The sequence below is a fragment of the Sinohyriopsis cumingii genome, chromosome 14 (assembly GCF_028554795.1).
Source record: "Sinohyriopsis cumingii isolate HCF-2022 chromosome 14, ASM2855479v2, whole genome shotgun sequence".
Classification (NCBI taxonomy): Eukaryota; Metazoa; Mollusca; class Bivalvia; order Unionida; family Unionidae; genus Sinohyriopsis; species Sinohyriopsis cumingii.
This window is the reverse complement of record NC_142974.1, coordinates 10,339,047-10,406,327: the sequence shown is the minus strand read 5'-3', so window position 1 is coordinate 10,406,327 and position 67,281 is coordinate 10,339,047. Positions and strand designations below refer to the sequence as shown.

Genomic DNA, 67,281 nt, shown 5'->3' with positions numbered 1-67,281 from the left:
AAATGGAGACAAGGATATATATGCAATGCAAGTAAGCATTTATGTTACCAGACTTCGAAAATAATAGAATTTAGTTTGCATTGCAACTACATTACCTCTCAATTAGTGATTAAATTAATTGAGAAAATAACTAATAATGACAACATTGCTTTATATTTATAAGCTAAAGAAGAAATAGCTTGCCTTTGAACTGTGTATTGAGTACAAATGAAAATATAGTGATAATCAGTTTCTGCTTACACGTTTAACCAACAGGTGTATAGAGGAATAGCTATTATGTGATTGTCCTACTGACATGTTGTGAGGTCTTTACATTTGCTTCTGGTCCTGGTGTGACTAATATAATATTTGCTGTACAAATTAGAATGAACGCTATTGTTTTGTGTGGTAGGCCACTATTTTAAATGTTACACCTACATACACATCTGCATAATGGCATCGTGCACACACAAAGACACAGGGACACATCTAAGATTAGTTTATATATTTGGTAGTGTAGGAATGAGCGAAAGGTAATAAGATAGAGAGAGAGAGGGGGAATCGCGAATTTTTTTTTACATGGTGTTGAATGCTACGTGGTGAATGCTGGTAGGTTTGTGGACTAATTTGTTCGAGCTAAATCAGATCATGATGATGTTATCAAGGTTCGCCCTACCTACATATACCTACATATACGTGTATGCACATGGCTATCGATTGTTGTACAAATACTTATGGACATTAATTTTGATTCCAGTTTATAAGTCTCAAACTTGAAAATAGTTGACATTTTGCAGCTTCTAATCCTTCTTGCGAGATGACAAGGCTGAATAACATCAGGTTCGCAGTCAATTTGAGGTTATCACGAGCTTAGCGAACTAAGTCATTTGTGATTGCATCTTTTGGCTCGTTGTCTGCAGGCTTGGGAACATTGTGAATCTTAATCTTTCCCTCATCGACTATAGCTCCAGGGTATTCATTGGTACTCGACAGTATGACTTACAATGGCTTTATTAAGTTGTATTTATGTCCAGGCAAAACAACTGAGACAAATTGTGCCATTGATTGATCTACGACCCACCCAATGGCAGCTCTGAGTCCCTATCTAAACATAGGTAGAACTTTCCCCACAAAATCATAACTAAGGCATTCCTAGATATAAGATGCCAAGACAACAAACTGCATAGTGAGAATGTGTTCCTGATTCCTTTGTTGATTTTTATATGCATTCAATATTCTCAAAGGCGATATATGTGTGCAATCTAAAGTCATTATATGCTTTCGATCGCTCATAACAATACGTGTAAGTAGCACTCAGTCAGGCTCGTAAAGGTGTTAGACATGAATACATGACTAGCATCACCTCTTGTTTTACTCCAGATTTCAACAAAATTACGTTCTATCCTTCGATGTCAGATAGCAACGTGGCAAGGAGGTAGAGATAGTTCAACACCTAAAAGAAGATAAACATTAAAATTCTTATAACGCTGGAATTCAATTTTTATTACTAGACCGAAGAATAAACATACGAAAATATATTGATCCGTCCACTAGATATCTATTTAGCACCACATTCACCAGACTCAGCTTTATTTAGTGTATTGTCATGATATCGCGATGTAATTAAACTCATCTGATGTTGGTCCATAATATGACTGGACAGAAAATCCATGTACAATTCTAATTTGAGATTGTGTTTAATGACTATTTTTTAAACTCTTGTATACTGTGATTTTTATGTTTGTCAGTTTTAAAATCATATTGCTTATTTCTAAGAACATAAAACTCTTGTCTTGATGCACCATTCAATTCATCATACAAAGTTTTAGTACATTCGTATTTTTTTCAATGAATGTTGTATTTCATGCCAATGTGAAAGTTACATAAAAATATAATTATCATAAAAGTTGGAGAATTAGTTATTCGTACTCTGCGGGTAATCGTATCGCCTTTGCCTTTCCGGTACGCACCAACCTCTATACCGTCACAAAAATGCAAATATCACCAAAAAGCGATGCTTTAAAGTAGCAGACACGCCCGCATATCGAACAAGTAATTCATTCGCATCTAAGTAAACTATCACTCCAAATTCATATGACAGAAGTCAAGGTAAATAGAAAATATTGCAGAAACATACAACTATGCACCAAAGACAGCCAAATGTGATATCTGTGGATCCTACAGAAAAATGCTTATCATCACTAACATAATTTTTGAATACGAATAAATAATAATATCATACAGCCTAGAGAAGTTTTACATTGTATATATTCTACCTGCCACTGGTCAACCACATGTCTAACATAGACCCATCCGTGTAGAAATGTTTTGCTTGCTGAATTTTGAAAGAAAACGTTCAAATCGATGTATTTTGTCATGTTCTTGTAGCGGTTAATTCGTTCCGACAGTTGATTAATACTTGTGTAAGAAACTCTATTTACATGATCGAAATATAAACGTCTTAAATACATTTCCTTAGTAATGTATTTTACATCATTTCTGTATTTTAAATGTACTATATGCTTATTTTGGTCAAATTTATCGAGATTATGCTATTAGCGGTTGTAAGACATCAACTGAATGATGCTGACACAAAGCCCTTAAACGTTTCTAAAACGACGCAATTTTAGCAAATTCAGTCAAGCTGCTTATTCCTTGTCCATCCTATCAGGGTAAATCCCATAATGCAGCACCATACTATCTTCCATGATAGGTGAAAATCTGTTTGTCTCGAATTGTTTTATAAATGCATGCATCTCATATATTTTCGAAGCTTCCGTGTACCAAACTTGAGCAACATTTGTATCTGAATGTACCGTTTTCTCGACTATCAACTCCAAAACGTTAGTGTTAAATCTATTGATAAATTATTAATGGCAAAATTATAAACTGAAAATGTTTAATTCATGTGTATATAACTGTGATATAGTCAAAATATTTTGAAGCAATGCAATGTCGAGGGTTTAATATCAGTTCACAGAAAACGTCTTCCTCTTAACTGTGGTCTGATATCTCTCGAGACAACTTCAGTTTTGGTATGTTTGTTATTTATTGCAATTTTATGTAAGTTGGCACACATTGACAATGAGTTATTATAAATAGATTCATTCATTAAGGCTATTCATCCTTGAAAATCACTACTCCATTAATATCACTGCTATTGTTCACGTCGATATGCAAACAAGTGAACATTAATAGTCCTTTTTTGATATTGAAAATGTATTGTAATCAACATGTTGTATGACAACTTAAACAACGTGTATGCGAGGAAGTGTATTCTGACAAAATGAAATATACTTTTTGTTGTCGTTGTTGTTGTTTTGTCCTTCCCTTTATTAAATGTGAAATGCTTGCTTTACTTATTTTCTTGTTCTAGTACAGAAGGTAAACACTTAGGAATATTAGAATGAAACAGATCATTTCGGATTTCGTTTCTGTTCATGAAGCGTTGATGTGAATGTTGGTTGGTAGTTTATAAGGTACGGTTTTAGCCGTTAGGAGTACAGAGTTCGTTTTTGAAAAATGAAAATAAAGTTGGTTGTAACTGATGTAGGAGTTATGCTATTAAAAACAACCACCTATAGTAGGGAAAAGATGTTATTTTTGTTCAAAGCTTTGTTTAGTCTCCTTGGGTGCAATAGTGTTTATAAATCTATATTGTTTGTTTCATGTAGGCTAGGGTGTTAGTTGTTTGTAGAAAAATGATTTTACTTGCTCGTGGTTCATGAGCGTTATATTATTCTTATCCATTGGTGTTAGTTTTAAATAATTTGAGATAGGAAATATGAGATTCAAAATGATCGTGCAAGGTAGAATGTTTGTTACTATTATTTTGTTCTTGTCTGGTGTATGCGTGGTAGTATCCAGGTTGTGTCTACTTTAGTGTTATCTTGTGATATGCGGTGCCATGGATTATTTAGAATAAACGAATGGTGTTCTAAGAGTATATCGAATGAGTCTGAAATGCAAATATCTATACTACTTTCTTTCCTTTTCTCTTTTATACTCCATCCACTAAAAGGAACTCGCTCTTCCTCTTTTAATCTCTACCATATTGAACTAAGTTATTCGTGGTGTGATACTATGAATTTCGTCCAAGTCTGAGATGCGCACATGAAGCTAGTAACAGTATTGATTGATATGGAACCTGAGTAGCAATGATTCTGACAGGCATCCGCAGTGCTTAGACAAATCTGGAGGTACAAAGTCGGTTGCATCTGTTACAGATTATGCACAGTGAATAATTGAAACGTACATAACACAATGTCACAATCTTAGAGGAAAGAGGACGAGTTTCGCTTCACTGACGTAAGTAAGAGACCACTGACAATCTGAATTCATCGTCATATTTAGTTAGTTGTATAACTATTTGTGTGCGTGTCTGTGCGTGTGTGTATGCATATGTATGTGTATATATATATATATATATATATATATATATATATATATATATATATATATATATATATATATATATATATATTATCGCGTAGGTGTATTTGTTTTGAAACGTATACCGTAAAAATTAATAAATTCCACGCTTATTTATGTTGAGTTAGCGAAGGTTAAATGGATAGGTGTTATACATGTGTGTCTATATATATATATATATATATATATATATATATATATATATATATATATATATATATATATATATATATATATACTGGAAAGTTCTAGTAAAATTGTTCTCTTGTTATAGTTAATATCAGGCACACACAAGGATATAAAATGGACAATTATACGATAATCAGATTTAGGATTGAAATTGGTACGCATTCCGATTCTGCATCCCGTTTTGGTATATAGCGCACATATTTCCCTTTGCGAGATACAGGTTAATTTTTGAAGAGAAAAAAATCAAGACCCTTAGGAAGTTTCCATACAACATCTATCATTCGCTGAAACGCACAGTAGCCAGTTCATATATTTTGAATGAAGGCTAATCCACTAACTCGATATATCAAACTGCAAAATGCCTTATACGCCAAGATATAATAAACCACTTATATTAAACAATTTCTAAAGTCTCCTTCCTTCACATCTTTACAATATATACATTGCACTTCGAAATGTATATATTCCTTGTAAATTTATTTGAGAGAGGTGTGATCGTAAGCTTACGTAATAAATTACATTTGTAACATTCTGTAAAATATTGACCCAATCTGAAAACAAAGCAATTTTGATTCAGCAAAGCATCACAGCGTGTTTATCTCTGTTGCCAAGGAAGTAATCGAAATGTTTTTTTTAGAGGCACGAACGGCGTATTACCAAATTTCGTTATCAAAGACTAATTACCATGTCTGACATGTAAAGCAGTTTATGTTTATATATTCTAGCTAGTCCAAAATGAACGTTTAGTTTCTGCTAGTCCAGCTTTTGTAGGCACCCACACTTAAGAGTCTTATTATGGGAAATCTTATATTTTCAGATGTGAAAAATGTAAGGATATAATTTTCACTTGTGAAAATATAGGAATGAACAAAATATGAAAATGATTTAGCCAGTACGTTTCTATATTTCACACGCAAGTATATAATAATACGTTGTAATTATATCATATCAAAATATCTAAAGATAACATTATTTGGTTGAAAGGTTCAATATATGATATACATGTTTTAATTTGATAATTAATTCATATTTTCTTTGAAGCTTAGTAATTCATGTTTTATTTAGGCTTCGTCCAGGGTGGACTGGTAACAGATAACGTTACAAACAGGGGATCTTAAATGGGTAATGATTTTAATTTAATTTATGAAAGGAGTTGCATACATTTAATAATAAATCATTACCTATTGGAGATTTCGTTTATCACCTAGTTTTTCTTCTCATGGGAATATGAGTTACAGAAGAAATAATTTCATTTTTCTGACACAGATTTTGCACGTTTAATTTGTTGCGCGTAAAAAATAACCCAGAAATTTTTTTACTGTTATATAACTAGTAAAATAATTTCTATTTTTGCCAATTATAATTCCAATAGCAACTGTCCTTCCGAATAAATAGAATATGAGACATAATTGTTCAACCCAGACTGTAGATGCATGTTCGATATGATGTCCCATAGTTTTAGTTCGGTTAGTGAAATGTTGAGTGCCTCAATATCACTTTAACTTCTAAGCATTCCAATTTTTGGATATGTGAAGGGATGATTATAGACGCATATATTCCATATATACACTAATGTAATTGTGACCTGATATTTTCATTATTCGATTTGGAACCGTAGCCTATAGTAGACAAAGTCAAATTCGGAATTGCATCACATGAAAAGAGTTTTTCTTACGGCGTAAACATACTATGGTTGGATAACGTTATCTCGGTTTGGAGATCGTTTTAGGTGCAAATTCTTCTGTGGAAAGAGGTGAGTTCTTTTTACTTCCTATAAGTTAACATTTAAATATATAAGGTGGATTCCATGTTAGAGGTATAACCCACCCATTTTCACACTCACGCTATCAATTGACCAATTTCCTTAGTTTTATTCGTGATTGTTTGGTCGTGTTCTTGTAATGGGTTTAAATCCTTCTTACAGCGCATCATAATCTATACATGGAGTAATAAGTCCATGGCGGGGTAAATAGACCATATTCAGACAGGCGTGACCTTTTTACCACAGCCCCCTTTGGGCAGTCTATAAAAAAAAGGGTTAGTTGTAATAGTACAAAAGAAACATATCAGTAGACGGGGTAATGAAATCTTCTCAAGATTACAACAAATCAGTAACGAGAACACTGCGCAAGAATTTCATTGCTTATTTACCAATCCAAATCGCATAAAGTGATATTTAACGCAATGTCTTATAAAATTATGAATCTGCACATGCTATATATATAAAGGGTACAGACAATATATATATATATATATATATATATATATATATATATATATATATATATATATATATATATATATATATATATATATATATATATATATATATATTGCAGATGAAGAGGATTCAGTCATTCATCTATCATTGAAGATGTGGAATTCGACCAGTGAAAATGGAAATGAAAAAACAGGATGTTAGGACACTGTCCTTGATTGTGTGCACATTTACGTACCTTTTAGTAGGCGCTGCAGTGTTTGACGCACTGGAATCGACATATGAGGGAGAGCAACGTATCATCTTACAAAAAGAGGAAGAAGAAATCCGCACAATTTATAATATCTCCGATGACGATTACGCGATTCTAAAGCGTAACGTCATGAAAACAATACCGTACTACTCAGGGGTACAGTGGAAATTCGCCGGATCCTTGTACTTCTCACTGACGTTGGTAACTGCAATTGGTGAGTCACAACGTTTAATAATCTGTTTGTCTTTATACATCAAAAGGGCGACAGAACCCTGTTTATATTTACCTGACCCCTATTTCATTTTATTATTGTTGATAAGAAAAATAATTTAAGTGCAACAAAGACTTCAGCTCTTCATTATACTACCAATTCTATATATATATATATATATATATATATATATATATATATATATATATATATATATATATATATATATATATATATATATATATATATATATATATATATATAATTAATCAGGTGTCCGTTTGGTAACTGTCTTGTTTGTCCAGTTCTTTATGGCACCAAAAGGACACAGTCAAGGTGGGCATAGTTAATATTCAAACAAAGAGGCAACCAGTCTAGAAAGCCATCTACAAACGATCTATTAGGCTTAACGAGACAATATTTTAACCATCATAGTAAAATCACGATTATTTTTTTAAAAAAATCAATTAAAACTACTCATTTTATTTCAGTAATTCACCAGTAACAAACATTTATTTATAACTACCAGTAATACTAGCGGCAAAGATCAATAATTTCATGTTAATATGCATTATCAAGGAAATTATCTTGCAATATATCTAAATGAGACATTGGCACATTCCACATGATAATGTTATTACACATGGATCTATGCAATCTCACTATTCAAGACGCTATAATTAAGGACTTCATGATCAACATGTGTACATATTAAAACTATCTGAGAAATAAAAATCTTTATAATATCAAATGTATACTTAGTAGCATGGTCTTTCACAAAAACAGAGTTTCTAAATGTGCAAAATTCATTTCACACTATCTTGATATCGTGGGATCTTTAATCAAAACTGCATATGTATTTCGTCCGTTTTTTATGCAGGGTTGTAAATTTGAACATCAACACATATGTGCTGTGCATAGGTGACAAATGAAAAACATATCAATACAATTGCATCTGTGTGCGTGTCATAGGTATTATGCATTAAATAAAGAGCATGGAGAAAGTGGTTAAGATGTCACAGGCAGCACACATTCAACTTTATTAACCAAGGAAGATGTGCATTTCCATGAATATATATATTCTCCAACTAGGTTAAGGAAGACTCCACAAGTTACTCTTTTCATGTGAGAGTTATTCAAATTTTGAAAATAACGTTTAAGCCTCTAACATTTATCGCAGAGTTCTAGTCCGCATGCGCAACACGTGTTCGCTCTGTCAGAATGTACCCATTGTTACTTTTGGGGTACACATATAGGTGGTTTTTATTAACCCAGTTTAGAAGTGATTCATTTTTATCTCTACATGCATTCATACTGCAGCTTCGGTCTCTTCGGACATACTGAATTACAGTTTGGAGTAAAGAAATGAGGATCGACTAAAAAGACCGTTGTATAAATTTGATTGAAAGCGATGGTAAATAACTGGAACCCTATGCAGAATATGCAATGACGAATTTCGCCATTTCTTGAAAGGAAAACAGAAGTCTAGACGGTTTATGGTAACGGACAATGTTTCCATGAAAATTTAAAGTATACACTTAATGGTTCATAGAAAGGTTCCAAAGTAATTATTTTTATGCATTAGTAAAAATTTCTAAATTGTTTCTTTGTCATCTGCACATACAAACATCAATGATTAGACATACAGTCTATACATGTGGCTCTCTTAAAATTCAAAGAATGGTATAAATACTCTACTGTCTAATGTATTATATTCCCTAGAGTGTGGTTAAGTTCGTTCCGAATGGATATGTGTTTATCCCCAAGAGTGTGCTTAAGTTCGTACCAAATCACTGACTTATTAACATATGATATTCGTTTACATATGTTACAATATCAAACAGTTTTCTACAATAATTAAGATCTGCTCGTGTGTCATTAAAGCCACTTTCAACTAGAAAAAAGACATATCACCCTTAAAACATGTCAGTAGTGAATGGGGGCGATTCAGCAACAATGGGAAAGTACATTACGGACCCCCCCCCCCCCGGCCTGTTTAGCGACAAGAATTATAGCGACAATGGGAATTAGTATTACCAGACCCACTTGGGCTTGTTTAGCGACAAGTACTTTGAAATACACCCTGGGCCACTATAGCCACAAGGGAAATGGAAAATGGGACTATTGGGCTTGTATAGCGACAGGGGAAAGTGTGGTATGTATAGCCTCTGACGGTGATAACACAGACAAGAGACAAACACTTATATAACATGTAAAACAAAATTGGGGGTTAGGGAAGAAAGTCAATTTGTTCGAGGCATATGAGGGGTCCTGAAGAGGGCCTTTCGCTTCTTCTGCTTCTTCTAATTTCTTCTTTTTTTCCACCAGCTTCTTATTTTCTCTCCTACACTTTTTCTCTCCTTCTCTTTTTTCCTTTATCCTTTTCTCCTCTATCTGTTTTCTGTCCTCTTCATCCTCCTTCTCCTCCTTTTCTTCTTTCACCAGATCACTTATTATTACTTTTAGCTTTCTTAAATTGTTTATCTCAATCTTCAGTCGATGGGGACTATACGAATAGCGATCCTCGTCCAGTTTAATCAACATCTCCTCTATCATCCCCAAATTGTCGAGCACGTCTTGTAACTTCTTCATTTTGTTAATCTGGTTTGAAGCCATCTTCTTTTCTTTATTCCGTAGAATGGCGCGAATGACAAACGCTGTGAGTTTTACATGGAAAGCACGGACGTGAAGGAAAACATCCCCGTTTTCCTCTTCTCATATTATCTACTATCCACACAGAGGTGAGGAGACAAATAACTAACCACAAGTATACTATCCACACACGCGAAGGAGAAAAAACAAACCCTTTCCATATTATCCACACACGCGAAGAAGCAAAAAACATAACCATAATCTACTATCCACACACGCGAATCAGCAAAAAACATAACTATAATCTACTATCCACACACGCAAAGCAGGAAAATCAAATATACTATCCACACACTCGAAAATGCAAAAACAAAAACATAACCAAAATATACTATCCACACACACGAATCAGCAAAATTAAACCCATAATCTACTATCCACTCACGCGAAGAAGCAAACAACATGACCATAATCTACTATTCACACACGCGAAGAAGCGAAAAACATAACCATAATCTGCTATCCACACACGCGAAGCAGCAAAATCAAATATAATATCCACACACGCGAAAAAGCAAAAAAAAAAAAAGAAAAACACATAACCAAAATATAGTATCCACACACGCGAAGCAGCAAAATTAAACCCATAATCTACTGTCCACTCACGCGAAGAAGCAAACAACATGACCATAATCTACTATTCACACACGCGAAGAAGAGAAAAACATAACCATAATCTACTATCCACACACGCGAAGCAGCAAAATCAAATATACTATCCACACACGCGAAAAAGCAAAAAAAAAAAAAGAAAGAAAAACACATAACCAAAATATACTATCCACACACGCGAAGCAGCAAAATTAAACCCATAATCTACTATTTACACACGCGAAGAAGCAAAAACAATAACTACAATATATTATACACACACGCGAAGAAAAAAATTAAACCCATAATCTACTATCCATACAAGCGAAGAAGCAAATAACATAACCAAAATATACTATCCACACATGTGAAGCAGCAAAATTAAACCCATAATCTACTATCCACTCACGCGAAGAAGCAGAAAACATGACCATAATATAATATCCACACGCGCGAAGAAGCAAAAACCATGACCATAATCTACTGTCTACACACGCAAAGCAGCAAATCAAATATACTATCCAAACACGCGAAAAAGCAAAAAAGAAAAAGGAAATCATAACCAAAATATACTATACAGACACACGAATCAGCAAAATTAAACCCATAGTCTACTATCTACACAAGCGAAGAAGCAAAAAACATAACGAAAATATATATCCACACACGCGAAGCAGCAAAATTAATCCCATAATATATTATCCACACACGCGAAGCAGCAAAAACGTAACCAAAATATACTATCCACACACGCGAAGAAGCAAAAAAATAACCAAAATATACTATCCACACACGCGGAGCAGCAGAAACATAACCATAATCTACTATCTACACACGCGAAGAAGCTAAAAAGATAAACCCAATCATACCATTCACACAGAAGGGAAGGTTAAAAAATCACACACTCTACTATCTACACAAACGTACGTGAGCGCTTACAAAACCCAATAATCTACTATCTACAAAAACGTACATGAGCTCAAACAATCACACACAAACACACAATTAAACCAGGTAAGAAGTGAGTGTTTATAATCAAACTACTCTACACTCTTACAATTGGCACATTGAATATTTTCTTTTTTCTGGAGTATTGGATAGCCCTGAGAAGGGCTGTTTTTTATAACTTCAGATACATCTGGCTAATGCCCCAACATCTCCCCGGTCTGGCAAGGCAGACACATCGACGGCTCCAATCGTTCTCCCAATTCACTCTTGTTTTCAGGAGCGTAGAGGGAGGTTGATTGGCTTCACTCTCCCAATCTCTGGGATTGTCAAACTTCCCTCTCTCTTCTTCTATTCCATACTTTAGGATGTTGGAGTCTCCTTATATTCTCTGCAGGCACCTGTACTGCTACTGGCTGTGGTACTGGTAGAGACTGTTGCGTTGGTATTAGTGCCCAGTGTTTGCCTCTGTGGAAGCGTCCTTGGCTCTGGCTTAACCTCACACACAGCTCTCATCATGAGGAGAGGTAATATAGTTTTTTTTCCTCCTCATCTTTCTTTCTTCTCTTCTGCTCCTTCTCTTCTAGTGTTGCTTCCTCTGTTATGGCCTCCATGGCCAGCTCATCCAACACGCGACGGGCGTACTCCAGGTGCATCTGAAGTTCAATAAGTTTGGCTATTCTGCTGCTCATTCTTTAATGTTGACAGGTCAACGATGGGTAGCCAGACTGAGGCGTGATCAGTATATATCACCGAAGCACGGACGTGAAGGAAAACATCCCCTAGCACACAAAACTTAATTAGTTGGATTAAAGTGATTTTCCCTCCAATGGAACATGTATCACGGTTTTTGCACGCACAGCGTGCTATTTAATTCCTCCTGGGTGAAGGAAAGAGAGCTACATCCCACAGGCTTTTATGTGTTCCTGGAACACTTATAAATTAGGCCGTCAGATCGAGGTACTGATTAGTTCCTAGCGATCTGGATGTAAGTCAGAGGTGAGTGGGATTGGACCCAGCACGCACCCATTGCTTAAGTTGCATTGTTTTGCTGATTGAGACGAGTGGGATTGGACCCAACGCGCACTTGTGTATACTGCTATTTAGAGGCGTGCACTGCACGCGTGGTGTTTAATGTCCGGCCGTGGTAGAGGAGGCAAGGTTTATGGATCGGGAGGCGGTTCCTGGCACAGTTTGGTGTCAATAGACTCCAGGGTATAGTTTCTAAAAGTGTCGTCCTGCATAATTTTGAGGATAACTATGCTGTTTAGAGTTAGTTAAAGATAGATACCCAGGTTGACAGCCATATGTTTTGATGTTGCCACCTTGTGTGGCGGGTTCTTGATTGTCTTGGGTTATTGAGACCACCTTGGTTGGTATTGGTTTTAGGGTCTTAGTGGTATATTAGTGCTTGTTGCGTTGCAGCTTTGTGCTGCTGGGTCTGATGGTCTTTGGGGTTTAGACCATCTTATGCGTGTTAATTTGGGGTTATACTTCCTAAGTCAGAGTTTTTGTTTTGCAGGCTTGTGCTGCGGGATCTGATGGTCTTTGGAGTATAAATCACCTTATATATTGATAATTTGGGGTCTTTTGTTCCTAAATCTGTTTAAGTTGAGCCACTTAGTGTGGACGGTCCTGACGATCTGGGTTCAAGACCACCTTGTACGATCTAGCTTTTAGGGTCATGTCGGTAATTCTAGGTACTTTTATTTTTATTATTTTTGGGCTGTCAACGGGGTTGAGTGAGGGGATTTGTAGAGGTGTTAATTTTCATGCGAGTTTGTTAAGATGTTGTTTAAGACACAAAACTTACATTATCCATATTATCACCAAAAAAAAAACGAGGACCTAAAAGAAACACTCACTTTTTTTTTACTGACAATCATTATCTTGTTTACAATTTTGACAAGCGACGGAAACGAAGGACATAGAGTCATACTTTCTAACCAAGATAAAGAAATCATGTGCACATAAACGCACTTCTATTTTTTTTTTTTTGCTAACTGACAAACGTACCATTGGCAATTGACTGATTAGATTATTGGGTAGCCCTGAAAAGGGCTGTTTATTTTGTGTGAACGAGGAGCTATGGCAATCTTTTATGATCTAAGATTGCGACCTCGTCTGGCGTTAGGCTTTCCCACAGGATAGGGTCTGCTTCTTCGAAAAGAGAAGGAGAACTTTTTGGTGTCGACAAATTCACGTAGGCTTGGTTCAACTTTGTTAGTCTTGCACACATCTTCGTAAGAGGATGAGTCAACAATGGATGGTCAGACTGGAGACTAGCTCGCTTTCATGGTAAAAGCGCGGACGCGAAGGAAAACATCCCTTCATGGTTTCTAGTCGGAACGCTAAAATAGTGTGATATGATGGATAGAGAGAAGTCAGAGAGCATGGTTCATGATACTCATGGCAAACAAACGACAAACGCATTTTTCTTTCTTCAAAACACAACATTTTTTATTCAAATAACACACAACTAACAATTAACATATATTTTAGCATTAAGCATTCCATAAACTAACAAACATTTTTTCAAATGACTATCTATTTTGAAAAAGAATGACAACGTTGTGAATGAAATTGAGATTTCCACTGTTGGAAGTCATTGGGCCATTGATGTACCATACGTTTCCTAGCTAAAGACATAAGATAACCATAATGGCCACAAAACCATCGATCTACTTTGTCATCGTTTCTAGAAGAGTGTCGATCAAACTAAGTTACTAAATGTTCTAAAGAATATCCCAGACTACGTTGATGCAGAAAATACACACAATATTGTCCAAACACCGATGAATTTGTGGCTTGTAATTGCACATTATTGAATCGTGTCGTCTGAGCATGTCTTCTCATAAAGTCAATGATATCGTCTTCCAAAGGGGGCAGTCCATACGAATCGAAATATTCCACACATCCTTCTTGAGGAAATTAGACGGCTACCCAGTGGGTTCCTGGGAGATGACTGACGTCCATGTTGATCACATAAGTTTGATGATCTTGATGTTTGCGATGAGGTAGTTCATCTTTAGCACATACGACAGGATTCCAAGAAGCAGTGTACGAACTGTGGTTCAAAAGGTAATAAAGTTCCCAGGTATCTATTTTTGATAAGTGATCAATTCGATCCTGACCTTTTGCTTGAAAATGTCTGAAAAGTAACCGTTTCTTCGCCTTGTTTCCCAACTCTGAGCCAAGAGAGCTTCGATGCGATGGATCTCTAGAGTTGGAGGACAAGAATCTTCACGCAAGCCTTTATACCGCTGTTGCAACACGTCTTCTTCCGAGATGAGACTCCAAGCTTCGTCCAGATATTCGTCCAAATTTTCTTCTTGACTCAACATCAGACATTTACTGTGTTGAATTTGACTGGGATGATCGTTTTGACATCCATAACAATCTTTCTTGATCAATTCCTTAATTTTTCTAACAGGTATGTAGCAAAACAGGAGACTAAATGTTTTTCTTGTTCTGGCCATCTGGACTTCATCATAATGACTTCTTCGTCTTTGTCTTGGGGTTCTCCTTCCACAGGTTCCTCACGTTCCATGTCCAAAGATTCTCCACTATGTAAAGAAGGATAACAGTCTTCCATAGCTTCTAATAGTCTAGAATGACTTCTCTCAAACTGTTGATTTCTATGGTATTGTCGAATTCGGCATACAGGATGATGTTCACCGTTCCATCAGGAATTTGGTCTTTAAACTGAATTTCCACACGAATCTGGCCGGATTTTATAAGGTGGAAATGCCACTCGTTGCTGCCTTGGTCTGGAGTGAAATCAAAAGCCCACAAAACATAGCCTCCTGCGTAATCCTCGTACGTAATGCCGTGAAAGGTGATGGTTCCTAACTGTCCGGTGGCTTCGTACAGGGACAAGTACGATCTCAAGTAATTCTTCTCGTCACCAAAATTAGGTTCGAAAGGTCTGGTAGACAAAGTCTTGCCAACGCGACTGACTTCGATTTTGGACACGCCAAAGTGATGAAAGTTGAAAGGATTTTTTCGTGGGCTCCGTTGAACGTTGCATTGCCCACCATTTCAAGGATTAAACGTTTGAGTAACTGTCCTTGAAACAGATGATCTTCGATCATAGATTTATGTCCAGTGGGGATAGTGAAAGTTTTCACTTCCACGCGTCGTATCGGATACTTGGCGGTCGTTCTGCACGTAGAGTCTGGCTTCTTGGATGACGGTTTTGTACTCGGCAACATTAGCTATCAAATTTAAAGCAGCACTGCTACGATTCAGTCTCAAGCGGACATCCACACCTTTCAGCAAATACTTGTCTTGCAACCACATGTCCAAATGCAAACGCTCCATCAGTTCTAAACTACGGCTTTCAACTTTTCTTTTCGTCGTTCTACAAATTCCTAATTTGCGTCAGTTACAACAAGTGCAGTGTTGTCGAACTTTGCACCTAGGGCGTCAGGCTTCCATAACACACAAGCATCTAGATGAGTGTTCTTGGCTTCCTTTCAGTACGTCAAGAGATTTTCCAGGTACGTTCGATAAGGTTAAGTATCCATGCTGCTGCTGATCAGTTTGTTATTCAAGTAAAGATCCACTGAGCTAAACAAGGAGTGCATAAAATTGTTAACGGTAGCTACTCTGGATCCAGCAACTAGAGTGGGTTCGTCGCCCGTTTTGATCACTTTCACTTTCAAGTACAAGTAACTGCTATTCCGATCGATGTAATCTTCGGGCTGTCCTTTGATTTCAAATTCGATGGGAGCGGAATCCGTCAGAGAGGAAACGGGGTGAAATTCGACCCATTTGGGATTCTTGCATTGTCATCATGTTGGATGGCATGGCAAACAGATCCATTTCCGACTTGGAACAGGCACAAGACTCTCGGTGCATCATTTTTGTTTTCTTGTCTCTGTGATTTCTTTTAATAATCAAAAACGTCTAAGCCTCGAACAATTCTTCTTTTCTTAGTCTTTCTAGCTTTAGGAGGATGAAGGCTTCTGATGGGGTGTTTTCTTCTTTTTCGACTCTTTCTGCCTTGTCCTTGCTGTGGCACTAGGGAAGCAGGTATGCCTGACTTTGGCAGCGTCCAGGGCATTTATAGGTGTTTCTCGTCGGCCCAAAATGTCTTTGCCCGTTTTCAGCAAGACATTTTTGCCTGCTCTCAAGAATGCTTCTTTAGGGTTTTGTTTGTCGATGATGACGTTTTGGAGAAATTCTTTACTGTGTGTTAATGCTGCATCTTTCAAGGCATGCAATCCTCGTGTCACCATCGGTTTCAACACCGGAGCCACCGAACGAAAGGCTGATGTCAACATATCTCCTAAACCGTGTCCTCGCTGTCGAGTAACGCCTCGGTACACTGGATACATGACTTACGAGTCATTAGAGAACCGTTTTCGAAAATGGAGTTTACCCGTCATTTTCCCTTTGGTGAATGGAATATTTTGTCCCAGATCTCCTTTTATAGCAATGTTGACAGTGTCCAAATAAGACTTGCTGACGGTCAAATAGTGAGGATGTTCAAATTCACGGTGAATGTGATAAGTGTTCCCACCTTCATCGTCAGCGTTCGTGGCAGAATTCACTTTGAAATGAATGACACGCAGTAACGGTACGGAGGTGCGTCCCACCACGTTGTACTCACCACATCGGAGTACACAAAGATCAAATTCAGTCCTTGGTTCACTTCTACCGTGGATCGAAAATGCCTCGCAAAATGCCAGTTGTTCCCAACGTTTGCTATGTTAATATTTTTGGTGTGCTTATCCATGATCATATTGAGGTCTCACCCAAAATGTCATACAATTAAGGACAAAATTTAATACGTATACTTCTTTCGTCACTTTCAAAGTGTATTAGTAGGCGATGAGATACTTTATGGTAATCAATGGTGTCACGTTTTTTTTAGTGTGGTAAAATTTTTGTCAAATGCTGCATGGAATTTGTCAGCAATTGCCTCCACCAGATGTTGACCACTAAAATAATAGCCTGAGTTAATTTTAAACTCAAAGATGTACAAAGGAGATTCACTGTTGGGTACTGTACTCTTTGCAAGTAATCTATGCTGTTTAGTGTTAGTCAAGGTTTGTTGCAGTGTTTGGTCCATAATTTCGACCTCAAAAGTGGTTTGAGTTTCAGTAATGTTTTTGATTTGTGTTGGGCGAATGATTTCCACCAAAGCCACTTCCCAATAGGTTTGGTGATCTAATTGGATGACCTGAGGTAATTGGGCCGTGTAACAGCACAAAGTGTTGTTGGGAAACACCTCCATGGAACTGTTACTAGGTAAGGTTAAGCAACATTGGGTATTTTGGTTCATAATTCCAGAGTTCTGTGGCTGTCTGAGGGGTTACTGGAAGTCAGAGGAGCATCTCCGCTCAAAATGGGGAAGTTGTTGGTGACTGGCACTGTACAAAAGATTCCCGTTGTTCCCGTTCGAGGAGAATTTCAGAGATGGATTGGGAAGAAGGAAACCGATGCAACTGCTCAATAAAATGGTCCACAATTGTTTGTTTCCTTGTTGCAAACTCAAATTGGCAATGCCTACACCGTTGACACAATATACCACAAAGATTTGGCAGAAAAAGACGATTTGCGTTTTAGGCACACGTTCTCCACACCACACCCACAAGGGCTGTTTCTGTAAATCTTGCAGAGAAGAACTGGGTAGAGGAGTGGTCGCTGCAGTGGTAGTGGTAGGTAAAACTGTGTCAAAGGGCATGATGGTCACTTCTTATTCTTGTAGATCCAAGAATCAAAACTGGGTGGATATCCTTTCCAACGCACTTTGACTTCTTTGACACGTCGTTTTCCCTCTTTACGGGTTCTTCGTTCGCGAATGCTTTCGATGTCGTACACGTAGTCTTCTTTTTCGGTGACACGTTGTAGCTCAGCAAGTAAAACGTTCGTTTTAACACTTCTCCGTTCATGTCGTCCAATTTATAGACGGTATGATGATGGCCATGCACTCGTTCAATGACATGAAACAATTCGGTGGTACAGTTATGTAAGTAACCTTTGTCAAAAGTGCGTTTGGTTTTGCCAATGCGCAGCCAATCTCCTACGGCCAGCATTTCAACTTTCTTGGGGACAGCCACCGTCGGGGACGTACCAAACTGGCGATCAGAAACCAGCACTTCGTTGTCGGGAGTCACATCTTGTGGGGCACGACCAATGCTTCGATGGTAAGATTGCTTGTACGCTTGCACCAGGTGCGGTAAAATGTCGATATACTTGAGAGTGTGGTGATGCGTGAAATATTTTCACATGCGTTCTTTCAAACTGCGTTGAAAACGTTCCACAATACTGGCTTTGGTTTCAGGATTCTCGGTGGTAAACAAATGAATGTTACGTTTCTTTAATTCTTTTGGGAAGGCTTGGTTCAGAAATTTGGTACCTTTGTCCATTTGCCATCGAAGAGGGTGACGACCACTTTGTGTCAACACCCGTTGCAGGGCTCGCACTAACTCGCTGCTCGATTTGGAAGTCAGTGGCACGACCCAGGCAAATTTGGAAAAGACGTCGATGACTCAACTCCTCCGTAACCTGCAGGATGGGATGGATCGTAGTAAATGTTGGCTAACACCGTCTTCATTTTGTTTGTTTGTTAATAAGTCACCCACTCTTCGTTGATGCTACTTTGGACGGGGCGAAAGGGTGGTTTGGAAACGGATTTACGTGTCCGATGGGACACGGGAGTAGCAGTCTTCAATTCTGGTTTCCCTTCTTTCTTTTTCACTTCTGCCGAAGGAGGAGTGGACATCATCTTTTTAACCCAAGCTTTCATTTCTTCTCGTTGGGGTGTGGGAGAAGGGGTCATCAAGGATGATGCAATCTTACTAGAAATGGGAGCTGCTGACGATGTTTGAAAAACTTCTCGTATCTCTTCTTCCTCAGGCTTTAGTGGGGTAGCATCTTTCATGACCACTGGTGGTGGTGGTGGTGGTGCGGGGAATGGGCTTTTCATCAAGGTCTTAAAATCTTTCAGAGTGGGTTGAGCTGTTTCGTCTAAAGCTTTCTGGTGAAAGAGTTGCAGTCGTTCCAAGAGTTGACCGTACTTTTGCGATTTTTCTGTTTCGGACAAATCGTGGCGATCTATCAATGACTGCAATTCGTGTTGTAACTGGGACATCTCTGTCAAATTAGCATTGGGAGGCAAATGCGGGGTTCATTGTTCGTGCCAACGATGGTATTCCATCCAACGTTTGTATGGCACTAAAGCTAGTTTTCGTCCTTCCATTCGATGTCAAGGGTTAAGTCTGAGATCTTGTGACTCCAAATGCCGTTTTTATCTTGCTACCACGTTTCCTCCCAGCATGGTTCCCAAGACTCCTTTCAGCAAAGGTCCTAACAATAGTGGCCAAATTCTTCCAACATCTTCTTCTTTTGACAAATGAGAATTTTCTTTTGAACCATTTGGCGAAGAAGGTGACGATGTTTGCCTAAGCATTGTTTCTAGTGTTTCGACAAAGGTATCGTGCCTTTCAAGACATTCAAACAACATTCTCACACGGTATCGATGATATCTTTGGGTCTTCAGGAGCTCAAAAACACTGATACCCATGCTTTGTCTCAGACCTTTTTTATACTGAAACGCGTCGCAACTGATTGTCGTTATGTCTTATCAACTTGATGACAGGCATCTCGCATCGTGGAGGGGTTCGCAACGGACTAAATCGAGTCAGTTCTTGCTTGGACAAATCCAGTAAACTCTGTAACATGCCCGATCCCTCTTGGACTTTGATTTGGGGAGCAGGTACTTTGTGAGCAGATGCCACTGCAGCTAAAGAGGAGGAAGGTGTCACAACTGGAGGAGAAGTTCTTGGAGACACGGGTTTCCATGGTGTCATTAACGGAGAAGTGGATGAACATGAGGTTACCGGAGACACGGTCACCGTCGTTGCAGGTCGTGGTTTGCGAATGTAAGGTTGCGTCCTGGCTGAAGTGCCTCTCTTGCGAGTAGCTGTTTTCTGTGGGCTTTTCTTTTTCTGGGCACTTCTCTGTTTCTTTTGCTGGGGGCTTTTCTTTTTCTGGGGTTGTGACCTGGTCTTGACACCGTTGCTATTTTTCTTCTTGGCGTTTCGTTTGGCTTTTTTCTGGGGTAGAACTTTGGGAGCAGTAAGATCCCATTTTAAGAGGGAGCCAATGATGACACCTCCTAGAGTAAGTACCGCTCCCTCCAGGTTTCAAAAGAATTTGCTTTTTGATTTGAGTGTCGACGCGGTGATCGGCCAGTTGGGTGAAAGCTATTTGGTTTCTATCAAAAATCGTTTGGTTTGATGAAGATTCTGAATGATGCCTTGTATTAATTGACGTGCTGTAACCGTGAACTATCGTAAGACTTCTATGAGACTGGCTTCTAAGAACAAGCACGTATTTGTGATTTTTCTCGCGACTAATGCCATACAAGGCACGAATCAATTTGACGGGAAGATGAGACTGAAGAGACGTCATGGTCAAACTGTGTGAGACAGACGAAAAGTGTCCGAAGTTTTTATAGATTTTTTGGATTAAGTCGAGGACGGATACATGTACTGGACAAGCCCTCCGTCTTCTTTCACCAGTGGTGAAACAAATTGGTACGAAATTGCAAATAATCGGGGGTAGTGGGTTTCAAATCGACGAGTAAATAGGCGTGTGGAGTCTGAGTGGCATCGTCGTACGCCTGAGTTAGCCAAGGCGTTCCTAACTGTTTGGCTAACACTTGCACTTGCGATTTATCTCGAGGGCTTTTAAACAGGACCACATATTTAGCATTGAGACTGATGTGCGATGGGCTTTACCTTGTTGAAACAAATTTTGAGTGATGTAAATGACACTGGCATTACGATGATGCCCTTTGCGCGTAAACCATAGTTTAATTTCTTCTTCGTCTTCTCTTAACATGTCGTCAAAAATGACTAGATGGGTTTGATGGGGGTCAGACATGATTCCGTCGTCTTCCTTAGGAATGCCTTCCACAAACACGATGGAATCGTCTTGACTTTTTCTCGCAAGAGGCTGTACGCCGATTGCCACTCTTTGTATAACACCACACGATACGTTGAGGTGGACGATCGATCAAATGAGGTTTATGTTCGATCAAACGTTTCACAAATTCGGTTTTGCCTGAACAGTTAGGTCCAGCAATGAGCATGTTACAGGGATGGCGAAGATACAAAGCCTCCCATCTGGCACGATCTAAGTGTTTGTCAATGACTTTGAAAGTGGAGGAAGAGAGAGCAGCGACAGTAGAGATAGCCATAGTGTCAGGAATGTCACTTGTTACACGAAAACAGACAAGACAATATTTTTTATACTTTTTCATGATACGTTTATTGATGTTTTAAAAATAAGCACGAAATACTAACATACATAAAAGCGAAAGTGTTAAGTACAACGATAAAATGCACATTAAAACGATCAAAGTGGAAAAGAAACAAGTCTATGTACAACATGTTTAGAGTAACCAAGATGTCCTAGTGACAGGATGTAATGTTCTTACAGGTTCTACAGGGGGTAATGTCACACAAGTGTCCTCTCGAAAGGGTCTTTCAGGAATATCCATGACGGGTTCTTCTGTTACTGTCACTAACACAGGTTGAAAAGTGACTTTTTTCTTTGTATGTTGAAATGAAGGATCACAACTCTTGAGCATACTGGGCCACTTCTTGTGTCCATACCTCAAATCCCCATTTTATCCAGTCACGTACATCAGTCCAATGGGGGTGTAAATCATAAAATACACACACATCGTCATATACCTCTTTGGTACCTAAAAGTTGACGAATCTTTTTTTCCCGCAGAGGTCAAGAAGTATCCAGATGAAAACGCAAGGCTTTGAGCAAAATGAGTCTCTAATGACCATTTAAATCAATTTGGGTGGTAAGTACTGTTCGTAAAGAGTCCACAAGGAATCGGCTGGTAAACGAAATCCCAGAAAACAAGTCATTAAGACACACACCACACGTCGACCCAAATTCAACGGAAACAGTTCTTGTAATAAGTGAAGGTAATCATCCACGGTTTGAATATTGTCACTGAGTTTCTTCCACGGAATCTGTTGAATCACTTTTGATAAAAGCCGTGGCATGGCAGCCTATTTTTATACCCTCTTGTTTTCGGAAGCAATAAATGTACTTTCTGCCCAGATATGTTCGTTCTGCAGTCGGGAATATACATGCTCCAAGCACTAATCTACAGTTCAGAGTTCGTTTCCTCTTCCACTAAGCAGATGTTGCGTAAAAAATGTTTGTAATCCTTCAACTCTTCTTCCTCAATTCGTGCAGTAGGTGTATCTCGACGTAACGAAAATCATGAACATGAGCATATTGATCCTTCTCGTTCTCGAAGAGTTTAACAAGGACTGACCACTGGAACACTTTCTCATCAATCAGTCCTCTTATAGCATTGAGGTACCAGTGGTTTAAACACCGGTTACGTAACGGATGCAATTGTTCATTAAGTTTCACTTGAATTTTGACCAGTTCTCAGTAAATGTGTTCTCTCATCTCCACAGGCAAGCCACGAATGTTCTCTGGTAAGGTATCCATGAATAGGTCATACTAAAACCCTCTTTTGTCGGAGGTAATAAGTGTATTTTCTGTACAAATCTGATTGTACTCCGGTAGCTAAACCAAATGTTTTAGTCTCTAGTTGACACACTACACATCGCAGAGAATTTTCCTCTGGAGACAAAATTCGATCACATAAAAGATTTTGGTAATTCACTAATTCTTGGTACTCGCTGTAGTATGGTCAACTTGTAAGTAGTAGAATGAGTAGACACCAAAGTCTTACTGTCCTTGTCCTGTTGAACAATATCTGACCATTGGAACATTTTCAACTGAATCAGGCCTCTTATAATATTCAGGTACCAGTGGTTCAAACATCGATGACTTAACGGATGCAATTGTTCTTTACATTTGACTTGAATTTTGACCACTTCTCGGTAAATCCTTTCTCTCAACTCCACAGGTAAGCCATTAATGTTCTCTTGTAAAGTATCCATGATCATGGCAGTCAGTATTATTGTATTTACAATCTTCTCCGAGAGCGAAAGTAATCAACAAAGTGAATAATCTGGCCACTGCCATTCAGGGTAACGCTCAAGAATGTCAATGAAATCTTCTAATGTAAACGGTCTAAAGCGAAATAATAGGATGAACGCACCCTTGATCCAGAGAAATCTAACACATTTGTTGACTTCTTTCACTTTCCTCTTGTGAATTTCTCGACACAGAAGTTCTACATTCACCCAATGAGATTTCGCTCTGTCAAGTCCCTGCCAAACTTCCTTGTAGATTTTCTCTTGCAGTTCGTTCGGTAATGATTGAATATCATTTTTTAAATGGGGTTTAAATACTGGTCTTGGTGATATCCAACATTTGACTCCTAGCCAATCTGGTTTCTTCAACGACATGGTAGGTCACTTCAATGACTTGGTCTCAATAAAGGTAGGTAGTGACAATTCAGGGACCATCAAGCATGTTCCAGGTAGGCTGAATCTTGTTGTTCCCACTGGTGTAGTGAGACACCACAACTGAAGCACTTGACTTTTTCCCCTTCGCCCAAATAGAAAAGTCCGGCTCTGGCTAATTCATCAGGGGTTGGTCCTCCCAGATACTTAGGCCATTTTCCTTTGATCGATTGAAGACGATTTTCAAAGTCGAAGTATTCAGGCAAACGCACAAAGAACGAATATTCGTCTTTCACAGGTTCATATTGATGAGGGTAGGGTGACATCGATAGGAGTTTGCTCAGGGCTGGATGACATCCGTAGGGTGGTAGACGTGAAGGTTGACATCCACAATGAAAACCAGTAAAGTGTCCACGATAAGGAGAGGCATCGCTTTCGCATCCGTCAGGTTTGACACCCACAACATCACTTTCCATAATAGGTGTAGTGGTAGTGGTAGTAGCGAGAACAAAGTTCCCATGAAGCTTTATTGAGGTCACAGCGTACAGCATCGCTCTCATCGCAAGACAAAAGATCGTAGTCCGCTACGCAATTACAAGGGTAACCAAATGGACAGTTACAATTTCCTTCCGGACATTTTCCGTTGCAATGCATGGGTCTTATCCATTTACTGTTAGTCATTCTATGGGAAGGTACATTTTTTTTTACAATCCCCGAACTTGAATGATGTCTATTTCAAAGGATTCATCTTGTTCGCATGGTCTTGGTAGTCACAATGAACTATCGATCTTGCACATTGTCCCTTTTTATCTGCTCACCAATATCGATGTGATCGTACGACAAAGTGAATTGGTTGGGAAGTTGCACTCGCTTATGGTACACGATTTGATAGATTTTTTCCAAGGGTCGACTGACGATTTGGTGAGTGGGTAAACATACAATCTTGTTTGGTTAGTAGGTGGTCATTTTAAAGTTTCCATCCTATCCAGACTGCAAGGCTTCTTTCAATACACCAAAGTTTACCACTCGATTGGTGCGATAATTGAGAGTCAATCCTTTCACTTTACACTCGGTGGGCACTTCTCCTTGTTTGTCTCGGTATTCGTAGCCGTAACTTTTAGAACCGCCACTAGCGAAACTTAGAATCTTCTCGTCGTGGTGCTTGTCTATTCAGGCCCCTAAACGGTCTCCTTCGATCTCAGGGAGTTGCTGACCCGGGCGATCGATGTAAATGCAACTATCCGTGTCAAGATCCTCTCGCAATTCTAAAGCTTCGTACAATTTTAAGCGAGCAAGAACTGTCACGTAGGCTGCAATGATGACATTTCCAAATTTGTCGGCTTGTACAAAGTCCAGATATTCTTCGTAATTGACTAAGATCAAATCCGCACGAACGACGTCCACGTGTTTCATGTATTTGGTTTTGTCGTGAATAATCTGGAAGTAGCGGGAAGGTTCTGTCAAATACTCCGTCTTTGGCAAACACGGTCGTTGTGCCATTTTGCCTCACAAGCAATTTTACATCTCTTTGGCAAATGATCGCCTGCCTTCGTTTTTCTCGACGTGGTCTAAAGTGATGCCTTCCTGCTCCCAGTATTTCTCTTTGATCGTCTTTTCATCTTCGGGAGTGTGACACCAAGAAGGATAGCCGCTGGCTTCTTGTTTCAGTTTCAAAAAGGCATCCACGTAGTCGGCGAAAATGCCATTCTGACTTGGGTCACCTTTGTGGTATTGTTGTGTCTTGGGAAAGTGGTAAATTTCGTATACTTCTAGCAGTTGGTATCCCAGGTCCATAGCTTTGAATAATCCCACGCTGACCCACGTCCCTGTCAAGGCGCGTTCTTCCTGGGTGTGCTGACAAGGTTGGTGTTGTTTGCACGTTTCGGCACAAGTACGGCACAAGGGAAACATCAGTTTTCCTTCGCAATGGTGAGGTAACACGGGATGGTTTAAGTCGATGGGAGGCAAGACTGTGCACTTGATCAAGCCTTCGTATTGTCGAATGTGGTCCAGGTCGATATGTTCCGTCAACAATTGCGGGTGTCCTGCAGGAAAGCGACAACATTTGCACACGTAAGGATAAGTGAACACAAGTCCGAATCTTTGATTTCTTCTCTTTTATCTTCGTCAGCATGGTGCAGCAAACAGGTGGCATTCGTCCGTCCTCCGTACAAACTGTTCCGCGGGTTCAAGGGGACCATCAATTTATAACTTTCTACGATGCGTTTAAACTTGGGATCGGTTTTCAAACGGTGATAGTACTCGTGTTCCCTTATTTCCACAACTTGATATCCTTGTTGTTCTAACTTCAAGCGTCGATGACAATTGTCATGGTACAAGTCTTCCATGGTTCGTTGTAAAAACTGATTTTTAATGCCACGTACAGGGTAACAGACGGGACATCCGTGAAATAAGCAACAGTTAAACTCGTACACGATCTTGGGGTTTTCTAAGTCCCAGCCATCTACCTAATATGTTCCGATGGTCATTTCGCCTCCTCCGTTGCGGGCGTGATGAATCCATTTGTCTTCCTTGTCGTACAAGTAATGTAACCAGCGTAGGGCCTTGACTGAGTATTGACGTTTGACAAAGTTTGTCATTTGAGGGCTAATGACAGTCAATGTGTTTTCGGGCATGAATCATTGTCTGTACACTAAGGAACATGCTTTGGCAATGGTGCAGGCTTCTTTCAAAGGATCGACTCCTCCGTGTTCCATGAACAGTTCTCGAAATTTTCCACAGCAACGCCATAAAATGTCGACGTCAGAACGACAATACTTTAACATTTCTTCCTGAAATTCAAAGGGGTCCTAGGCGTGAGTCTGGTACCAAGCGTAGAAAGCTTCTCTTTGTTCGGTACGCGTGTTGTCGGGGTCGTAATAATGAGCCTCAGGCAAATGGGGTAGAACGGCGTGTTGATTGGCTTCGGTATTGAAAAAGTGTGGAAAGTAGCCTTTGGGCATTTCTGTCATTCCAAACGTTTTAGGCATTCGATTCAAAGGCATGGCCAAATATCTCATCGAATCTTTAAACTGTACTTGTCTCACTTGCATGGAAATGATTTTGGCTCCGTTCAAAGTCACTTTAGGACGTGTGGTGCCTTGTTCCATACAGTATCTCAAACAAAATGTCCATCGTATCCGGAGAAATTGTAAGCCATCACCGTGGCAAGACGATGACAATGTCCACGTCTCGTCGATTGGGTCTAAGATCCATTGAGCAAATTCGGCTAGCGTGTTAGGCCCTCGAAATAGTTTTTCGCGTCCTCCAGGAATCTTGCTGCAGTGAGGAAAATCGAAAAGGATGAAATTCCCTTTCTTCGTGTGGTCATCATCTTCCTCCTCTTGTTGTGGTTGGTATTTTTGAATGTAGCATTGGTGTTCCAAGTCCCTGATTTGGTGACAAATGTGACATCGCTTCTTTCCTGAACATACGTGTGCCTTGGCACAATTGGTATGTATGTCTTGTTCACAAGCAGGGCACAATCTCAGCAGTTGATAAGCACTTTTCGTCTGTGCACGTTGCGCGTCTGTTGTTGGTAACAGTCAGGGCTGACAAAAGTTCGCTGACAAGCAGGGCAATGCACTTGTTCTTGTCCTTCGTCCAGACAGAGTTGAGAGGCCAAACATCCTGAGCATTTTGATCCACAATGCTTGTGTTGCTCTCGATTGTTATAGCCATAGTCACCTTTCTCATAGTAATAGCTGTATCCCAGGAATGCAGTGATACTGGTAATGGTATCGAAATATTCACTGTGATAATAGACGGCAATGTATTTTCCATATTGGAAATCTTTGCCTCGAAACAACAGAGGCCCGCGCACTTCTTGAGGGTGCACTTTCAAGGTCTAGCGTGGAGCTAGGACATCTTGCAATTTTTGCATTTCAGGAATGCTACAGGGGGTGTCTTTGGAAGGGCCGGCTTGTTGTAATAAAAGTTCTGCTTCACTTCGTTGTTTGGTTCTGTCTGATGTTTGAATAGTTTTCCAGGCTCTTTTCCATTTTACCGTGTCGGTCTTGTCGGCATACGTTTGTCCCAGTACAATGGCACGGTCTAAACACGTCTGGTCTTGAGGGTTGTTAATTTGGATGAGGTTCTTTTAGGTACTGCGAAGGTCGTCCACGAATAACATCTTTCTGCGTTGTCCGGTCTCCCGTGGGAGAGAGACGTGATTCATGAACAGTGTCGCTTTTCCGTCGGTGATGTGAAATTGGTCATTGGATTGTTGCACGTGTTGTATCTTGTCCATGACTTTGGAAGGTGTCAGTTCTGCTGGGTTGCTAAACTCCAAACAGGGGATTTCAAGCCATCGTGATGAATATAAAGTCTCAAGCGATCGTCTTCTTTGGCTTCACATTGGTGTTTCAGTGTGGTTAACAAAGAATCCCACACATCGGTGATGAAACCCTCTGCTTTGACCAGAGGTACGTCAGCCTTGAAATTATTAAACTTCACCCTGTAAGTGTAAGCCGTTGTTCTAAATTTTCTAGAGGAGCGCTTTTCCGTCTCTCTAATGTGATAGTAATTTTCAGGGTTTACTAAGAGCGGTGAACTTTGATTGGGTGTGGAATCAATGGGTCTGGAATCTGGTTCACTCATGTCATCTTCAAAATCACTGGCATGAATTTGTGCCAAGACTTCAGCTATTGCACGAGGCTATAAGTCACGTTTCTGCCTCTTACTTTCTTCTTCCTTCTTCTCGAACTGATGCGATCGTTTCATCGTGACTGCGAAAAGTCAAATGACTACATGTTAAACACCATGGGTCACTTTATATCCATAGCAGACCAGGGCATATATAAAGGGTGTGTGTCTTGCCTTCCCATATTCATTTCACTCTCAAACCGATTAGAACGATGGAAGAGCCTACACAGATCGAACTTTTGGTCAGAGATGTGCGAGGGGTCATCAGAAAATTTTCTTCAGGCAAGCCGACGGACTACTCACCCTCCTTTCGAGATGAAAGTCAGATTACTTGCTATATCTGTAAGAAGAAAGGGTATTGGTCTTCGGAGTGTCCAAACCGTCAAAAAGCAAAACAGGTGCTAGAAGAGACAAAAGTCAAGACACCTGTTATCATTGTCAAGAAAAAGGACATTGGTCTTCAGAATGCCCTAAGAAACAACAGGAGGAGGAAGAAGAAGAAGAAGAGAGGGATTATGAATAGGAAGAAGAGGTAGCCTCCCCCAAGGAATAACCTAGACACGTGCAGAAAGAGACACATGAGAAGAAAAGAAGACGAGGAGAAAGTGAGGAAGAAGTGGAGGTAAAAACTGTGAAAGTGCAGACATTTAAAACACACACACACACACACATAAAATAGGGGTGAAAAGTTTGTTTGAGTTTTAATTGAGAGAAATGGGTAGCCTTGAAAAGGGCCTTTGAGTATTTGTTTGTTTAAACAGCAAACTTAGGAATAGGAACTAATCAACTTTAACTGTCTTAAGCCTTTGCCACGGCCAAGGCCTACTTCTGAACTTCCTGCTGTCGACGATGATTTGTTAAAAATCAGTAAGAGTGGAAAGGCAGGCGTGGTCACAGGGTTGGGTTGTTTAGCTCGGAAATGTCTTTTTCTCTTCGGTCGTAATAAAGAAGTCTGATACATTCGTTTCAGACTTCTTAACTCTGCTAACATGTCTAAAAGTACCGTGACCGTTTGACTTTCACTACCTTGTTTCTTGGCTGCTTCTTCGTCTTGTCGTTTCCTTCTTGCTTCTTCTTCTTGCTGTTGTTGCTGAATGAGAAAAGCTTGTTCTGCTTCCTTTTGCTGCTGTAAAAATTTCTCCAATTGTTCTTTCTGTCTCTGTTTAAAATTCTCCACGTGTGGTAAAGAAGAAGGTGGTGAAGGTACTGGGTTCCGGAACAAATTCTTGCGAAAGAAAATCCACAAAATCCCTATTAAAATGAACCTCTTCTGGAAGTAGGTCTGTGTTGACTTGGGTAGTCGATGCTATTCCATCGTTTTTGTCTCCACGGCCGATGTACCACAATTCATCGTATTCTTAGTTTCAGTCATGTTTGAAAACTGTCGCATGGATTGACTGCGCACAAACGCTAGCGCTTCTACATAGGGAATGTGATGTTCCAGACTGCTCTCTTCGGATTGGACGAATGACTCCGTGTGGTGACTTAATTTTGTAACGCGTGTTTGGATTGGTCAACAAACTCAATCCGTTTCGATCATCCCGTCCCTATAAATATCGGCAGTTCACTACATTCCTTCACCTGTTCTCGTCACAAAGATGTGGACCAGCGTAGAATCCTCTACTCTCTGACTTCCTCATGTATGTCAGATCATCGTGGACCATTGCCAGGATGACGGACACAAGCGTTTGGAAAAGAAGAATTATGTGGAGAGACAAGGCTGTTGAAGAGGAATCTGATTTACGGACGAGAAGTCAGACCAGATGTCAGACAAAGTTTGAGGAAAAGAAGGAGTCCTATACGATGCCCTCTATGTTAACGGAATAATATTAACATAAACCCAAAAGCCCTTTCCAGGACCCCTCATATGCCTCGAAAAAGACCTTCTTGCCTACCCCCCCCCCCAATGTTTTTCACATGTTGTGTAAGTGTTTGTCTCTTGTCTGTGTTATCACCGTCAGACGCTATACCGACATCACTTTCCTTTGTCGCTTTACAAACCCAATAGTCCCATGTTCCATTTCCCTTGTCGCTATAGTGGCCCAGGGTATATTTCAAAGTACTTGTCGCTAAACAGGACCAAGGGGGTCTGGTAATGCTAATTCCCTTTGTCGCTATAACTCTTGTTGCTAAACAGACCCGGGTGGTAGTGGCCCGAATTGCATTTTCCCATTGTCGCTGAATCGCCCCCATTCACTACTCACGTCCTCAATTCGTCCGTTGTAATCGCACCCCATCATTAATTTAATTGATATTTGATCCAGCAGTTATAAGCATACCACTGAGAAAAGACCGGACTGGCTTCCAGTGCTAGGGTTACCTCAAATGTAATCATTTGGTCCAATGTGCTCCTTAGACAGAAATGATACATCGCTGTTTCAGGATGAGACTCGTTTAAATTCAATGTTGACTTGATTTGTAGCAATTACAGCTGGGAGGTTAAGATATGGAACTTGTCCAATACAATACAATGACGAATATTTTTAGCCATTGCTTAGTACTGTCCATAAACTTCGTAGAGTTCCTTTATCGTTCACCCATAATAAATTACAAGGTTTACTTGCATATGTATTTGTATCAATATAATTAATCTTGGTAAAATTAATTTTGAATGTAGTTCCCGTTCTTTTTGTATTCCATGTTTAGTGTCTTTATGTTAGTTTCAAATGACTCCGTCCCTAGGCATTTTATCTCAGAAGCTTGCTGGATGCTTTCCTCTCTGATATATTCGTACGCTTGTTTGAAATCTGATTTTAAAATTCACAAGACTTTACACGTGAATCAAATGTATGTTGTTCTTGTGGGCGATATATAGTGTTGTTCTGAATTATGAATACAGAAAAAAAGAAGCCAATTTAGAGACAATTTTGTGCTTCAATGCCTCATTGGAATAAGGAACATATTTAACAGTCTAAAGCCATTTAGAAAGAATTTGACTTATACGTAAAGTTCCGATGATCCTTTTTTCTGCGAATACGATGTTTCGAAGGTATTTTATCACTTATTTTCAAAGAAAGTTGACGTATTTCTGAAAATTAAAAGCTAGCAGAAACGAAACAAAAACAAAAGAAACAATTTACACACGATTAAAGGATTCTGTGATATAAGAGATGTTTTGAATTTATTTTCCTTTACTTTTCAAGGTTATGGCCACAGCACTCCACAGACGGTGGGTGGAAAGATTGTCTGCATGTTTTATTCCCTGGCTGGCATACCACTGTGCATCATCATGTTCCAAAGTGTTGGCGAGCGACTTAATGTGTTTATTACCTACGTGATGAAACAAATCAAGAAATGCTTCAGGTTGAAGAAAGCAGAGGTCTCAGAAACAAACGTTATCCTGGTTACAATGAACCTATCAACAATTGTGCTCACGAGCGGCGCTCTTCTTTTCTCGCATTATGAGGGATGGAATCTTGTGGATGCATTCTACTACTGTTTCATCACCCTTACAACTATAGGGTTTGGGGATTTTGTGGCTCTCCAGAAAGGAGATTCACTTCAAACAAATCCTCAGTATGTGGCCATGAGCATGATCTTCATCTTATTTGGGTTAACAGTGATATCTGCGGCTTTGAATTTACTAGTCCTGCGGTTTTTAACGATGAATACCAAAGATGAACGAAATGATGAAATTGAAGCAGCTGCGGCTGCACAGAATAGTGTTCGTTTGGACGGTGAGGTCACATCTAATTAAAACGTGGTCTCAAATGCTTAAGGGCAAGATAAGTACAACAGGATTGTCTCAGTTTGTTTTTGTCCATGCTGAACAAGTAGAGAGAAGGTGAACTACACAAAAAGCGCAAGGATGATTTCAAATTCTTACTATGGGGAGAGCGTTTTCACAGGGATAACGGATTAATGGCCAACCGCTTGCTAACAAAAACTTTTTACAAAGCCCTTGTTCGCTTTAATTAGGTTCAGCTAATTTGTTCAAGTGCATAATTATGAAGTAATTAATTTAAAATGATTCATCAGAATCTAATTTTGGATAAAATCCACATAATTATTGATTTATATAAATTAGATTGGGAATGAATTCATGATTCAGCGTATAAGTAAAATCTTACCTATGCAGAAATCAACTTGCTGGGACAAAAACTTCTACTTCAAACAAAAGGGTGTGTAAACAACATATAGTATCAGTAGCATCAGAATTGATGTAAATAGGATTCTAATAAAATCAGTAACTTTGTACCTGATAGTGTCCTTTCTCAACATATACTGTCCTCACACAAACAGCCAAGTAGATTCTCTTTTTAGCGAGGTAATTAAGTACATATGTAAAACACCACATCCCAACATCGTACCTTAGCATAGTGAAGACATTGACACAGGAAGTACCTACGATCTCCCGCCATTATCTTCTGTTTCGTTTTTGTTATTGTTGTGCGCCTACATCACTATGGAAATAAACGAAAACTGCGGGTACGTTTTCGTAACAATTAACATTTATGTTTTCGAGGTCATGGGATATATTTACATTTAGAAATATATACACATTTCTTGTTTAAATTCAATATTAAAATCAATAAACATTTCTTTTAAGGTCAATACCATTATGCAGGCCAATAACAAGAACGAAGGTAAATGCGTCACATTTCCATGACAATAAGTGACGCCAATCATGACACGTTTCCAGAGTTTGATTGCTTTTAAGTTTTACTTATTTCACATCAATTTGTTAAATTAAGCATTTCTTTTTTTAAAATTTCACATACCTTTGGAATTACGTTTTCTTTACCCGTGTAAATCCCCCTAGCAAACGACTTTAAAGAAAGCCGAATATAAGTTTACAGCTATTGCCGTCATGCAGCTTTCTCCAGTCATATGACTAAAATACAAATGGACTCCTAGGTGCGTGCATGTTCAGACTTCCGGCAAATGTTCCAAATGGGAATATGTATTCTCATCTGCACTATTATCTTCGAGCCAGAAATGTGGAGATTGCACCCAAAAGAAGATTCCATATTTTTTGGTGTTGCAAACTGTCTGTGGAACAGAAGATAAAAGAGTGTAACAATAAACGAAGATAAAAGATTGTAACAATAAAAGAAGATAAAAGATTGTAACAATAAAAGAAGGTAACATATTGTAACTGTAATTCATCTTGAATTTGATGTCTATTAAATAACGTCGACTTACGGTCTACATTTTAGGATTTATTGAAGACAGCTATAGATTTTTATATTGTTGTTCCTTTTGTACTGACAACTTATTACTGTTTCACTCTAACACAGCCACGGTAAGTGCTTCAATGTTCTATCATTGATATATCGCTCGTTGTATACTTTTGCATTAAAAGGAAACTCAGCAAACTTCGTTTCCTTTGACGGAGACATTTATTCATCTCATGGTATATCCATGATACAGCTTACGTAATATACATATACTCTATATTGCGCCAGTATATATATATATATATATATATATATATATATATATATATATATATATATATATATATATATATATATATATATATATGTTTGTGTGTGTGTGTGTGTGTGTGTGGAGAATATGAGGACTGGAGACCTTTGAAAACTGGCTACATTTTAAGTTACTAATAGCACATGTATTAATACACGCGCAATCAAACTAAACGTAACTTGAATTCCTACAGAGACACTAGTTTTAAAATCAAGCAAACACGATCGATGAAAGAAAGTGTTAATGCATAGAATGGTATAAATAAAAGACGTAAATCACATTCAAACAATTATTGCCTCATAGTAATGGTTTACAGCTGAGCTGGTACAAAATAAAGTACAGAATTTAACAGAGGAATCAATATTAGAATTGACTCTAAATAGAAGAAACGTATTTTGTGTGGGTGAGCGGGTGCGTTTCAGCATAAATGAGAATATATCTGTCCATTGTTTTACGTTCCAGATGTTTTTCCTAAGCATGAGGAAAACGTCAGAGACTTTGAGGTTGCACCCAAAAGAAGATTCCAACTTATTTTGTGTTTCAAACCGTCTGCGTAACCGAACATACATACATATATATATATATATATATATATATATATATATATATATATATATATATATATATATATATATATATATATAACTCTACAAATGTTTCTGTTCATTAACGCTGATTTGCGACGAAGGGCATCAATTTTGTTTAATATTACTGTTACTCGTTTCTGGACACACGGTACTAATTATACAGAAGACCTGTGAACCAGTCTAGAAATGGGAAATTTGCCTTATAGCCAGTGAGAGATCAAAATACAATGCGTCATGCAATTTGATACCCTGTGATGTCATACTTGCTGATGTCAGCATGCTTGTGTTTCTTTTGTGTAGCATACATGCCATAGAAAGATAACATTAAGGTACAAAGTCAGAAAACAGTTATTTTAATAACAAGAATAAGCCACTAATAGCTACAATACAACACAGCAACATTTAAAGCGGATGCAATTCAGCTATAGACATTGGTATCACATAAAATGCTATTGTACTCTTATCCATGCACAAGCATGGCCAATTCTTTCTTACAATTATGTTCCAATATCAACGAGTAAACTACAAACTTTTTCTAAAAAAATTAAATATGGTTATAGGACACACGGTACTAATTATACGGAAGAACTGTGAACCAGTCTAGAAATGGGGAACAAATAATAGAGTATTTACTGGTTTGGTGGTCCATAATTGGTTAATAATGAAAATTAAAGTTTTAGTAAAAATATCTTTTGAGAGCTTATCCTATATGTAATTAAAAAAAATATAGACAAAATTCTATTGATGCAATTTTAATATTTTTACAGGCCTGACTCAGGAGTACTCAATAATGAAAGTAGCACCTGATTCATTTGGTGCAGAATCAATAACATGTGTTTCATGCACATGTAGATAAACAAAATGCCGCGGCTCATATGGTGGTCTCCACATATAAGCTTGCACCAAGGTTAGTTTGCATGGAGAATTATAGGTCTCACCATCAGCACCCAGACATTTTAAGTTATTGAATTTTGAACATGATAGTGTTTCCATATGTTTACTATTGGAGTTGAATTAGTACCATGAGTCCTTGTGCAGAAATGTGAACATATTCGTCCATTGTTTTACGTTCGAACTGTTTTTCTCAGCGCGAGGAAAACGCCATAAACGCGCTCAAAAAAGGTATTGACTTTTGTTTGAAATTACCGTTACTTTCATCCTCTTACTCTTACATCGCAACAATAAATGTTTCAAAAGTTAGCGAATCACAATAAATGTATGTTATGAGAGATGAAACATCTGAAATACAAATTATATATATATATATATATATACACACACACACACACACACACACACACACACAACTGAACCACACAAAGAGAGAGAGAGAGAGAGAGAGAGAGAGAGAGATTGGGGAATAAAGGTCCTCAAAACCGGCAACATTTTCAACAATTAACAGCACATGCATCGACGTTAAAACATATCAAATCAAAATCAATAAAACATGAATACCTACAACGACATCAGTCCTAAAACGAACCTGCACAGTCTATCAAACAAACTAGAATGGACACACAAATAAAGAAGACAAAAGGCACATTAAAACAAATAATGTAATAAATAAATGGTTTTGCAGCTGACTTCCTCTAAACTAAGTATGTTTCTGAACAAAGTAATGAATACCAGAATTGCCTCTGACAGAAGAATTGATTGGGTTTGCTTGCGTGAGTCTGCGTCGTTCCCGCAAAAATTAAAGATTTTGAGTGGTTTTATTTGTACAGGTTTTTAAATTATCCGGAATACATCTTTTAAAACATATTCATTGCTCAGTCTAAACAATTTAACTCCTCAATGGATCGTTTGGAGCCATGTCCGTCATATCCGGGTCTAGCAGCATTTACCCAAAATTAATAGAAATTCTTCAGAATGTGTAAGTACACTATTTAGCCATAGCTAATTTTGTTTTAATAATGAACATGATTCACGACAGCTGTTTTATTAACCTAACTCAGCAGTACCTAAAAACAAAGAACTAAAAGAAACAGCCCATTGACTTCTCTTTCTGCGTTTAGTGCAAATGTAAGGCCTTGTATACTTCAAGGTAGTCCATGTAAAACATGTACAGCTATTTCACACAAGGAACAATTCCTTTGTAAATAATAATGATGTAATTTAGTCTTAGGACTTGGAGCGTAGACATGAGTTTGAGAATCTTCACAGGGTCTTCGTCCCCACTTCACCGTCATTGCTTCCAAAAACATCTTCCACGTCATCTAGATGTGATACTAAAGTTATGTGACTGCCATGCCATTAACTATTTATTATAATGGCCGACTTTGATAAAAAGTGAGCGACTTTGTGGTAAGACTAAAAATATGATACCATGGTAGGTCGTAAAATTTCCTCATTAATAAAACTTTATTTATTAAAAAATAAAATGTCACCAAATAACGAGGGGAATGCTGAATGTATTAGATATATATTTCTAATTAAGCAGCCTATAGTCTTTGTCTGAATACAGACAAATCTAATTTACATCAACTTGTATTACGATCCCACTGCGATTGCAGAAGTATAGAGTATTATTTTTATGCTGTTAGTCTAGGTCCGTCCTTTTGTTCGTCCGTCCGAACTGAATCGATTTACATGTGCTAGCTCACAAACTATTTAATCTATACACATCATTTTGTCAACATATTTGGATGCGTATTTACATAATCCGTTTACATTTTCAAGCCACTATGACAAGTGTTTAAGAAACATTTATTTGTTTCTCATATAGGTATCTCTGTTTTAATTTTATAAACTGCCCTTTGCTGATATATACTAAGGGTTTACTTATGTTTTTATTGATTTTGCAATAAGTCAAAAAAATTGCGTTTGAACTTAATTCACACTCACCCATCTCGTCTGGGAACAAGTTGTTTTATTGACTCGCTTTATTGAAAGTGTAGTACATTCATTGTGATATATGCATAAATGATGTAGAAGTATTAATGATGATAAATATGTCAAAGTTGTTCTATTTATGTATTATTTATTGTCAGTATTGTATAATCTGGTTTAAGCAAATACGATATTTGGGTGCAGAGCCAACATTTTCTCTAGTTAGCAACATTGTGTCAGGTCAAAAGTAAACCCACAGTTGCCAATAGTTGGCAGTATTGCACTACGCTAACAGTAAACCAACAATAGCTGACAGTAGTGTGTTTGTCTAGCAGTAAACAAACAGTTAGGCTAACAGTAAAGCAACAGTTTTCAACAGCTGGTATTATTGCGTTAGTCTAACAGTAAACCAACAACTGGTAATAGTTGTCAATACTGTGTTAGTGTAATAGTAAACCACCAGTTGTTTAACGCCATTTTTCAGCACGCGATACATGGCCGCCAGTATTAATGGTGGAGGAAGAACCCGGCAAAACCCCAGAAAGAACCAACGACCCACGAGAAGCTACTAGCAAGCTTTTTCACATACCCACGTTGGCCGAATCCGAGACTCAAACTCACGCAGACAGTGTTGAGATGGCTTTGATCCATACCGGAGAGCCCTTTAGACCACTCGGCTATTTGGGGCCCTTCTAAACCAACAGTTGGCAATAGTTTGCTTTATTGAGTTAGGCTAAAAGTAAACCAAACGTTTGCAGTAGTTGGTAGTACTGCGTTAGTCTAACAGTAAACCACCAGTTGGCAAACGTTGGCATGATTGAGTTCGGCTAACAGTAAAATAACAGTTGATAATAGTTGGCATTTTTGAGGTAGGCTAACAGTAAACCAAAACTTGTAGATAGTTGGCAGTACTGCGTTAGTCTAACAGTAAACCAACAATCACCAATAGTTGGTGCAACAAGATAACCGGGTGGGATTTCGGATTTACAACAAAACACTTTTGATGGTGATACGAAAACAATGTTTAATAATGAATGAGAAAAGAACTCTGATTAATAGATTCTATATTATCCAGATATTGAATCAATTAGCATAATCTGCACGAACTAAATAAACAAATACAAATAAATTACTTTACACAGTACAACAACAAGGGGTGAATGATTCACAGTGATTACACGACGAAAGGATGATGTGTTTTACTCAAATAGTAAAGACTTGCATTTTACGCGTATAGAGAAAATGTATTCACTCAGATAGTGAAAAGGACGAAATCAAATGGACAGATGTACAAAATATCTTTGACAGTCCCAAAAACACACTGGGTATTACAAACCCCAAAGATTAGCCCACGGCTGAAAGATTACATGTATGGAGTTACACACTCCGTCACCAGCACACTTGGATACCAGTCACACTGGTCAATCAAGCATTCAGTATTTCAGGCTGTTTAATCAAGCAATCAGCGCCTACCAATCTCGGTCAGTAACTCCCGATCACCTGCTACTCGACCAGCAAAACTTTACTCAGCTCTACGGCTGCTATGGTTCAGCTTCACAGCTGCTACGGTCAATGCCTATAGTTAGCACTACAATTTTGACCTCGATGACTCCGATCACTGCGATAACTCTGATCACTCTGATACCACGAGGACTCCGACCACTCCGATCACTCTGGTCATCACTCCGATTACTCTTATCACTCTGGTCAGTCCGACCACTCCAAATACTCCCATTACCTTGGTCAGCTGAAAATACATCTAACACCGTGCACTATGCATGACACGGGCATATATGATAAAACGTAATGACGCTATATACGGTAAGGTACACATATTACATTATCGGCATAATAATTACAAAACAATGCACAACATCAGAAGCGAAAACAACCGTGCCCGACGAAAATCATACAGTACTAAACTTTTCTTAAAAATGCAATTTTATATAGTGCTAATATAAATCTCTTGCTAAGTCACAAACAAGAATAGAAAATATTTAAAAATAAAACATGGTAGTACAATAGTTATAACTTATACGCAAGAATGTGTTAAATAACTCACATACCTCTACAGCTGAAGATGTGCAAGTCCTTAAAGTATTTGTTGACACCTCTTAGCCCCTTTCCAGCATATATAGCTGGATATGACTTTGAAGTGACACCCTGGGTGTCCAAAAATGTGATGTGATGTGATGCTGGGTTTCCATGTCCTCCCATTTGGTGTTAGTTGTATTGTTGTTAAATACGAATAAATATGATTTTATAATATAAGTGTAATTTCGTTAGGGTTATTCTTTGTTTTGTTCACTAAATTTTAGAGGTTTTAGTTATCTCAGTAAATCTTTGTTGGTTATACTCTCTTCCTGTTTCTTTTGTTGGCAGTTGGCCTGGTTTCAAACCTCCATTGCTTCGAACTTAAGATAGTACTACCCTCCTTTAGGACAATTAAGTCCCAGGGTGGGGTTCTTCTCCCTCGATCCCCATTGTTTGTTACATTTGTGTGACTATGCCAAAGCCAGTGTTGTCCTTGTGCGATAGTGAGTGCTTGTTGTAGTGGATACCCTTTTGTTGCTTGGACAGCTCTATCGAGATCAGATTTTCTATGGATGTTTTCCTTATCCATACCTATTTGTGTAAAAAGAAAATTTTGAATGAATATTTTGAGCCGAATGAAAATATCTAGCATTGAAAATAATAAGGTGTCTATGTGCATGTATTTTGATTTGTGAGTGCATGTTCTGCGCTTTGTTATCCGTGTTTAAGTTGAACTCTATGCCTTAGCATACTGTTGTCAAATTGCTTGGTGTTTGAGCATGGTACCAAAAGATCAATGTGTATAATTACACTTCCAGGAACAAGTTCCCTTTGGTAGTTTCTCCTTAGAGTGCACATTCTTAGGTGGCTTAACTACCCAGAGAGCCCTGTCCCTGTATCTTCAAAGTTAAGAGAATTACTGCCATAGGTTTATAATTTCATTCGGGATGATGGTGACCAGGATGAATATGCATTATTAAATAGTTTCTATCTAATGAATTATATATGGGATAGCTCACCTTGTTGCTTTTCCAAGAGAGGATTGAAATTAAAGGTAAACATGGGTTCATTTAGCTGAGTATTTTTTGGGGTGGGGTGGGGTGGGGTGGATACGGTGTTGCCATTTAATGAGTTCGCTTTTCGCGTGGGCCAGGTAGTTGAGTCGGAAATTGTTTTCGCTTCTTGTTGCGTAGGTATGATTAGTGACATTAAGTTCTAGTATTGGTTTTGTTATTGCCTTTTTTTTGGTTTGGTTCTGGCATCATTTATTGGGAATAGTAAAGATGGCTGTTGTTTCATTTCTTTCCAAAGTCTTTCAACTTCAATTGTGTTCAGTGTGTCTACTTCTGGGTCTTTCTCTTCTGGAGTTCTCTTTTTTATTGACTTGTCCTCTGGTGAGTTGGCTTTTGTCTTGATTGACTTTATTGTTTCTTTTGTTTCTTGGATTTTGTTTGAGATGCTGTATCAGTTATCGGTGTGTGAGTCGTTTCTGTTTCCACCTCTTTAGTAGGTGTTGTTTGCTCTAGTGCTGGCGTGATTGGTGCTGCTGCTTTATTAGTTAGCGATGGTGGTGACGGTGAAGGTGTTGTAAGCGTTTGTGATATTCGCTCTGCTGGTTGAAGTTCATCCATTGGCATAATTTCCATGTCTTGTATTATTGCTTTTTCATGTGTTCTAATTGTTGTGTGTTTGCACCTGTTTCCAGATTGTTTTGTTGTTGCTGTTGTTTTTTGTTGTTTTTGCAGTACCATTTCCTGTGACCAATGATTCCACAACGGTCACATGACCTTGTCACGTGACAGTTGTAGAACCCGGTCTGCACCGATATGCTATAGATTTTGAAGTGTTACGGTATTTTCGGCGCATCCCTGATATCCACTGTAGCAAGGATTTTACCATTATGAAGACCCTGAATGTTCTTGAAGGTATCCTTCCCGACTTTTGTAAGCTTTACATCAGTTTTCACTTGGAAGCCCTCCTGCAAAACATCCATGGGGAGCTCCTTAGGGAACTTTGAAACAGAATTTCAGCATATAATCTTTCTATCAATTTAGTCGGGGGGGGGGGAGCTTTCATCCTGGCCACCTTGTCTCCCAGAGAAATGTTGCCTTTAGGCAACATAATTATTTTGTATTAGGGTAGCTAAGGATAAAAACCATCCCAGTATTGTAGTAGGTATCTATATTTATTGAGCTTATACTCTAGCTGCCAATGTAGCCAAATCTGTGATATCACTGGGCTTCTCTTGGGCCGGGATGACAGAGAGATCCAAGGCTTGTGTCGACGGGTCTCTATATGCCTCAAAAATCCTGCCTTGTTCTATTTCTTCCTCCTCAGTTCTGAAATAATGTTTGAGGAAGTGTTCCCCATTCACGTGTGGTAGTGGAAGTATTGTTGTCATGATGAGTCTGGCACGAAAAGGCACGGTAGTTCTAAAACGAACTGCTTTCGCAATGAAATTTAGACTACATCAGTTTAGCGAATTGGTGATTAAATGTTATTTGGCAATTTTATGTTAATTGTATAATTTTGTTTTGTTTGTAAGAGCAGATAGAAGATAATTGAGGGGCCCCGAGTGGCCGAGTGGTCTAATGCGCTCACCGTTCCGGATCACTGCCATCTCACCTCTGTCTGCGTGGGTTCGAGTCCAAAGCTCGGCTAGCGTGGGTACGTGGGAAGAGCCTGCCAGTAGCTTCTCGTGGGACAGTGGTTCTTCCCTGAGTTTTCCATGGTTCTTTCTCCACCAGTTATACTGGCCGCCATGTATAGCCTATCATGTGCTGAAAAATGGCGTTAAACCCTAGAACAACAACTAAAAGAGAAGTTACCTTCCTTTTATAGACCGCTCACTGACAAGACGTTCCGTAATGTAAATATTTTGTCTTACGGGGAGGCATTTATACATAGACGATACCTCAATACATGTCTGTGTGCTGGAAGTATTCTGTTCTTCACATCGATAGCACTTCGCACGTGCGGCATAAGATTAACCGAACTCACTATTTCAAAATCTTTATAGAATATAAATGACTCACCCTCGGGTATCGTTGTACAGAAGAAAAAAAACGAGATCCGAGTACATGTATTTAATGAATAAAAGGATTTGTACAATTCTGTGACAGTCGGCAGTACTGCGTTAGTCTAATAGTAAACCAACAGTTTACAATACCTGGCATTATGGAGATAGTCTAACAGTAAAGTAACAGTTGGCGGTAGTTAGTAGTACTGTGTTAGTCTAACAGTAAATCAGCAGTTGTCAATGGTTGGCATTATTTAGTTTGCCTCACAGTAAACTAACAATTGGTAGTAGTTTTTTTTTAGTTAGGCTAAAAGTAAACCAACACATAGCAATAGTTGGCATTATTGAGTTAGGATAACAGTAAATCAACAGTTTTCATAGTTGGCATTACTGAGTTGGGATAACACTAAAGCAACAATTGCCAATAGTTGGCAGTACTGTGTTAGTCTAACAGCAAACTATCAGCTGGCAATGGTGATCATTACTGCGTTGGTCTAACAGTAAACCAACACCTGGCAATAGTTGGCAGTAATGCGTTAGTCTAAAAATAAACAAAACGTTGGCAATAGTTGGCGTTATTTAGTTAGTCTTACAGTAAACGAAATGTTGGCAGTAGTTGGCAGTAATTCGTTAGTCTAACAGCAAACCAACAGTTGGGAATAGTTGACATTATTGAGTTAGGCTAACAGTAAAGCAATAGATTTAATAGTAGGCATTTTTAGTTAGGTTAACAGTAAATCAACAATTCTAGATAGTTGGCAGTACTGCATTAGTCTAACAGTAAACCAATAATTGGCAATAGTTGTCAGTATTGCGTTAGCTAATAGGAAACAAAAAGTTTGCAATAAATGGCATTACGGAGTTAGTGGTAGTGCTGCGTTAGCCTAACAGTAAATCAACAGCTGACAATAGCTGGCATTATTTAATTTTGCTAACAGTAAACTAACAGCTAGTAATAATTCAGCAAGACTCTCGCTAGCTGAAATCAAGAGTGATTGCGGTCATCTCCAACAAACTGTTGTTTCTCTCAGAGAAGAGATTATATCTCTGAAGGCAACCCAAATCACATTGGTGACTATGAATGACCTTAATGCATTCCGTGCTGATGTAAACAATAAGGTACAGGCACAGTCTCAAACAATAGAACTGCTGCGTAATGAGATTAAGTCACTGAAAACTACTCAAAGCGTGTTGATGAAAGAAAATGAAACTCTACACACCATCACCGAGCAACTTAGAGTTAAGCTGATGAAATCTTTGAGTAAACCCATGTCTTATGCGGATGTCGTTCGCACGAATAGTCCAGGTTTAAGTAACCTAACATGTAGTGACAATGGATGTGGTGATCAACGGTCTCCATCAATTGCAGCTTATAACAAGATTTATGTGTCTAACTGTTCATCTCCCGTCTTGATTGACTCTAACAAAACTGGTTGTGATACACACTGCTGCCTATCAAGTGAATCTCAGAACAGAACTACAGTGTCCAACTGTTTGTCTCCCGTGTCGGTTGAGGCTGACGAATCTATCCCAGGTACAACGGCAGTGGAGTCACAAACCGGCGTAACGGCCCAACCAGCTTTGGAAAAGAGAGGGGTCAGTGCTCTGCAAACTCTGGTTTCAAAAAGTTCGGATATAAGTTCACAGACCTTCCGTAGAAGACATATCGCCCCCTTCGATGGAAATATCCCACAGATTTATGAAGCCAATGTTAGTAGTGAATGGGGACACTTTACGGATAATGGGAATTAGCATTAAAAACACCCTTGGGACACTTTACGGATAATGGAAATTTAACATGGAGAAAAATCGTGGGACACTTTACGGACAAGGGGAATTAACATGGGAATAAATCGTGGGATACTATACGTACAAGGGGAATTTAACATGGGAATAAATCGTGGGATACTATACGTACAAGGGAAATTTAACATGGGATTTTTTTTAAAAAGTTTTTTTAAAATTTAAATTTAAATTTAAATTTAAAAAAGGGGTAGGCAATTCAAAGACTATCTCTTTTCGAGAAATATGGCTGGCCCTGAAAAGGGCCTTTGGGTTTTATTCTTCTAATTTCTTCTTTTCCTCCACCAAGTTCTTATTTTATCTCCTACACTCTTCTTCTCTTTCTTTTTTTTCTTCTCCTCTTCTTTCTTCTCTTCCTCCTCTTCTTTCTTCCTCTTTTCATTTTCTTCTTCTTTTTCAATTTTTTCATTCCATTCTCTCATCCTTATCCTTTCCTCTTCATCCTCCTTTTCCTCCTTTATTTCTTTCAACAGATCACTAATGATTACCTTCATTTTTCGTAAATTGTTTATCTCCATCTTCACTCTATGGGGACTATATGAGTAGTGATCCTCGTTTAGGTTAACCAACATTTGCTCAAACATTCCTAAATTGTCCATGACGTTTTGCAATTTTTCCATTTTGTTAAGGTGGTTTGACGCCATCTTCTTTGTATTCTTTGCAGAATGGTTTGAACAACTAATACTGTGGGTTCTTATACGAAAAGCGCGAACGTGAAGGAAAACATCCCCCTAAAACATAAAATGGATCTTACCTAGATGATGACCCAACATCGCGCGTACGTGAAGGAAAACATCCCCCTACTTTCTCATTTCATATAATATAACCCTAACTATACTCTTCACATACGCTAAGAAACCCATAATTTACTATTCACACCAACATACCTGATCTCTTACAAACACACAAACACACACTTCCACTATTAATAATGAGTTAGTGTTTATATTCACACTACTCAACCTACACACATTGGCAAATTAATAGTTATTTCTTTTCTAGAGTATTGGGTAGCCCTGAAAAGGGCTGTTTTGTTTGGAACTTCATGGGCACCTGGTTAATGGTGGCACCTTCCAGGCCTGGCGCCACATACACATCTTATCCCCCAGTTACTTTTTACCTTTTGGGGGGAGAGAGCAGAGGCAGGATATGTTGCTTCAGAATCCCAATTTTCACTCTCTGGGATTTTGAAATTTCTTCTCTCCTTTTCCTCCTCCTCTTCTTTGCTTCTTCTTTCCTCTTTATATCTTCTTTCTTCTTCTTCTTTGTTTCTTCTTTCCTCCTCTCTTATCCTTCCCTCCTCGACAATGGCTTCCGCGGCCAGTTCATTTAATATGCGCCTGGCATATTCCAGATGCACATGAAGTTCCAACAGTTTCTCCAGTCTCGTGTTCATTTTTGGTGTTGATCAATCAACAAGGGTAGCTGGACTGCCGAACGAGTTTCAATTTATAGTGAAAGCGCGTACGTGATGGAAAACATCCCCCTAATATAAAATTGATCTTACCTAGATCATGACCAAAAAACAACAACGCGCGGACCTAAAAGAAACACTCGCTCACTTTTTTATGCTACCCATCACTATTGTAAAATTTTTTATAAATCACTTTAATAGACTATCCACATAAGCAATCCAATCTAACCCCAAATATACACCTCAAACACCAAAAAGACTTAATTTTAATCTACTATCCTCACCAACTTACTTTAGCTCTTACAAACACACAAACACATGCCCTTAAAATTTTTAAGAAAGATTTAGTGTTTATTTTCACACTACTCTACCTACACACATTGGCAAATCGATCGTTATTTCTTTTCTAGAGTATTGGGTAGCCCTGAAAAGGGCTGTTTTTTGTTTTGCTATGGCATTCTTTTTTTTAGTTTCTAAGAATGCGATGTCCTCTGAGGATAGACTTTCTGGCGATAGGTCTGCTTCTTCGGAAAGAGAAGAAGAATTCTTTGGTGTCGATACGACAATCGACAAAGCCTCTGTCAGCTTCAGGTTGCTGCTGCTGTTGCTGTTGTTGCTGCTGTCTCTGAAGTCTGTACTTCTCTGTCCATTCTTCTTTCTCCCTGTTCATTTCTTCTCTGAAGAGCTCTTCTATCAGGTCTTCAGTGATTTTTAACATTCTCACATTCTCTGTTTCTTCTGGCTTCGGTATCAGACTGTGTCTGACCCTATGCAGATTCACGTAGGCTTCGTTGAGCTTAGCTAGTTTGGAGCACATCTTCTTAGGAGGATGAGTCGACAATGGATGGCTAGACTGGGAACAACCCGGTTCTTAAAGTGAAAGCGCGGACGTGAAGGAAAACATCCCCCCCACACGGTTTTCGAGCCGCAACGTTCATGAGAGGGATAGTAAGAAATGAAAGAGCATCAATCCAACATTCTTATAGCTAAACAAAAGACAAAGGCATTTTTTTCTAAACACAACATTTTTTATTCAAAACACTAAACAACAACTCTAACATTTTTAACAATAATATAACACTATAACATCAAACATTTTTTCAAATCACAAACATTTTTTTCTCAATTCACACTCTACTTTAAACAGGGCTGACAACGTTGTGAATGAAATTGTGATTTCCACTGTTGGAAATCATTAGGCCATTGATGGACACTACGTTTCCTAGCTTGAGACAAAAGATAAGCATAATGGTCACAAAACCATCGATCTACTTTCACATCGTTTCTAGCAGAAGAACGAGGATCAAAATGAGTCACTAAATGTTCTAAGGAATAGCCCAGGCTGCGATGATGCAGAAAATACACACAGTACTGTCCACACACCAAGGAATCTGTGCCTTGTAATTTCACATTATTGAATCGGGTGGTTTGAGCATTTCTTCTCATAAAGTCGATGATATCGTCTTCCAAAGGCGGCAATCCGTACGAATCGAAATATTCCACACAGCCTTCTTGAGGAAAGTAGACGGCTACCCAGTGGGTTCCTGGGAGATGACTTTCGTCCGTGTTGATCACGTAAGCTTGATGGTCTTTAGGTTTGCGATGAGGGAGTTCATCTTTAGCACAGACGACAGGATTCCAAGAAGACGTATACGAACTGTGGTTCAAAAGGTAATAAAGTTCCCAGGTATCCATTGATTTGTGTTTGTTTTCTTCTTCTTCTTCACAGGTAATAATAAGTCGTCAATTCGATCCTGACTTTTTGCTTGAAAATGTCTGACGAATAAACGGTTATTCGTTCTGTTTCCTCACTCTGATTCAGGAGAGCTTCGATACGATGGATCTCTTGAGTGGTTAATGGTGGACAAGAATGTTCACGCAAGTCTTTATACCACTGGTGCAACACGTCTTTGTTCGAGATGAGACTCCAAGCTTCGTCCAGATACTCGTCCAATTTTTCTTCTTGACTTAACATCAGGCATTTATCGTGTTGAATTTGACTGGGATGATCGTTTTGACATCCATAGCAATTTTTCTTGATCAATTCCGTCATTTTGTCGACCAAGTGTTTGGCAAAACAGGAGACTAAATGGGCTTCTTGTTCTGGCCATCTCGACTTCATCATGATATCTTCTTTGTCTTGAGATTCTTCTCCTTCCACGGTCTCCTCACATTTCATCTCCAAAGTTTCTCCACTAGGTAAAGAGGGATAACAATTTTCCATGACTTCTAGTAATCTATAATGACTTCTCTCAAACTGTTGATTTCTATGGTATTATCGAATTCTGCATACAGGATGACGTTCACTGTCTCTGGCAGAGGATTTGCAAACTGAAGTTCCACACGAATCTGGCCGGATTTTATAGGGTGGAAATGTCCCTCGTCGCTGCCTTGGTCTGGAGTGAAATCAAACGCCCACAAAGCATAGCCTCCTGCATAATCTTCGTACGTAATACCGTGACTGGTGTTGGTTCCTAACTGACCGGTGGCTTCGTACAAGGACAAGTACGATCTCAAGTAATTCTTGTTTTTAAAGTCAGGTTCGAAAGGTCGGGTACACAAGGTCTTGCCATCGCGACTGACTTCGATCTTAGACACGTCAAAGTGTTCAAAGTTGAAAGGATTTTTAGCGAAGGCTCCGTTGAAGGCTGTATTCTCGACCATACCAACGATCAAACGTTTGGGTAGCTGTCCTTGAAACAGATGATCTTCGATCATGGATCGCTGTCCAGTGGGAATGGTGAAGGTTTTCACTTCCACGCGTCGTATGGGATATTTGGCGGTCGTTCTGCTCAACGTCTGACTGATGTCGTTTCCCACTTTAGGTAACACTTCCACACGGCGTACGTAGAGTCTGGCTTCTAGGATTTTGGTTTTGTACTCGTCAGCATTACCCAATAAATGGAAAGCGGTACTGCTCCGATTCAGTCTCAGGCGAACATTCACTCCGTTTAGCAAATATTTCTCTTGCAACCACATGTCCAAATGCAAACGGTCCATCAGTTCTAAACTCTGTCCATCTTTGATTCTGTCTCTTCGTTCTATAAATCCCGCATTGTTTTTTTTGGCTGTTGCATCTTTTTCGAATGTTTCAAACTCGCCTACTTCGTCAGCTTCCCATACTACACAGGAATTGAGATGAGTGTTCTTGGCATCTATTCCGTACGTCAAGAGATTTTCCAGGTAGGCACGATAAGGGTAAGTATCCATGCTGCTACTGACCAGTTTGTTATTCAAGTACAAGTCCACTCCACTGAACAAGGAATGCATGAAATTGTTGACGGGAGCTACTGCTTCATCGTCTATAGCACCTCCAGTCTTATCTAGAATTTTGACTTTCAGGTACAAGTAATTGCTATTCAGATCGATGTAATCTTCGGGCTGTCCTTTGATTTCAAACTCGATGGGAGCGGAATCGGTCAATGAGGAGACGGGGTGAAATTCCACCCACTGAGATTCTTGCATGGTCATCATGGTGGGGGGCATGGCAAACAGATCCAGTTCCGTCTTGGAACAAGCGCAAGACTCTCGGTGCATCATTTTTTTGTTCTGTGTCTCAATAATCGAAAACGTCTAAGTCTCGAACGGTTCTTCTTTTCTTGGCCTTTCTCGCTTGAAGTCTGGTGAAAGGGTGTTTTCTTCGTCGTCTCTTTCTGCCTTGTCCTTGCTGAATGCCTGACTCGGTAGCGTGCAGGGCATTTATAGGTGTGTCTCGTCGGCCCAAAATGTCTTTGCCCGTTTGCAGCAAGACATTTTTGCCTGCCCTCATGAAGGCTTCTTTAGGGTTTTGTTTGTCGATGATGACATTTTGGAGAAATTCTTTGCCTTGCGTCAGTGCCGCATCTTTCAAGGCGTGCAATCCGCGTGTCACCATCGGTTTCAACACCGGGGCCACCGAACGAAAGGCCGATTTTAACATATCTCCTAAACCGTGTCCTCGCTGTCGAGCCACCCCTCGGTACACTGGATACATGACTTGCTTACGAGTCGTGAGAGAACCGTTTTCGAAAATGGAGTTTCACCGTGACTTTTCCTTTGGTGAATGGAATATTTTGTCCCAGATCTCCTTTTATAGTAATGTTGACCGTGTCCAAATACGACTTGCTGACCGGCAAATAGTGAGGATGGACAAATTCGCGGTGGACGTGGTAAGTGTTTCCACCTTCCTCGTCAGCGTTTGAGGCAGAATCCACTTTGAAAGGAATGACACGCAGTAACGGTACGGAGGTGTGTCCCACCACGTTGTATTCCACCACATCGGAATACACGAACATCAAATTCTGTCCTTGGTTCAGTTCTACCGGGGTACGAAAATACTGGCCAAAAGACTCGTTGTCGTAAATGATTGATAATTCGGGGGGTTTTTTTTGTTGTTCTACTCTCTTCCTCATCTCCATGTCACCGCCCAACATGTCAAACAATTCATCACAAAAATAGAAACCCATGATTTTATCCTCAGGAAATTTTATCAGGAAGCGACGAGCTGTTTTGTGGTATTCCAGGGTGACAGTTTTGTTCTTGACATTCTTAAAAGCTTCCCCAAACACGCCATTAAACCTGGTGGCTATGGTGTTGACCAAATGTTGACCACTAAAATAATACCCTTGGGGAATGAACAAGTGATAGGTGGTGTACTTTAGATTTTTTGTGCTAGGGCTTTTATGCTTATATTTGCTATGGGTATCCATCCACTGTTGTATTTGTTCGTCATAAACTTCCACATCAAATGTATTTTGATTGACAACGACATTGAGGACTTGGGTCGGGTGAATCATTTCTACTAAAGCCACTTCCCAATGGGCTTCGTGATCTAAGGGGATGGCTTGAGGTAATTTGGCCGTGTAACAGCACAACGTGTTGTTGGGAAACACCTCCATGGAACTGTCACTGGGTAAGGTTAAGTAAAATTGGTTTTGGTGACTCATAATTCCAGAGTTCTGTGGCTGTCCGAGGGAATATTAGTGGATGTCAGAGGTGTGTCTCCGCCCAAAATGGGGTTCTGGTTGTGGTTGTTGGAGTGGTGACTGGCACTGGCACTGGACACAACGTTCCCGTTAGAGGAGAATTTCAGGGAGGGATTGGGAAGCAGGTAACCGATGCAACTGCTCAATAAAATGGTCCACAATTGTTTGTCTCCTTGTTGCAAACTCAAATTGGCGATGGCTGCCCCGATGACACAATACACCACGAAGATTTGGCAGGAAAAGACGATTTGCGTTTTAGGCACACGTTCTCCACACCACACCCACAAGGGTTGTTTTTGTAAATCTTGCACAGAAGAACTAGGGGAAGAAGGACTGGTCGACGTAGCTGCGTCTGCTGTGTGAAAGGGCATGATGGTCACTTCTTCTTTTTATAGTCGATGACTTGCGAAGCGTCGATCCAAGAATCGAAACTGGGTGGATATCCTTTCCAACGTACTTTGACTTCTTTGACACGTCGTTTGCCCACTTTACGGGTTCTGCGTTCGAGAATGCTTTCGATGTCGTACACGTCGTCTTCTTTTTTGGTGACACGTTGTAACTCGGGCAAATAAAACGTTCCTTTGAGTACTTCTCCGTTCATGTCTTCCAATTTATAGACGGCAGGATGACGGCCATGTACTCGTCCAGTGACGCGAAACAATTCGGTCGTCCAGTTAGGTAAGTAACCTTTGTCGAAAGTGCGTTTGGTTTTGCCAATGCGCACCCAATCTCCTACGGTCAACTCTCCACTTTTCTTGGGGACAGCCCTCGTCGGGGACGTACCGAACAGGCGCTCGAACACCAGCACTTCGTTGTCGGGAGTCACGTCTTGCGGGGCACGTCCGATGCTTCGATGGTAAGATTGGTTGTACGCTTGCACCAGGTGCGGTAAGATGTCGATGTACTTCAGAGTGTGGTGATGCGTAAAATATTTCCACATGCGTTCTTTCAAAGTGCGTTGAAAACGTTCCACGATGCTGGCTTTGGTTTCGGGATTCTCGGTGGTAAAAAAATGAATGTCACGTTTCTTTAATTCTTTTTGGAAAGCTTGGTTCAGAAATTCGGTGCCTTTGTCCGTTTGCCATCGAAGAGGGCGACGACCGCTTTGTTTCAACACCCGTTGCAGGGCTCGCACTAACTCGCTGCTGGATTTGGAAGTCAAGGGTACGACCCAGGCAAATTTTGAAAAGACGTCGATGACACAAAACAAATATTTGTAACCACGATTGTAGCTGGCCAAATGAGAGACATCGGCTAAATCGGCTTGCCATTGATGATCGATACCTTCCACTCGGGTGCGACTTCTGGCAAACTTGCGTCGAATGGGTTTGTGTAAAGTGTAGGTAGCTTGTTCTTGTAACCATCGTTGCACTTGAGGTAAACGGAGACTTTTCAGTCGCGTTTTGGCAGCACGATACAATTTTTGAACTCCTGCGTAACCTGAAGGATGCGAGGGATCGTAGTAAATGCTAGCTAAGACTTTTTCCATTTTTTGTGTGGATTGGCGTCTTAATAAGGCACCCACTCTTGGAAGAGGCTACTCTTTTTCTCTTGGGGTATTTTCTTGGATTGCAAGGCTTTGCGTGTGCGACCGGCAATAGGTGTCGAAGAGGAGGATGTCTGAGCAGGGGATATCGGTTCTTGTTTCACTTCTGTCTTCACTTCTGTCTTCACTTTCTTTTTCTCTTGTGAGGAAGAAGGGGTGGCCATCATCTTTTTAATCCATCCAATTCTGGAGGTAGGTGGTGTTGTTAACTTGCGTACTTTTTCTGGTGGAGTTTGAAATCCTTCTTCTTCTTCTTCTTTTCCTTTTTCTGTCTTGGTCACGGGTACTGGTGGTACTGGTACTGGTACTGGTGATGGTGCTGGACTTTTCATCAAGGTCTTAAAATCTTTCAAAGTGGGTAGAGCTGTTTCGTCTAAAGCTTTCTGGTGAAAGAGTTGCAGTCGTTGCAAGAGTTGACCGTACTTTTGCGATTTTTCTGTTTCGGACAAATCTTGGCGATCCAGCAAGGACTGCAATTCGTGTTGTAACTGGGACATCTCGCTCAAATTGGGATTGGGAGGTAAATGTGGGGTGCGTTGTTCTTGCCACCGATGGTATTCCATCCATCGTTTGTAAGGCACTAAAGCTAGTTTTCGTCCTTCCATGGGGTTGTCAGGGGTGAATTCTGAGATCTTGGGACTTCCGAAGGCCTTTTTATCTTGCTCCCATCAGTCCTCCCAACATGGTTCCCAAGACTCCTTTCAGTATGGGGCCTAACAAGAGAGGTAAAATGCCTCCACGTTGGACCAACATCTTCTTTTTCTGACGAATGGGAACTTTCTTTTGAACCATTTTTCGAAGAACGTGACGATGTTTGCCTAAGCATTGTTTCTGGTGTTTGGACAAAGGGATCGTGCCTTTCAAAACGTTCAAACAACATTCGCACACGGTATCGATGACCTCTTTGGAGGCTGTTTGAATGAGTTTTTTTCGTAGGGGTGGAGAAGCTTTGGACAGGACAGATAACAGGTCCCCATGTTTGGCTAAACGTGGTGGCAGTCCTTTTCTTTTCTTTCCTTGGGGTTTTCTGGAGGGTGACATCTTTGAGTCTTTAGGAGCACCTAAAAAACACTGATACCCTACTTGGTCACAGGCCTTTTTTATACTGGAACGCGTCGCCACTGATTGTCTTTACGTTTTATCAGTTTGAGGACAGGCATGACACGTCGTGCAGGGGTACGTAACGGACTAAATCGAGCCAGTTCTTGCTTGGACAAATCCAGTAAACTTTGTAACATGCCCGATCTTTCTTGAACTTTGATTTTGGGAGAAGGTACTTTGTGAGCAGCAGCCACTGCTGCTAAATGGGAAGGTCCTGCCACTGGGGAAGCTCTTTTGGGGGTCATCAACGGAGAAGTTCTTGGTGTGATCAACGTCTCCAAGTACTCTTCAGTTCCTGGTGACATCAACGGAGAAGTGGACAAACGTGAGGCTGCCGGAGACGTTGTGGCAGGTCGTGGCTTGCGAGTGTAAGGTTGCGTCCTGGCCGAAGTGCCTCTCTTGCGACTAGTTTTCTTCTGTGGACTTTTCTTTTTTTGAGGACTTTTTCTCTGTTTCTTTTTCTGGGGGCTTCTTTTCTTTTTCCGGGGTGATGGTGGTGGTGTCTGGTAAGAGGAGGGTCCTGCCACTGGAGAAGTTATTCTTCTTGGGGACTTGGTCTTTTTCTTTTTCTTCTTGGGGCTTCGTTGGACTTTTGTCTTGGGGATAACTTTGGGGGCATTAGGATCCCATCTTAAGAGTGAGCGAATGATGACCCCTCCTAGAGTACCGCTCCCTCCAGGTTTCAAAATGATTTGTTTTTTGGTTTGAGTGTCGATGCGGGGATCGGCCAGTTGGACCAAAGCGACTTTGTTTCGATCGAAAAAGCGTTGGGTTTGATGAGGAATCTGAATGATTCCTTGGAGTAATTGACGTGCCGTCACCGTGAACCATCGTAAGACTTCTTTGAGACTAGCTTCTAAGACACGGGCTCGTGTTTGTGGATCTTTTTCTCGACTGATGCCATACAAGGCACGAATCAATTTGACGGGAAGATGAGACTGAAGGGACGTCATGTTCACACTGTGTGAGACAGACGAAAAAGGGTCTGAGGTTTTTATAGATTTTTTTCATGGGAGTGAAATGAAGTCGAGGACGGAGACGTGTACAGGACAGGCCCTCCGTCTTGGCACCAGTGGTGAAACAAGTGGGTACGAAATCGCAAATCCTCGGGGGTCGTAGGTTTCAAATCGACGAGTAAATAGGCGTGTGGAGTTTGAGTGGCATCGTCGTACGCCTGAGTCAGCCAAGGCGTTCCTAACTGTTTGGCTAAGACTTGCACTTGCGATTTATCTCGAGGGCTTTTAAACAAGACCACGTAATGCGCATTGAGACTGATGGTGCGATGGGCTTTACTTTGTTGAAACAAATTTTGGGTGATGTAAATGACACTGGCATTACGGTGATGCCCTTTGCGCGTGAACCACAATTTAATTTCTTCTTCGTCTTCTCCTAACATGTCGTCGAAAATGACCAAATGGGTTTGACGGGAGTCAGAGACGATGCCGTCGTCTTCTTTAGGAATGCCTTCCACAAACACGATGGAATCGCCTTGACTTTCTCGCAAGAGGCTGTACGCCGATTGCCACTCTTTGTAACACCACACGATCCGTTGAGGTGGCCGATCGATCAAATGATGTTTATGTTCGATCAAACGTTTGACGAATTCGGTTTTGCCCGAACCGCTAGGTCCAGCAATGAGCATGTTAAAGGGATGGCGAAGATACAAAGCCTCCCAACTGGCACGATCTAAGTGTTCGTCGATGACTTTGACAGTAGAGGAAGAGGGAGCAGAGACAGCAGAGGTAGCCATGTTGTGAGAAATGTCACTTGTGACACGAAAACAAACAAGACAAGAGTTTATATACTTTTTCAGAACATGTTTATTGAATGTTTTTTTTTTCAAACATGAATACGAAAGACAAAAATAAATACAACCCAAATAGTGATGTACAGGAATATAAAACACAGCAAAGCGATCAAAGTGAAATATAAACAAGTGTCTGTACAACATGTTTTGGTTAACCAAGATGTCCTAGGGACAGTGTGTAATGTTCTTACAGTTTCTACATGAGGTATTGTCACACAAGTGTCCTCCCGGAATGACCTTTCAGGCATGTCCATGACAGTCCTGTCCTGAAGCGAGTGGTTGTTCTCGGTGACGGGTTCTTCTGGCACCGTCACTAACACGGGTTGAAAAGTAACTTTTTTCCTTGAACAACTCTTGTGCATACTGGGCCACTTCTTGGGTCCAAACCTCAAAACCCCCCTTTTTCCAATCACGAACATCTGTCCAATGAGGGTGTAAGTCACAAGCTACACACACATCGTCATACACGTCTTGGGTCGCTAAAAGTTGACGAATCTTTTTTTCCTGTTGAGGTCGAGAAGTATCCAGATGAAAACGCAAGGCTTTGAACAAAAGGAGTTTTTCGTGACCATTTAAGGCCATGGAGGTGGTAAGTACTGATCGTAAAGAGTCCACAAGGAATCGGCTGGTAAACGAAATCCCAGAAAACAAGTCACTAAGACACACACCACTTGTCGTCCAAAATTGAATGGATACAGTTCTTGTAATAATCGATGGTAATGATCCACGGTTTGAATATGGTCATTGAGTTCCTTCCACGGAATCTGTTGGATGACATGTGACATAAACCGTGGCATGGCAGCCTGTTTTTATATTCTCTTTTTTTCGGATGCAATAGACGTACTTTCTAGCCAGAGATCTTCGTTCTCCAGTAGGGAATCTAAATCTTGCATACTGTAACCGAAACGTCAGAGTTCGTTTAGGTGTTTCCTCTTCCTCTAAGTAGATTCCACGTAAAATATGTTGGTAATCCTTTAACTTGTCTTCCTCAATGCATTGCACTAGGTGAATCTCGAAGTAACCATAATCATGAACATGTCGATCATTAGCGACCTCAAAGTGTTGAACAATGTCTGACCATTGAAAGAATTTCTGACGAATCAGTTCTCTTATACCATTCAGGTACCAGTGGTTAAAGATCTGGTGACGTATCGGATGCAATTGTTCTTTACGTTTCACTTGTATTTTGACCAGCTCTCGGTAAATGCGTTCTCTCAACTCCACAGGCAAAGCACGAATGTTCTCTTGTAAAGTATCCATGAATAGGTCATACTAAATCCTCTTTGGTCTGACACAAGAAATGTACTCTTTGCACAAACATGGTTTCACTTCAGTGTCGAATTTAAATCGTTGAGTCACTAATCTACACATTACAATTCGTTCAGAAGTTTCCTCTTTCACCAAGTTGACATTGTGTTCAAAAAGTTTGTAATTCGTTAACTCTTCCTCTGGAATTCGATGCAGTACGTTTACAATGTAGTAACTACAATCGTCCATACCAAACCATTCCTTTTCATAACCAGAAGGTCGTTGATCAATGTCTGTCCAATGGAACACTTTCAATTGAATCAGTCCTTGTATAGCCTTCAGGTACCAGTGGTTCAAACACCGGTGACGTAACGGATGCAATTGTTCTTTACGTTTCACTTGTATTTTGACCAGTTCTCGATAAATGTGTTCTCTCAACTCCACAGGCAAAGCACGAATGTTCTCTTGTAAAGTATCCATGAACAAATGATTATGGTAAGAAGTTACTTCAATGTCTCGGTCCCACTAAAGGTAAGTAATGACAATTCGGTGACCATCGAGCATGTTCTACGTAGGCCGAATCTTGCGGTTCCCAGTGGTGAAGTGACACACCGCAACTGAAGCACTTGACTTTATCTCCTTCGCCCAAGTAGAAAAATCCGGCTCTGGCTAATTCTTCGGGGGTCGGTCCTCCCAGATACTTTGGCCATTTTCCTTTGAACGATTGAAGACGATTTTCAAAGTCGCAGTATTCCGACAAACGCACAGGAAACGAATATTCGTTTTTCACAGGTTCGTTTCGATGAGGGTTGAGTGACATGGGTAGGAGTTTGCTCAGGGCTGGATGACATCCGTAGGGAGGTAAACGTGAAGGTCGACATTCCCCTTTAAAACGAAACCCAGTAAAATGTCCAAGAGGACGAGCAGCATCGCTTTCGCATCCCACAGGTTTGACACGCACAGCATCACTTTCCATGACAGGGGTAGGGGTACTAAAGTTCCCATGATGCTTTACGGCATCGCTCAGGTCACAAGGTACAGCATCGGTCCCATCGCAAGGCTCACAATCGCACTCGTCTGCAAACTCCGTTACGCAATTACAATGGTAACCACATGGACAATCGCAGTTTCCTTCCGGACATTTTCCGTCGCAATGCATGGGTCTTATCCATCCAATATTAGTCACACTAGAGGAAGATACAGCTTTTTTACAATCCCCAAACTGAAACGATGTCTTTTTCAAAGTATTCATCTTGTTCGCTCGGTCTTGGTAGTCACAATGAACTATCGATCTTGACCATAGCCCCTTTTTATACTAGTCGCAATGCAGTCTCCAGCTTGTACATCTTTCCTTTTTTACGTTTTTTATGTCTTGTTTCGGAAGGTACCGTCTCTAAGGTACCGTCAACATTGTACCGTAGTGTGATGGGTGGAAAGGCCATAGAAAGGTAAGGGCAGTGCGGAGACCATCGAGTATGTTCCAGAATAGCTGAATCTTTATAGATACATAGATCCATTCGTAACTTCAGTCCGCAAGCGAAACACTGTACCTCGTATCCCAATCCTGACTCAGGTCCCAAGTAGACAAATCCTGTTCTAGCTAAAACATGCGAAGAAGGTAATCCTTCCCTATCCGTAGGCCATTTCTGAAACGTGTCCAATCGACGGGCACAATCACAATAGTCAGGTAAGAAGACTGGAAAATGGTAGGGTTTGAACTTGGAGTTCTCATCGGGTTTCTCACTCGATTCTTGCTGTGGCGAAGTCATCTTTCTCGTAACTATCCTCTTACAACCAATGTTTTATACCAACGTGTCCATACGGTAAGGTGAAATGATTGGGAAGTCGCACTCGCTTCTGGTATACGATTTGATAGACTTTTTCCAAGGGTCGACTGACGATGTGGTGAGTAGGTAAACGTGCAATCTTGTTCGGTTGATAGGTGGTCACTTTAAAGTTTCCATCCTCTCCCGATTGCAAGGCTTCTTTCAATACCCCAAAGTTGACCACTCGACTGGTACGATAATTCAGAGTCAGTCCTTTCACTTTGCACGTCGTGTGCACTTCTCCTTGTTTGTCCCGGTATTCGTAGCCGTAATTTTTGGGACCGCCACTGACGAAACTTAGAATCTTGTCGTCGGGATGCTCGTCTGTCCAGGCTCCTAAACGGTCTCCTTCGATGTTAGGGTGATGTTGAATCGGGTGATGGATGTAAATGCAACTATTCGTGTCAAAGTACAGGACGCGTTCTTCTAACAGTTCTAAAGCTTCGTACAATTTTAAGCGAGCATGGGCTGTCACGTAAGCCGCAATGATGACATTTCCAAAAGGGTCGTCTTGTACAAAGTCCAGATCTTCTTCGTAATTGACCAAGATCAAATTCTCTCGAACGACGTCCGCGTGTTTCATGTATTTGGTTTTGTCGTGAATCATCTGGAAGTAGCGGGAAGGTTCTGTCAAATATTCCGTCTTGGGTAAACACGGTCGTTGTGCCATTTTACCCCACAAGCAATTTAACATCACTTTGGCAAACGATCGCCTGCCTTCGTTTTTCTCGATGTGGTCTAAAGAGATGCCTTCTTGTTCGTAGTATTTCTCTTTGAATTGTATTTGGTCTTCGGGAGTGTGACACCAGGAAGGATAGCCGCTGGCTTCTTGCTTCAGTTTCAAAAAGGCATCCACGTAGTCGGCGAAAATGCCTTTCTGAGTAGGGTCACCCTTGTGGTATTGTTGTGTCTTGGGAAAGTGGCAAATTTCGTACACTTCTAACAGTTGGTATCCCATGTCCATAGCTTTGAACAATTCTACGCTGACCCAGGTTCCCGTCAAGGCCCGTTCTTCCTGGCTGTGCTGACAAGGTTGGTCTTGGTTGCACGTTTCGGCACAAGTACGGCACAAGGGAAACATCAATTTGCCTTGACAATGGTGAGGTAAGACGGGATGGTAGAGGTTCGTGGGAGGCAAAACTTTGCACTTGATCAAGCCTTCGTATTGTCGAATGTTTTTCAGGTCGATGTGTTCCGTCAGCAATTGTGGGTGCCCTACGGGAAAACGACAATATTTGCACACGTAGGGATACAGCGAACACACGTCCAAGTATTTGATTTCTTCTCCTTTCTCTTCGTCGGCTTGGTACAGCAAACAGGTGGCATTGGTCCTTCCTCCGTACAAACTATCCCTCGGGTTCAGCGGGTCCACGAACTGGTAACTTTCCACGAGGCGTTTAAACTCGGGATCGGTTTTCATACGGTGATCGTACTCGTGTTCCCACATTTCCACCACTTGGTATCCTTGCTGTTCCAACTTTAGGCGCCGCTGACAAGTGTCCTGGTACAAGTCTTCCATGGTTCGTTGCAAAAACTGATTTTTAGTGCCACGGTCAGGGTAACAGACGGGACATCCGTGAAATAAGCAACCGTTAAACTCGTACACGATCTTGGGGTTTTCTAAGTCCCAGCCATCGACCGAATACGTTCCGATGGTCTTTTCGCCCCCTCCGTTGCGGGCATGCTGAATCCACTTGTCTTCCTTGTCGCACAAGTAATGTAACCAACGTAGGGCTTTGACCGAGTATTGACGTTTGACAAAGTGGGTCGTTTGAGGACTGATGACAGCCACGGTCTTTTCAGGCATGAATCGTTGTCGATACACTAAGGAACACGCTTTGGCAATGGTGCAAGCTTCTTTCAAAGGATCGACCCCTCCGTGTTCCATGAACAGTTCTCGAAATTTTCCACAGCAACGTCGTAAAATGTCCACGTCGGAACGACAATACTTTAGCATTTCTTCCTGAAAGTCGAAAGGGTCCGAGGCGTGAGCCTGGTACCAAGCGTAGAAAGCTTCTCGTTGTTCGGTACGCATGTTGTCGGGGTCGTAATAGTGAGCTTCAGGTAAATGGGGTAGAACGGCGTGTTGATTGGCTTCCGTATTGAAAAAGTGTGGAAAGTACCCTTTAGCCATTTCTGTCATTCCAAACGTTTTAGGCATTCGACTCAAAGGCATGGCCAAGTAACTCATCGAATCTTTAAACTGCACTTGTCCCACTTGCATGAAAATGATTTTGGCTCCGTTCAAAGTCACTTTAGGACGCTCGGTGCCTTGTTCCGTATAGTACCTCAAAAGAAACTGTCCATCGTATCCGGAGAAATTGTGAGCCATCACCGTGGCATGACGATGACAATCTCGGTAACGTTCGATGTCCTCTTGGCTCCACGTCTTGTCGATGGGGTCTAAGACCCATTGGGCAAAATCGGCTAACGTGTTGGGTCCCCGAAAGATTTTTTCACGCCCTCCGGGTATCTTGCTGCAGTGAGGGCAATGACTGAAGATAGGTTCTTGAATGCACTTCTCGCACGCTCGATGAGCCACGCAGAAATTAGGAATGTGAATGCCGGTTTCTTGCATGCATTCGAAATCGAAAAAGATGAAATTGCCTTTCTTCTTGTGACCGTCCTCTTTCTCAGGTGGGGGATGGTATTTTTGCACGTAACATTGGTGTTCCAAGTCCACGATGTGGTGACAAATGTGACATTTTTTCTTTCCTCGACATACGTGTGCCTTGACACTATTGGTACGTATGCCTTGTCCACACGCGGGGCACAATCTTAGCAGTTGACAAGCGCATTTCTTCTGTGAACCTTGCGTTTTCAGATGTTGTTGGTAACAGGTAGGGCTGACAAACGTGCGCAGACAAGTGGAACAAGGCACTGGTTCTTCGCTCAGACAGGGTGAAGAGGCCAAACATCCTGTGCATTTCGATCCACAATGCTTGTGTTGCTCTCGATTGTTATAACCACGGTCACATTTCTCACAGTAATAACCGTATTTCAGGAATCCGGTGATACTGGTAATGGTATCGAAATGTTCATCGTGATGATAAAGATGAATGTATTTTCCGTCCTTAAAGTCTTGGCCTCGAAACAACAGAGGTCCGCGTACTTCTTGAGGGTGCACTTTCAAGGTGTAGCGTGGAGCTAGGGTATCTTGCAATTTTTGCATCTCAGGAATGCCACAGAGTGTGTCTTTGGACAGTCCGGCTTGTTGTAACAGGAGTTCTGCTTCGTTTCGTTGTTTGGCTAGATGGGAACGTTGAATAGTGTCCCAGGTTCTTTTCCATTCTACCGTGTCGTTCTTGTCGGCATAGGTTCGTCCCACCACGATGGCACGGGCTAAACACATCTGGTCATGAGGGTTGTTAATTCGGACGAGACTCTTTTTGGTGTTGCGAAGGTCGTCCACCAATAACATCTTTTTGCGTCCTGTCCCTTGAGGAGGAGAGACGTGGGTCATGTCCAGTGTGGCTTTACCATCGGTGATGTCAAACTGATCATTAGATTGTTGTACGTGTTGAATCTTGTCCATGACTTTGGAAGCAGTCAATTCTGCAGGGGTGCTAAACTCGATCCAAACAGGGGATTTCAAACCGTCGTGTTGTATGGAAAGTCTCAAACGATCGTCTTCTTTGGGTTGACATTGTCGCTTGAGTGCGGTGAGCAAAGAATCCCACACCTCGGTGATGAACACTTCTGCTTTCTCTAACGGCACTTCGGACTTGAAATCTTTAAACTTCACCGTGTATTTGTAAGCCGTGGTTCTAAATTTTCTAGAGGAGCGCTTTTCCGTCTCTCGAATGGAATAGTGCTTTTCAGGGTTGACAAAGGGTGGTGAACTTGGTTTAGAGGGTTCGGATTCTGGTTCACTCATGTCCTCTTCAAAATCACTGGCATGAATTTGTGCCAAGATTTCAGCCCTGGTACGAGGCGATAGATCACGTTTCTGCCTCTTACTTTCTTCTTCTTCTTCTTTCTTCTCGAATGAATGGGATCGTTTCATCTTGAAAGCAAAAAGTCAAATGACTCAAGTTCAAACACCATAAACTACTTTATAGTCCTGGCAGACCAGCGTATATAAAAGGGTGTGTGTCTTGTCCTTTCACTATTCATTTCACTCTCAAGCCGAGCACAACGATGGAAGAGACTGACCAGATGGAACGTTTCGTCAGAGCTTTGCGAGGGGTCATTAGAAAATTCTCTTCAGACCAGCCTACGGACTACTCTCCTTCCTTTAGAGATAAAAGTCAAGATACTTGCTATATCTGTCAGAAGAAAGGGCATTGGTCTTCAGAGTGTCCAGACCGTCAAAAAAGAAAAAAAACAGGGACTAAAAGAGACAAAAGTGAAGATACCTGTTATTATTGTCAAGAAAAAGGACATTGGTCTCCAGATTGCCCAAAAAAGAAACAAGAGGAGTCAGAAGAAAAGAGGAATTCTTCAGAAGAAGAGAGGGATTCTTCAGAGGAAGAGAGGGATTCTTCTGAGGAAGAAAGAAGACAGGTGAAGAAAAAGAAACAGGAGAAAAAAAGAAGAAGGGAAGAAAGCGAGGAGGAAGAAGAAGAGGAAAAGAGTGTGACGGTGAAGAAATTCAAAAAACAGAGAGACTAAAAAAGGAGAAAAGAAGAAATTAATGAACTTTTCCTTATTAAAGTGTTGTGTTATAAATTGTGAATTGGATTGTAAAAAAATGGAGAAAAGAATAAATGAATGATATAAGGTAAGTGTCTTTGAGTTGTGATTTTAAAATAAGAAGCTACACTCACGCACTCATACACAGACACGTACTATAAGGGTAACATGGGTGAGTTTTTTAGATATTGGCAAATTGAAATTGTATTTCTTTTCGAGATATGTGAGTGGCCCTGAAAAGGGCCTTTTTTCTTCATGGTGTAGGGGTGAGTTTAAGCAATCAATTTTAACTGCCTTAAGCCTTTGCCACGGCCAAGGCCTACTTCTGGACTGCGTAATGTTGATGATGATGATAATGATTGGGTTGAAATCACTAAGGGTGGTACGGTAGGCTTAGTCACAGGGTTGACGTGTTTAGCTCGGGAAGGTCGTATTCTCTTCGGTCGTGATAAAGAAGTCTGATACATTTGTTTCAGACTTCTTAACTCCGCTAAAATGTCCAACAGTACCGTGACCGTTTGATTTTCACCCTCTTGTTTCTTTGCTGCTACTTCTTCTTGCTGTTGTTTTTTTCTTACCTCTTCTTCTTCTTGTTGCTGTTGCTGTAGGAGAAAAGCCTGTTCCGCTTCCTTTTGTCGTTGTATAAATTTCTCCAATTCTTCTTTCTGTCTCTGTCTAAAATTCTCCACTTGCGGTAATGAAGAAAGTAACGAAGGTTCCGGAACAAATTCTTGCGAGGAGAGAAAATCCACAAAATCCCAATTCACCTCTTCTGAAAGTAAGTCCGGGTTCCCTTGGGCAGTCTCCCCTGCTGGTGCACCCCACTGGATCGTTTTCTGAGTTTCCGTCATGTTGAATCACTGTCGCATAGATTGACTGCACACAAGCGCTAGCGAATCTATATTGACTACGTGACGTCACAGACTGCTCTCTTCGGATTGGATGCGGGCTGACTGAATTCTGTAACGCGTGTTCGGATTGGTGAATGAACTCAATCCGTTTCAATCCTTCCTCCGCCTATAAATAAGCGCCGTTCAATGCATTGATTCACCTGTTCTCGTCGCTTCAAGATGTGGACTACAGTTGAGTCATCCACCCTTGTGTCTTCCATGATGTTTCGGACAGACTTGCTCATGTATGTCCGATCGAAGTGGACCGTTGTCCACAGGACAAACACCAGCCTGTGGATACGTAGGATCTACGTCGAAAGACAAGGATGCCTGAAAAGAGTGCTGATGTACGGACCAACAGTAAGACGCAGCCTAAGGACAAGAAGAAGACCAATGCGGTGCCATTTATGTTAATGAATACATTAACATAAAACCCAAAGGCCCTTTTCAGGGCCAGCCATATTTCTCGAAAAGAGATAGTCTTTGAATTGCCTACCCCTTTTTTAAATTTAAATTTAAATTTAAATTTTAAAAAAACTTTTTAAAAAAAATCCCATGTTAAATTTCCCTTGTACGTATAGTATCCCACGATTTATTCCCATGTTAAATTCCCCTTGTACGTATAGTATCCCACGATTTATTCCCATGTTAATTCCCCTTGTCCGTAAAGTGTCCCACGATTTTTCTCCATGTTAAATTTCCATTATCCGTAAAGTGTCCCAAGGGTGTTTTTAATGCTAATTCCCATTATCCGTAAAGTGTCCCCATTCACTACTAATGTTCATCGTATGGTGACAAATGTCGTGCGCACACCCATTCGGAATCAAAATAAACAGTTAACCCACACCTAACGGCTTTCTGAACAGCGGACTTCGACTTCGACCAGGATAGAGCACTTTAGGCGTCCGATGGCTAGCAACAGTAATGTGAAAGGTATTGACTTGAAAACTCCTCCTAGCAAGATACCTACCGTTATTGGGGGTCAGGTAGAAACACCTAGATCATTTGGTAAATCAGGTTTATAAATCGGCTCAGAGAGTTGGACATGAGGATGTTGATGACAATGATGAGACTGTTGTATTTGAAGGTGTGGTTAGACGTAGAACAAGGCGCTTTTATGTGGGTGGCATTGGCGTCAAATCTACTGCTGAAGGCCTCAGTAAATTCTTGAAAGAATACGATATGGATCCGTTATCCATAAAGTTTATCCACATAAACTTCAAAGACAAGCTAAGTATACTTGGATAAATGAGGGAAGACCGAGGGGTAGTCAATATAATTCTTACAGAGAATATAAAGATAAGAAGAGAGACTTTAGAAACGTTCAAAAACTGGCTGTGGAAAAATATACAGGGGAGGTGTATGAAGAAATTAAAAAAGCACATGAATGCGATATAAGACACTTTTGGTAAATGATCAACGTTTAAGAGAGGGAACAAAATAAATTTTTGTCAGGAACTATCAACTGATGGAGTTTGTGTCTGTGATGATGATTCCATCGCAAATGGCTTTGTCAGATACTATGGGGACGTTCACACGCCGAATTTTAACCATAGTTTTAACGGAAACTTTTGTGAATTTATAGAGAGAGAATTAAATCGGGGTCTACAGGACGGAGTAAGCCCTATCGGGGCCTTACAGACCAGTATCAGTTTAAACGAAGTAAGAGAAATCATTAAAAGTCTAAAGAAATCAAAAGCATCGGGCCATGATCAAATTTGCAATGAACATTTGATCTATGGCAGCGACTACCTCATCGAGTGTATGACAATTGTATTTACTCGGATGATTGATCAATCTTACATACCTGTAGACTGCAAAAAATGGTTAGTAATACCACTGTACAAAGGTAACAGAAAATCAAAGAACTCCCTCGAAAGTTACAGGCCTGTTACTTTACTGCCTGTTATCTACAAAACCTTTGAGAAAATTATTCATGAACGTTTGGTAACTTGGCTCAAAGTTACTAATTCTAGTATACCCAGTTCACAACAACATGGTTACCAAAAAAGTTTAGGCTGCACAACAGCGAGTTTTGTACTGTTGCAATCAGTACAATATAATGTAAACATGGGTTCACGGGTTTTTGCTGCTTTTCTTGATACAAAAAAAGGCATTTGATACCGTGTGGCACAAAGGACTGCTTTTTAAATTATTCATGTTGGGAATTACGGGTAAATCCCTTTTTATATTTTTTAACATGTATATAAATTTACAGAGTAAAGTTCTTGTAAATGGGCAATTTTCAGATTGGTTCTCAATTGGCCAAGGAGTGAGACAAGGGGGTGTTTTTTCAACCTTGATGTACACAATATTTATAAATGACTAGTTGCTACAGTTAGAAAATAGTGGATTTTAAGCAAAGATTGGATCCTTAGCTGTGGGAAATCCAACCCTAGCTGATGATATTTCACTTTTGGCTATATATCCTAGCAATCTACAAAAGCTGTTAGATATAGCATACGACTACAGTAATAAGTGGCGATTCGAGCTTAGTGTAACAAAGTCATACATTATATTTTCGGTCCCCAATACAAGAATTATATCAATATGAAATGGTATCTTGGCCCGCCATATTTGCCGGTTACTGAGTCGGCAACACACCTGGTTCACCAGATTAACTCAAGGCTGACGTCGCATGACGCAATACTCGATGCATGCAAGAAAGGAAAAAAATCTTTTGACGGTCTGTTTGGTATCGGCATTAAACCGAACGGTTTTAATCCTTTGGTTGCTGCAAATGTAATTAAAAAGGTAATATTCCCTTCAATGTTTTATGGAATTGAATTTTGGCGTAACATTTCAAAAAGTGACCTCGCTTTATTGGATAAAACTCTGAGGTATTTTGCCAAACATTTACAAGGTTCTCTAATACATAAAAGATCAGACATCGCCCTGTGAATGCTAGGATGGACATCAGCGCAGTCCGAAATTGATAGAAGAAAATTGATGTTTTTATACAGATTGTGTTTGATGCCTAACAATGTACATACTAAACGTGTGTTTAACGAAGCGTTATTTTACTTCATTTTGAGCGGATGCATGTCAAGCTACGGGTTAATTTCAAATTTATATTATACTTCAAAGAAGTTTGACTTGCTCGGTAACGTTGCGTTATTTCACTTCATTTTGAGCGGATGTATGTCAAGCTACGGGTTAATTTCAAATTTATATTATACCTCAAAGAAGTTTGACTTGCTCGGGTATCTAACTGATTATTTGCATCATTCTGAAATTCCAGAAAAACATAATTGGAAAGAAATTGTAAGGTCAAAAATTGTTGGTCTTGAAAACAGCCTTTGGAGAGTTCGTATATCTAATCAAGCAGATTTTGATAGATTCTCTTCGATACACGAATACTTACGACCTGCCTCAGTATGGCAGTCGGCTAAAACCAGACAACACAATAAGGTATTTGTATATGTAGCTAAACTATGGGCTGCTGTTCCTCAAACACAGCTTGCTATGTGTATTAGATGTCGGAATGTTTATACAGACTTGATACTTCATTGTTGTGTTAGTTGTCCTTATATGTCGAATTTTAGAAACTCTTTCTGGGATTTCCTTACTGATAAATTTCCACTGAGCCTGCACATTACGTTATTTAATGCAGAAGATGAGCTGCAACTACAATATCTTTTAGGTAAAAGGTTACCATCAGGTGT

The 67,281-nt window shown here is 40.1% G+C and overlaps 1 protein-coding gene across 1 annotated transcript; it reads left to right on the top strand.

Annotated features, from left to right (window-relative positions):
* Window positions 1-6,944: 6,944 nt before the first annotated feature.
* LOC149783209 (two pore potassium channel protein sup-9-like) lies at window positions 6,945-32,608 on the top strand. The gene is made up of 2 exons (XM_089933085.1): window positions 6,945-7,284; window positions 31,627-32,608. Exons 1-2 carry the CDS (start codon window positions 6,996-6,998, stop codon window positions 32,178-32,180), a joined length of 843 nt encoding a protein of 280 aa, XP_089789211.1. The 5' UTR covers window positions 6,945-6,995; the 3' UTR covers window positions 32,181-32,608.
* Window positions 32,609-67,281: the final 34,673 nt, after the last annotated feature.

What these genes read in the sequence shown, in the direction of transcription:
- LOC149783209 (XM_089933085.1), top strand. Translation starts at nt 6,996, where the DNA reads ATGGAAATGAAAAAACAGGATGTTAGGACACTGTCCTTGATTGTGTGC. An exon ending in GACGTTGGTAACTGCAATTG is followed by an intron (nt 7,285 to 31,626) that starts GTGAGTCACAAC and finishes TTACTTTTCAAG; the next exon opens with GTTATGGCCACAGCACTCCA.